Source organism: Solanum lycopersicum, chromosome 4 (genome assembly GCF_036512215.1).
Source record: "Solanum lycopersicum chromosome 4, SLM_r2.1".
In the NCBI taxonomy this organism is placed as follows: domain Eukaryota; kingdom Viridiplantae; phylum Streptophyta; class Magnoliopsida; order Solanales; family Solanaceae; genus Solanum; species Solanum lycopersicum.
This window is the reverse complement of record NC_090803.1, coordinates 5205872-5266819: the sequence shown is the minus strand read 5'-3', so window position 1 is coordinate 5266819 and position 60948 is coordinate 5205872. Positions and strand designations below refer to the sequence as shown.

The 60948-nt window shown below is 29.6% G+C and overlaps 7 protein-coding genes, 1 long non-coding RNA gene and 2 other non-coding genes across 10 annotated transcripts; 8 read left to right on the top strand and 2 right to left on the bottom strand.

Annotated features, from left to right (window-relative positions):
• The first annotated feature begins 1483 nt into the window (after positions 1–1483).
• Positions 1484–1810, top strand: LOC104646777 (protein PELPK2-like). The gene has a single exon (XM_010321233.1). It carries the CDS (start codon positions 1484–1486, stop codon positions 1808–1810), a length of 327 nt encoding a protein of 108 aa, XP_010319535.1.
• Positions 1811–4389: 2579 nt separating this feature from the next.
• LOC138347840 (protein PELPK2-like) lies at positions 4390–4716 on the top strand. The gene has a single exon (XM_069296386.1). It carries the CDS (start codon positions 4390–4392, stop codon positions 4714–4716), a length of 327 nt encoding a protein of 108 aa, XP_069152487.1.
• Positions 4717–12139: 7423 nt separating this feature from the next.
• Positions 12140–13833, bottom strand: LOC112941248 (uncharacterized). The gene is made up of 3 exons (XM_026030444.2): positions 13667–13833; positions 12725–12791; positions 12140–12388 (listed from the first exon to the last, which is right to left on the bottom strand). Exons 1-3 carry the CDS (start codon positions 13831–13833, stop codon positions 12140–12142), a joined length of 483 nt encoding a protein of 160 aa, XP_025886229.2.
• A 6925-nt stretch (positions 13834–20758) lies between these two features.
• LOC104646779 (protein PELPK2-like) lies at positions 20759–21106 on the top strand. The gene has a single exon (XM_010321235.1). The coding sequence runs from the start codon at positions 20759–20761 to the stop codon at positions 21104–21106; it is 348 nt and encodes a 115-aa protein (XP_010319537.1).
• Positions 21107–23595: 2489 nt separating this feature from the next.
• Positions 23596–23677, top strand: TRNAS-GCU (transfer RNA serine (anticodon GCU)). The gene has a single exon. It is a non-coding gene; the product is annotated as a tRNA-Ser (tRNA).
• Positions 23678–24081: 404 nt separating this feature from the next.
• Positions 24082–24163, top strand: TRNAS-GCU (transfer RNA serine (anticodon GCU)). Its single transcript has one exon. It is a non-coding gene; the product is annotated as a tRNA-Ser (tRNA).
• A 625-nt stretch (positions 24164–24788) lies between these two features.
• On the bottom strand, positions 24789–33026 carry LOC101245938 (ATP-dependent 6-phosphofructokinase 5, chloroplastic-like). Its single transcript, XM_004236651.5, has 13 exons — positions 32473–33026; positions 31215–31305; positions 30142–30215; positions 29384–29495; positions 29174–29269; positions 28884–28985; positions 28699–28773; positions 28219–28359; positions 27526–27642; positions 27339–27443; positions 26422–26502; positions 25440–25568; positions 24789–25330 (listed from the first exon to the last, which is right to left on the bottom strand). The coding sequence occupies exons 1-13, from the start codon at positions 32781–32783 to the stop codon at positions 25163–25165; spliced, it is 1602 nt and encodes a 533-aa protein (XP_004236699.1). The 5' UTR covers positions 32784–33026; the 3' UTR covers positions 24789–25162.
• A 5577-nt stretch (positions 33027–38603) lies between these two features.
• LOC101247604 (uncharacterized) lies at positions 38604–39783 on the top strand. Its single transcript, XM_004236657.5, has 2 exons — positions 38604–38710; positions 38846–39783. The coding sequence occupies exon 2, from the start codon at positions 38854–38856 to the stop codon at positions 39364–39366; it is 513 nt and encodes a 170-aa protein (XP_004236705.1). The 5' UTR covers positions 38604–38710; positions 38846–38853; the 3' UTR covers positions 39367–39783.
• Positions 39784–50315: 10532 nt separating this feature from the next.
• On the top strand, positions 50316–51811 carry LOC101246239 (zinc-finger homeodomain protein 2-like). The gene is made up of 2 exons (XM_004236652.5): positions 50316–50998; positions 51372–51811. The coding sequence occupies exons 1-2, from the start codon at positions 50455–50457 to the stop codon at positions 51569–51571; spliced, it is 744 nt and encodes a 247-aa protein (XP_004236700.1). The 5' UTR covers positions 50316–50454; the 3' UTR covers positions 51572–51811.
• A 3595-nt stretch (positions 51812–55406) lies between these two features.
• LOC138347878 (uncharacterized) lies at positions 55407–59138 on the top strand. The gene is made up of 3 exons (XR_011220444.1): positions 55407–56530; positions 57678–57753; positions 58660–59138. It is a non-coding gene; the product is annotated as an uncharacterized lncRNA (long non-coding RNA).
• Positions 59139–60948: the final 1810 nt, after the last annotated feature.

Genomic DNA, 60948 nt, shown 5'->3' with positions numbered 1-60948 from the left:
CGAAATCTCAGAGACACACTTATACTATACTAAGGTCCTATTACCCCCTAAACTTATTTTATTAATAATTTTCTACTCCTTCTCGTCCTACGTGACACTATCTTGTGGGCCCAACGATGATTGACTTTTTTTTTCAAACTAGTGCCACTTAAGCTAAAAAGGGGTAGAAAATTACTTATAAAATAAGTTCAGGGGGTAATAGGACCTTAGTATAGTATAAGTGTGTCTCTGGGATTTCGGGCATAGGTTGAGGGGCTACTTGTGCATTATCCCTAAATTTTATAATATTATATATAGGGAAAATGCACAAGTACCCCCTCAACCTATGCCCGAAATCCCAGAAATACACTTATACTATACTAAGGTCCTATTACCCCTGAACTTATTTTATAAGTGATTTCCTACCCCTTTTCGGCCTATGTGACTTGTAAAAAAAGTTTACCATCGTTGGGCCCACAAGATAGTGTCACGTAGGACGAGAAGGAGTAGAAAATTATTAATAAAATAAATTCAGAAGGATAATAAGACCTTGATATAGTATAAGTGTGTCTCTGAGATTTCGGGCATAGGTTAAGAGAGTATTTGTGCATTATCCCTTATTTATATATTATTCATAAATAGATTAAAAATATTTTGCTGAATTTTAATTAACTTTAGTCTTTAACTTTACCATTTTCTCAAGCCCAACACTTAGGCCAAATATAACAATTTCAAATCCAAGTCCATCAAAATTTATTTTAGTCTTCACATAAAATATTCACAATTTCTCTTAAATGAATCACTTTGTTCGTGTAATGATAACTCTAATATTGTTTGACTGAACCAACATATACTTAGTGTTTGTCTCTATCGAGTTACGTAGGTCCTCAAAAAAATTATTACTTTCAAATCGAATAAACCAGTAAAACTGAACGGACAATAACCAAACCGATGATTATTTTTTTCGTTTGGTTTGGTTTGATTTTAGAAACTTAAAAAACCGACTAGATTGGTTTGATTTTGATTTTAGTCAATAACCGATCCAAACCGAATCATGAACACCCCTACTTATATATTGTGTAATTTTCCTTTACGAAGTGAGTTCAGATGAACCTTCTTGACCCCACGTACTTCCGCCTAGAGTGTAGTCACACAAATAGGAATAAATTAAAACAGAGGAAATAGTACAAACTGATTTCTCTTATTGCTGTATTAATATTAATTAGTAGTTTATCAAATATGGTTGATCTAAACTTCATCTATATATAACTACTTCCATAATATTATTGACTCAAAAAGTTTGTGAATTTTCCTTAATTAACTAACATTTAGGAAGTTGAACTAACAAATTAATTAATAGAGTTATCATATAATCCTTCTGATTTCCCTATATAAACACCTTTGGTAAAATGATCGAACTCACTCAAACTAAAACAGAAGTTGCAACTTCCATTACTTTTTGCAAAAGAAATAATAATAGTAATTTGTTCAAATTATCGACACAATGGCTGCTTATAGCAATTGCTCAATCCTCTTCGCGATCATAGCATTATTGTTCTTATCAAGCATCACCACAAGTCACGGTGCTCGTAGCCTACTGCAACTTCCCAACTTGCCTACGATCCCCTCGTTGCCTAAACCAACACTACCACAATTGCCTAATATTCCCAATTTCCCTGCAGCATTGCCACCATTGCCAACACTTCCAACAGCAACACCATTACCATCTTTGCCAACATTGCCCTCTGTTCCGAAAATGACTCTGCCACCAATGCCTTCACTTCCCAACATGCCTGCAATTCCAACACTTTCACCTCCTCCATCCAACTAATCTTTCGGATTCCGACTGCGTGATTTTTACCTATTTTATTCTATACTAGTCTCTACCGCGTGTGTTTTTACATTTTCTTTTGTAATTTTAATCTTTTCTGTGATTCTCGGCGATGTATTGTCTCATTTGTACTATTGTGAGTGATATATATTGATTTGTGTCATTTGTGTTAATCCAATGAAGTGTCTGTTACTGATTAACGATTTCTACGGTTGTGACCTTGAGTCAACACTACAATAATAATCGAGATCATAATTTAATAGATTTTTAAATATATATCAAGATTTGGGAAATATTTATTGTGTTCACGTGAACCTTTAAACAGGCATCTCTATTAGCCTCTGGCTTGACGAGCATTTGAGTTGCCCAAAGAGGTCATAATATTGCAGACGAGTCGATATTGTCCAGTGTTAGTCTAACCTGATAATTTACTGATTTTAACTTTTCCCGTAAATGTAAGACAAGTTGTCTAACGTATTCCAGCAAAGCAGTAAGATGTAAGTAAAAACACAATATGTTTACGTGGAAAACATTCGGCTCAAAAGGTGTAAAAAATCACGACCTGTACCCCTACAGGATTTGACTTCAACTCACTAAATCACTGAGCCTTCAAAGAAATAGATTACAAACTTTGCAATCTACCTGAACTTCAAGTTATGGATTTAGATTTCAACTCTTGTAATCCTAGAAACTATCTCTAATTCTTAACCTTTAACACAAACCTCCCAAGGTATGTGTTCCCAACTCTTCGAGTTATCACAACCTGAAGACAACACTCCTAGTTCAGTTCTTAGGTCACTGAACTGAGATTACATCAAGACTCATTCACAAAGAAAAACTCCAAACACATAAACTATGTAAAAGGATCAGGTTCTTCGATGTGTTCCTTCGGTTTGCTAGTAGCATTCAAGAAGTTAATTTCTCAATTTGCTGTTTTTGCTCTATAAGTGCACACTTATTTTGGACGACTTCACTTCCATTTAACCACAATTTTTCATAGAGCTATTGTTCACTTGAAACTCCTCTTTAACTTGAACTCTCTTGACTTGGAGTATTACTTCAAGTAAAACTCCTTCTTCAATTCGAACTCCTAACTTCTTTGGACTTACTCTTCAAACTATATTCATTGATTCTTTTGTATTGTAGTAAAACTCCAACACTTCAATTCAATAGTGACTTGAAGAGTTCTACTTTAAGTGAGACTCCTTGCATCTTTAGGCTCCTTCTTCAAATCGAACTCATTGATTCTTTCTCTTCAATTCGTCATATGTTTATTTTCTTGGGTTTTCTCACAAAATTAACAATATCCATTTCTTTATTTCTGCACTCTTGTCTTCATTCATTCTGAAAGCTTTCTCGAATTCAACTGCTCTTGACATTGCATCTTTGAACCATGTTGACCGGCGTGTTTCATTTTTCTTTATCAATCATTAAAACTGCATGAATCCGTTTATCTATCTAAACTATCATTCCCTTTGTATTAAAGATAGATTGACGTTGACTTAGCCAAATATTTGTTCCCGATCAATAATATGTATTTGATCAACTCAGCATCAAGGTGTTTTTTTATTACAGATAGAGTGACAGTTTAGCTAAGTATAAGGAATAATAGATAGTTGAGGTAAGAAACTATCTGTTTCAACTCACGAAATAAAACAACAGATTATCTCAATTTATGAAAAAGTGATAGTTTACATGTTTTTTTTACCATTAACTCTATTTCTTTTGAGGACCAAAAAATATAAATTTTTGAGTTGATTAGTTATTTGACCATCATTAAGTAGGCAATTAGCAAAGATCTCCTAACGTGATTAGCTGTTCACCGCACCCACCCACCCACACCTTTTATGATTGTATTTCAATGAAATTATGTGTTTTACTGTTGGTTCAAGAGTTGACAAGTTAATTAATGGACCTTTAAAATACATAAATGCGTCAATCTTAATTTTTATCAAGCGGGTTCAAATATGAAGAAAATTCACACACACAAAAAATATTTACCAAGTGGGTTTAAATATGAAGAAGAAAATTCACAAAGAAACTACTTCGTTCGATCCATTTTTATTTGTCATGTTGTGCTTTTCGAAAGTCAATTTAAATAATTTCAAAGTTAAATTAGATAACATTAATTTTCTATTTTAAATAAAAAAATTGGATATTCAAAAACTATATGAAAAGTATTATAAATTACAAATTTTTTGCATATCAATATGCTGAAAAAATACATCTTAAAATGTTAGCCAAAATTATTATAATTTGACTCTAAAAATAAAAATGATGACTATATTAATATTTATTAATATTTATTAGTACATCAAATATGGTTGATCTAAACTTCATCTATATATAACTACTTCCATAATATTATTGACTCAAAAAGTTTGTGCATTTTACATTAAGGAAGTTGAACTAACAAATTAATTAATAGAGTTGTCATATAGTCCTTCTGATTTCCCTATATATACCCCTTTAGTAAAATGATCAAACTCACTCAAACTAAAACAGAACTTGCAACTTCCATTACTAGCATAATTTTTGCGAAAGAAAGAAAATAGTACTTCGTTCAAATTATCGATACAATGGCTGCTTATAGCAATTGCTCAATCCTCTTCGCGATCATAGCATTATTGTCCTTATCAAGCATCACCACAAGTCATGCTGCGCGTAGCCTACTACAACTTCCCAACTTGCCTACGATCCCCTCGCTGCCTAAACCAACAGTGCCACAACTGCCTAATATTCCCAACTTCCCTGCAGCATTACCACCATTGCCAACACTTCCAACAGCAACACCATTACCATCTTTGCCAACGTTGCCCTCTGTTCCGAAAATGACTCTGCCACCAATGCCTTCACTTCCCAACATGCCTGCAATTCCAACACTTTCACCTCCTCCATCCAACTAATCTTTCGGATTCCAACTGCGTGATTTTTACCTATTTTATTCTACTAGTCTCTACCGCGTGTGTTTTTGCATTTTCTTTTGTAATTTTAATCTTTTATGTGATTCTTGGCGATGTATTGTATCATTTGTACTATTCTGAGTGATATATATTGATTTATGTCATTTGTCTTAATCCAATGTAGCGTCTATTACTGTTTAATGTGTATTTATCCATGAATTCCTATGGTTGTGACCTTGAGTTAACACTAGAATTGTAACCGAGTTCATAGTTTAATAGATTTTTAAATATATATTCAAGATCTGGGCAAAAGCTATTGAGTTCACGTGAACCTGTAACCAGGCATCTCTATCAGCCTCTGGCTTGACGAGCATTGGAATCGCCCAAAGAGGTCATAATATTGCAGAACTAGTCGAAATTGTCCAGGGAAAGTGTCATCACTGACTAAGATTATTGTCATTATTCTTCCTTGTTATTGTGCTGAATTTTCAAGAAATATGTTGGAGCATTTTAGCCACCCCATTTGATGGATTCTCTCATCTATAAATCAACACAAGTTGTTCGTCTTTGGCATATCTCACTACAAAACATTAGCCTTTTTTAAAAAATATATTACGAAACATTGGCATATTTAAATGAAATTCACATTATTTATTTAACACCAAAATCAGTAAATGTAAAACAGGTCTTACATATAAACTTTTTTAACATTTAAATATGGTTAAGTGATGTGCATTTTACTTTGACAATTGTTGATTCCTAAGGTTAAGCCATCTAAACAAATCTACAACAATGGCGCCTTCTAGCAATTGCTCAATCCTCTTTGTGATGATAGCATTATTGTCCTTATCAAGCATCACCACAAGTCATGCTTCTCGTAGCCTACTGCAACTTCCTAGCTTTACCTTTCTTACCACATTGATTTCCTTTTTCATTTGTCCTCTTAATCTTTTTCATTTGTAACGACGTATCTTATCATTTGTACTCTATATTTATAAGTGTTGTATGTTGATTATACAGAAAAAAAGAGACTTAGTATTACTGTGATGCACTGTCTATTTTCTTCGGTGATAAATATGTATTTACCCAGTATATCAAATATCAACCTAAATTGCAGTTTTCGAACAAATTGTATCATGTTACTCATAATTTTCTTGAAACTAATTCGATCATTAACTAAAAGAAATTGAGTAAAGAAGTTTACCATCATATTGAAAAACATTAGTCTTCGTTCCTAGAAAATGAATCATCATTATTGATTTTGTAACCTAACTATCGTCCATATGAAAAAATAAAACACTATATATGCCGGGGAGTAAAACTCTCATATGAGCTTGCTCGCATTGCCTGTTTGAAGTCCGTATAATGTATAATGGAGAAGAACTTCAATAGGCTAACATCAACATAAAACTAACTAATTGAAAGTAAATCTCACCATACAAATATAACATGAGCAAATGATGAAATCGTAGCTTTGGTCAAAATCATGTGTATTTGTTTTAAGAAATTCATTGAATATGTACAAAATTATTAAATTTAGAACTCGATGACTTAAAAAGTACTAATATCTCAATATTCAAACCCGTAGTCTTCAAATTTTGGCTCCACTACTGATTTTCTCTTGCGACTAGCTACTTCCTAAAAGGGAAAGAAGCTGAACATATAAAGAAGAATACTACTTGTGAGTTTATATCACTATTTTCTGCTCTCTAACGAGCATATTATTTCTTCGAGTTAATAGTTAAAAAACACACATCCGAATACTTTTTTTTTCGAGTTTCATACATTTACTATCCATTATGTCATTTACCTATCTAAATTATCACTCCCTTTGTGTTAAAGAAAGACCGGTGCTGAGTTAGCCAAATATTTGTTCCCAATCGATAACATGTATTTGACCAACTCAACATTAAGGTCTTTTTTAATACAGATAGAATGATAGTTTAGCTAAGTATAAGGAACAATAAATAGTTGAAGTAAGAAACTATCTATTTCAACTCATGAAGAAATCAAACAATATATTATCTCAATTTACGAAAAAGTAATAGTTTACGTGTGTGTTTTTTACCATGAACTCTGTATCTTTTGAGGACCAAAAATTTACAAATTGTTGAGTTGATTAGTTATTTGACCATCATTAGTTACGCAATTAGCAAAGATCTCCTAATGTGATTAGCTGTTCAACCCACCTACCCACCCACCCACACCTTCTGTAATGGTATTTCTATGAAAAATTTTTGCCCGTATTGTCGTTACTGAAAGACCACAAATTTAAGGGGCAAAAATAAAAGACCATCTTAAAATAGAGGAATTTATGTGAATGATCTAGTGCATCGGTAACAGACCTAAAATTTTTGCCAAGCAGGTTCAAATATAGAGAAGAAAATTCACAAATAATTTTTTTTTAACCAAATCGCTTCAAATATGAAAAAAAATTCACAAAAAAACTAATAAATTAGTTTGTTGTTGTCTGATTTTGACCCTGGACACTTGCACAAAATCAAACTCCCTTAACCATTGGACCAAGGGCTATAACTTGTTTAAATGGGGTCAAGTTTTTATTTATATGTTTATACTTCAGAAGACAGACTAAATATACTTATATATAGGGCTGTTCATGGTTACGATTAACAACCAAATTAAATCGCAATCCGAATTAAATCGATTTTTAAAAATTGATATTTGATTTAGTTTGGTTTTTAAATTTTGAAAATCGTACTATTTGGTTTGGTATTGTTTTTACTAAAAAACAACCGCAAAAATAATCAAAACGAATCGATAAATTAGATATATAAATTTTAGGGATAATGCCCAAGTACCCCCTCAACTTATGCCCGAAATCTCAGAGACACACTTATACTATACTAAGGTCCTATTACCCCCTAAACTTATTTTATTAATAATTTTCTACTCCTTCTCGTCCTACGTGACACTATCTTGTGGGCCCAACGATGATTGACTTTTTTTTTCAAACTAGTGCCACTTAAGCTAAAAAGGGGTAGAAAATTACTTATAAAATAAGTTCAGGGGGTAATAGGACCTTAGTATAGTATAAGTGTGTCTCTGGGATTTCGGGCATAGGTTGAGGGGCTACTTGTGCATTATCCCTAAATTTTATAATATTATATATAGGGAAAATGCACAAGTACCCCCTCAACCTATGCCCGAAATCCCAGAAATACACTTATACTATACTAAGGTCCTATTACCCCTGAACTTATTTTATAAGTGATTTCCTACCCCTTTTCGGCCTATGTGACTTGTAAAAAAAGTTTACCATCGTTGGGCCCACAAGATAGTGTCACGTAGGACGAGAAGGAGTAGAAAATTATTAATAAAATAAATTCAGAAGGATAATAAGACCTTGATATAGTATAAGTGTGTCTCTGAGATTTCGGGCATAGGTTAAGAGAGTATTTGTGCATTATCCCTTATTTATATATTATTCATAAATAGATTAAAAATATTTTGCTGAATTTTAATTAACTTTAGTCTTTAACTTTACCATTTTCTCAAGCCCAACACTTAGGCCAAATATAACAATTTCAAATCCAAGTCCATCAAAATTTATTTTAGTCTTCACATAAAATATTCACAATTTCTCTTAAATGAATCACTTTGTTCGTGTAATGATAACTCTAATATTGTTTGACTGAACCAACATATACTTAGTGTTTGTCTCTATCGAGTTACGTAGGTCCTCAAAAAAATTATTACTTTCAAATCGAATAAACCAGTAAAACTGAACGGACAATAACCAAACCGATGATTATTTTTTTCGTTTGGTTTGGTTTGATTTTAGAAACTTAAAAAACCGACTAGATTGGTTTGATTTTGATTTTAGTCAATAACCGATCCAAACCGAATCATGAACACCCCTACTTATATATTGTGTAATTTTCCTTTACGAAGTGAGTTCAGATGAACCTTCTTGACCCCACGTACTTCCGCCTAGAGTGTAGTCACACAAATAGGAATAAATTAAAACAGAGGAAATAGTACAAACTGATTTCTCTTATTGCTGTATTAATATTAATTAGTAGTTTATCAAATATGGTTGATCTAAACTTCATCTATATATAACTACTTCCATAATATTATTGACTCAAAAAGTTTGTGAATTTTCCTTAATTAACTAACATTTAGGAAGTTGAACTAACAAATTAATTAATAGAGTTATCATATAATCCTTCTGATTTCCCTATATAAACACCTTTGGTAAAATGATCGAACTCACTCAAACTAAAACAGAAGTTGCAACTTCCATTACTTTTTGCAAAAGAAATAATAATAGTAATTTGTTCAAATTATCGACACAATGGCTGCTTATAGCAATTGCTCAATCCTCTTCGCGATCATAGCATTATTGTTCTTATCAAGCATCACCACAAGTCACGGTGCTCGTAGCCTACTGCAACTTCCCAACTTGCCTGCGATCCCCTCGTTGCCTAAACCAACACTACCACAATTGCCTAATATTCCCAATTTCCCTGCAGCATTGCCACCATTGCCAACAGCAACACCATTACCATCTTTGCCAATATTGCCCTCTGTTCCAAAAATGACTCTGCCACCAATGCCTTCACTTCCCAACATGCCTGCAATTCCAACACTTTCACTTCCTCCATCCAACTAATCGTTCGGATTCCAACTGCGTGATTTTTACCTATTTTATTCTACTAGTCTCTACCGCGTGTGTTTTTGCATTTTCTTTTATAATTTTAATCTTTTATGTGATTCTCGGCGATGTATGGTATCATTTGTACTATTCTGAGTGATATATATATTGATTTATGTCATTTGTGTTAATCCAATGAAGTGTCTGTTACTGATTCACGATTTCTACGGTTATGACCTTTAGTTAACACTACAATAGTAATCGACTTCATAAATTTGTAAATATATATCAAGATATGGGCAAAATCTATTGTGTTCACGTGAACCTTTAAACAGGATTAACTTCAACTTCACTAAATCACTGAGCCTCCACAGAAATAGATTACAAACTTTGCGACCTACCTCAACTTCAAGTTATGGATTTAGATTACAACTCTTGTAATCCTAGGAACTATCTCTAATTCCTAACCTTCAACACAAATTTTCTAATGTATGTGTTCCCGACTCTTCGAGTTATCACAACCTGAAGACAACACTCTTAATTCAGTTTATAGCTCATTGAACTAAGATTACATCAAGACTCATTCACAAAAAAAAAAAAAACTCCTAACACAAACTCTAAAGAAAAACTTTTAACACATAAACTCTGTAAAAGGATTAGTTCTTCGATGTGTTCCTTCATTTCGCTAATAGCCTTGAGAAGTTAATTTCTGAGTTTGCTCCTTTTGCTCTATAAGTGTACACTTATTCTGGACAATTTCACTTCTATTTAAGCACAATTCTTCATAGAGTTATTGTTCATTTCAAACTCCTCATTGACTTGAACTTCTTGAATTAGAGGTTCTACTTCAGACTCCTTCAATTCAAACTCCTAGCTTCTTAGGACTACCTCTTCAAATTACATTTATTGATTCTTTTTTATTGTAGTCGAAATCCAACAGTTCAATTCAACAGTAACTTGAAGAATTCTACTTTAAGTGAGACTCCTTTTTCAATTAAAACTCCTTGCCTCTTTAGACTCCTTCTTCAAATCAAACTCATTGATTCTTTCTCTTCAATTCATCATATGTTTATTTTCTTGGGTTTTCTCACGAATTAACATTATCCATTTTTTTTATTTTTACACTCTTGTCTTTATTCATTCTAAAAGCTTTCTCGAATTTAACTGCTCGTGATAGTGCACCTTTGGATCATGTTGGCTGACGTGTTTCATCTTTCTTTGCCAATCATCAAAAATGTCTAAATCCATTCATTTATCTAAACTATCACTCCCTTTGTATTAAAAAAAGATGGGCGCTGAGTTAGCCAAATATTTGTTCCCAAACAATAACATGTATTTGACCAACTCAACATCAAGGTATTTTTTAATGCAGATAGAATGATAGTTTAGCTAAGTATAAGGAACAATAAATAGTTGAGGTAAGAAACTATTTATTTCAACTATGAAGAAATTAAACAATATATTATCTCAATTTACGAAAAAGTAATAGTTTACGTGTGTGTTTTTTACCATTAACTCTATCTTTTGAGGACCAAAAATTTACAAATTGTTGAGTTGATTAGTTATTTGACCATCATTAATTAGGCAATTAGCAAAGGTCTCCTAATGTGATTAGCTGAACACCCCACCCACACACAAAACTTTTGCTGGTGATATTTCAACGAATTTATGCGTTTTACTGTTGGTTCGACAGTTGACAAGTTAATTAATGGACCTTTCAGATCACAAAAATTTTATATAGGATTTCAAGTTAACTGATGGAACTTTAAAATACATAAATGCGTCAATCTTTCGGTGAATCACTACGGCACCTACAATTTTTACCAAGCGGGTTCAAATATAAAGAAGAAAATTCACAAAAAAAAATAAAAAATTATCAAGCGGGTTTAAATATGAAGAAGAAAATTCACAAAAAAACTACTCATTTCGTCCATTTTTATTTGTTATGTTGTGTTTTTTTGAAAATCAATTTGACTAATTTCAAAGTTAAATTAGATAACATTAATTTTATATTTTAAACAAAAAAAATTGAATATTCAAAACTATATGAAAAGTATTATAAATTGTAATTTTTTGCATATCAATATGCTGAAAAAATACATTTGACTCTAAAAATAAAAACAATGACAATTAAAAGTGAACAGAGAGAGTTAATAAATTAGTTTGTTGTTGTCTGATTTTGAACCTTGACATTTCCACAAAAACGAACCTACTTTACCGCTGGACCAAGGGCTATAACTTGTTTAAATGGGGTCAATTTTTTTTATTTATATGTGTATATTTCAGAAGACAAACCATATATATTTATATATATCGTGTAATATTTTAAAAGTGAGTTCAGATGAACCTTCTTGACCCAATGTAGGTACGCCCCCGAGTGCAATCACATAAATCGGAACAAATTGAAACGGAAAAAATAGTAAAAACTGATTTCTCTTATTGCTATATTAATATTAATTAGTAGTTTATCAAATATGGTTGATCTAAACTTCATCTATATATAACTACTTCCATAATATTATTGACTCAAAAAGTTTGTGCATTTTACATTTAGGAAGTTGAACTAACAAATTAATCAATAAAGCTATCATATAATACTTCTGATTTCCCTATATGTACCCCTTCAGTAAAATGACAAACTCACTCAAACTAAAACACAACTTGCAACTTCCATTACTATCATAATTTTTGCGGGAAAAAAAGAAAATAGTACTTCGTTCAAATTATCGACACAATGGCTGCTTATAGCAATTGCTCAATCCTCTTTGCGATCATAGCATTATTGTTCTTATCAAGCATCACCACAAGTCACGGTGCTCGTAGCCTACTACAACTTCCCAACTTGCCTACGATCCCCTCGCTGCCTAAACCAACACTGCCACAATTGCCTAATATTCCCAATTTCCCTGCAGCATTACCACCATTGCCAACACTTCCAACAGCAACACCATTACCATCTTTGCCAACGTTGCCCTCTGTTCCGAAAATGACTCTGCCACCAATGCCTTCACTTCCCAACATGCCTGCAATTCCAACACTTTCACCTCCTCCATCCAACTAATCTTTCAGCTTCCAACTGCATGATTTTTACCTATTTTACCCTACTAGTCTTTACTGCGTGTTGTTTTTCTTTTGTAATTTGAATCTTTTATGTGATTCTTGGCGATGTATTGTATCATTTGTACTATTCTGAGTGATATATATTGATTTATGTCATTTGTCTTAATCCAATGTAGCATCTATTACTGATTCATATAAATGAAAATTATTATATGAGTTCCTACCATTGTGACCTCAAGTTAACACTACATAGTATCCGAGTTCATAGTTTGGTAGTTTTTTAAATATATACAGGATCTAAGCAAAAGCTATTGTGTTCACGTGAACCTATACGCATGCATCTCTATCAGCCTTTTGCTTGCAGAGCATTTTAAGTTGATGGATTCTTTCATCTATAAATCTACACAAGTTATTTGTCTTTTTCATAAATCACTACAAAATCTTCCTACAAATTTAGGGAGTATTGAGTTTTTTCCTTAATAAATCTTTATAAGTTTTTTGTGTTCATAGTGTATTGGAAGAAGTGCTTGTTGAATCCAAAGATACATATGTATGTATCCAGTGAAATATCTTTGACACGCCTCGAACTTTCAAGAATTTCCTAAATTTTACGTGATCAAGTATTTTTCCGTAATATTTCAACAAAAACCATTAAATTGTGTTCCCTCCTTTGCCAAATAAGTCAGCAATGGCATTTAACTCTTCGTTGGCAGTCAAATACCATCACATAAAACGGGACAGAGAGAGCATAGTTTGGTTATATCTAGTCAGTCCAATGGCGGACTTGAAACAATTGGATGCTGATACACTGATTCACCATTGTTGTTCATTATAACAAATATATTTACATTACAAAATTAGTAAACATAAAAGATATATCGTCGAATATATTAATTAGTTAGTTTTGTATGAAATATGGTTGATCCAAACTTCATCCATGCATTTGACATGAAAATAATTGTGCATTTTCCTCAAATCAAACATTTAGGAAGGTGAACTAACAATTATATTAGAGTTATCATATGCTTCTACACCAAAACAACTTTACCTACATATAAAACCCTTTAGAAAATGATCAAATTCACTCAAATTAAAATAGAACTTCCAAATTCCATCCTCAAAAATTGCAAATTACAACAAATATGGCTGCTTCAAGCAATTGTTCATTAATCGTCTTATTGATCGTAGCATTACTGTCCCTATCAAGCATCACCACAAGCCATGCTGCTCGAGGTCTATTGCAACTTCCTAAGTTCCCTAACATACCATCGTTACCTCAGCCAACTATTCGCTACATTGCCACCATTCCCAAGTGTTACATTGTTACCAACACTTCCAACAGCTAATTCACCGTTACCATCTTTGCCCTCTGTAGTCCCGAAAATGACTCTGCCTCCAATGCCCGCGAATCCTCTGCTCAACGTGCCTTCACTTCCAAACATTCCTACACTTTCACCTCCTCCATCCAACTAATTATATCGTAGTTCCCTACGTACCACACGTGATGTTTTTTACACCTTTTGCTTTAATTTGTCGTGTTGATGTATTGTAAGTGATTCTTAGCAATGGATTGTATAATTTATATGTAATGCAGTGTCTGTTATTGAATTAATGTGTATTTGTTCCAACATTTTTTTTTTTTTGGATAAGCAAAGATTAACATGTTATTGTACATAAATTGAACTAATCGGATCACAAACATAAACATACATTAATTAAAAACTACTAATTTCTATGAAGATATTCTTATTAGGGAAAAGGGTCTGATATACCCCTCAACTTTTTCATTTAGAGCTGATATACCCCTCGTTATAAAAGTGGCTCATATATGCCCTTACCGTTATACAAACGGCTCACATATACCCTGCCGTTACGAAATGGCTCACATATACCCTTCATTTAACGGAAGTTAAAAAAATTAGTTTTAAATTTATATTTGTTACTTCTAATTTTTTTAAAAAAATTATTTATGGGTATATATGATTCTTCTATCAAAGTTCAAGGTATATTTTAATTTTTTTCATACATAAATTATTTTTTGACTTCTTTTATTATAATTATTTGAGTTTTTTATTCTTATTTTGTTTTTTTCTTTCACTCCTTAGTTTAAAGAAAAAAAATAAACTATTTTTTTATGTGTATTGTAATTTAATTTCGTATTCGAAGAAAAAATGTGGTCATCTACAATAAGTTTTACAAGAATATTAGTGAAACATAAATAAATGTGTAAATTAGGTATATAGCATATTATGTAGTCATATTCTCAAGTTATGACATAAGAGTTTGATTTTCATTCTATAACATTTAATATATCAACTTATAGCATTTCTTTAAATTAAAATATTGTAAATATTTATTCTAAATAGGATGAAAAATAAAATTAAAAAATGAATAATTAAAAATGAATAATTTCCTTGAATGTAGTTACTGTTATTAACTGATAACAAAATGTGCACCTTTTAAGGGATTTTAAAATATATTAATTATAGATATGCACCTTAATTATCTCAATCCGTTTTTAATAGTAATTATTTTTGATTTTTTATCCTTAAAAAATTGTATTCTGTTATCTTTCTTCCCATAAACGTGTATCTTTTTTTTTCCAGAAATTGAACTATATTCATATATTCGAATTCTGTCATATTTTATCGTTTTTTTGTTTTGGAAAAACAATTAAAATTGAAGGTTGAAAAAGTTTAGATTTGATTTGATGGAGAAAATTGTGTCAATTTTAATTAAACATGGTGGCAAATGGAATTCATCAGGTTAGTTTTTTTAATATTTTATTAATGTGTCGTATTTTTTTCCCCATGTTATATTGCATATGTTATATTGCATGTTATATTGCATATGTTAAATTCCCATGTTATATTGCATATGTTCTGCTTTTTATAGCCTCAAGAATTTCAAAGATGCTTATGTCATTCCTGTCGAGCGTACATGGGATATACCAAGTTATATTTCAAATCCTAAATTGATGCCGCCTGGTCCAAAAAGAGCAGCAGAAAGACCCAAACTTGAACGGCAGAAGGGGTTCGTAGATGTGAAATTCAAGAAGACAAAAAGCACATGCAGTAGATGTCATCAGGTTGGACACAATAGAAAGACTTGTTCAAATTATCCTGTACAAAAACAATGATGTCGTAATATTAAATCTGTGTTTTTGAGGCATTACATTGTTATAAAATGTTTTTTTATTGAATAATATTACTTTTCATACAAATGTCATACATTGTATATACAACTGTTCATATATTGACATATGTTAACAATAATAATTCATATAATCATATAACATTTATTCAGTTATTGCATTCATAATGGGGACTACATACAAAATTTATATATTTATACAAATTCAATACTTGCATATAAAAAAATAATGTATGTTTATGTTATACATATTATATTATAATATGTTATAATTCATACAGTTTTCATACATTATTCATACCAGTAATATACATACAATTTGTTTCTATTTGCATTGTGAAAAATATATTTTATAATTTGTCATAATTCATACATTTTTCATATAGTATTCATACTAGTAATATAATTAATATCTGTTTCTGTTTATATTTGAAAGTGTATAGTATTCATGCAAAACAAATTTATGGAATAATTTAACATTACTATGTACTATATATCAAATTTTAATATGACATTCATAATTCATATGATTTTTTTCATACATGATTCATACAATGTTCATATATGTTAAAGTGAGACACATTTAGTAATAATCAGTAATAATTTATATAAAACCATCAGTAGTCATAATAAAAATACAAACAGAAACAAATTGTATATATATTACTGGTATGAATAATGTATGCAAGATGGTGATACACATTTATTAATGTATATTGTATGATATAATTCATACAGTATTCATATAGTATTCATACCAGTAATATAATTAATATCCCTTTCTGTTTGTATTTGAAAGTGTATAGTATTCATGCAAAACAAATTTATGGAATAATTTAACATTACTATGTACTATATATCAAAGTTTAATATGACATTCATAATTCATATGATTTTCATACATGATTCGTACAGTGTTCATATATGTTAAAGTGAGACACATTTAGTAATAATCAGTAGTAATTTATATAAAACCATCAGAGTAGTCATAATAAAAAAACTGGAAAAATACATAAATTGTTCATAAGTTAAAAAAAAAAAAACAAGTCATTCAAATAAATGTACATTGTGCCATGAAGATTTCTACTTCCTGATACGGAATTTTGGAGTAGGATAATTGGTGGTGTCCATAACTTGTTCTTTATGAGTTCGAGGTCCACCCTTCTTGCTAGCAATTGTTCCTGTAACTTCACTTTCACTGATTGCGCCTTCATCATTCTTTGATTTTTCATAATGCCAAAGTCATCCCTAACATTTTCATTCCCCATTATAAATAAATGTCTCAACAATTGACATTGAATTTTAATGTGATGCGAATTATAAAAAAATCCAAAAGGTGTTTCATCTAGGAATTATTGAAACTTATCTTGACCTAAAAAGGTCAACAAATCCGCAAACACATTCATGTTAATACATGAAGACAAATGTGTTTGTGTCTTCTTCTCCTAAAAAAATTGTAAAAATTAAATACATTAATCATACACATATTCATACACATGTAATACAAAACTAATACAGTGAATCATACACAATTCAAACAAACTTACAACATAATATTGAAAAATATATAATTCATACACATAGTATACAAAACATAATGCAGTAAATCATACACAATTCAAACAAACTTACAACATAATATTGAAAAATACATAATTCATACACATAGTATACAAAACATAATACAATATAATCATACACATTTCAAACAAACTTACAACATTCTTTCATACACAATATATTCAACACCAAAATATACAAATCAAAACATAAAGTATAACTAATTATGGATATTACTATTCAACAGTATCAAAAAACTTGATACAAAAAAATTTATACACAATTCATACACATTTTATATACACCGTGAATCATACAGTGAATCATATAAAATTCATACAGTGAATCATACACAATTCTTACAGTTAATCATACACAATTCATACAATGAATCATACATAAAAAATACATGTTTCAGCAATTGATATTGTAATATGAAGAGATCTGTAATTTCATACAATGAATCATACACAAATCATACATTATTTATTTACACAAAATTTATATTTTAACTATTTTATACCCAAATAACTGAAAATAAAAATAACAGAACATAAAAAAATTTTAAAAAATTAACTTTTACTAACCTTTGAACTTTTTTTGGGTTTAACTGTTTCTTCTTCTTCTTGTAAATGTGAAGTATCGATTTCAGATGCTCTTGGTATTTTGGATTTTGATTTTATCAACTCTTCCACAAAATCAGATTCAGAATCTGATGATTCCTCGATTTCTTTTCCTTTCCTCTTATTTTCTCTTTCTTTCGTCCTTTTCTCAGATTCATCTACATTTTTCTTTTCTTTCCCTTTTCTCTTCTTCTCGTTTTCCTTTGGATGTTTGTTTGTATTTTTTTCTATTGTTGATTTCCCTAATCTAGATTTAACTTTAACACATGAAGGTTGAGATTGTGTTTGTGATAAAATTTTGAAAGATGGAGCATGAAAATCGTCTGAGTTTGCTTCTTCATTCAATCTTCTTACTTTTTCTCGGGGTTTCGTTGCCTCTTTTCGACATTGTACGGTTTGTTTATCGCAAGAGTTGAAGATTTGAATGCAAATATTTGAGAATTCTTGAAGAAGACTGTTAAGAGAGGAATGAGTTTTAGAGAAAATTTGGTGAAAATAAATTAGGCGTGTGAATTATGGTGAAAAGTTTTGATAGGCGTGCAGAGGTAATGATTTTGAAAAAGAGTTGGGGAAGAACAAAAATTTGGAGAATATAATTTTTTTTTAGGTAACGTTTTACAGTTTTAAAAATAAAAATGTAACTGTTTTAGAGATAAAATCCCTATTACTTTGTAGTTATCTTAAAAAAGGTAACTATATAACATTTAATTTAAATTACATTAATTAAGAGTTTGTTTAAAAAAGGTAACTTAAAATAATAAATTTAATTAACTACATTGGTTTAAATAAGGTAATTGAATTATTTAAATAAGTTAATTATTATTTTAAAAAATTAATGAGAATAATATATTATTTCTTGATATGCTATAACTTGATAATAATATGCTATAAGTAGTTTATTATTAAAAAGTTTGTTTATAACTTGATATTTAACATCTTAAATGTGTGTGTAGTGTTATTTTTATTAAATAAATTTGATTATCAAAATAATAGTTATAAATTAGTCATTGAAACAAAAAAAGTCAAAAAAAATATGTTTTACGAGGATTGAATTTACTCATATGGGATTATATTTTTTAGAAAAAACTAATAAAAATTTAGATTAAATTTTTTTTTTCATTTCCGTTAGAAGAAAAGGGTATATGTGAGCCATTTGTTTACAAGTAGAGGTATATATGAGCCACTTTTATAACGAGGGGTATATCAGCTCTAAATGACAAAGTTGAGGGGTATATCAGACCCTTTTCCCTTCTTATTATTGACATAATTCGAGAAAAGACACATTATTTGACTATATTGTATGAAAATATTCCCAAATTGCTTCTTGTTATTTTTCCGCAATCAAATGGCATTTCATTCAGAGAATTAAGAGTGAGTTGATGGTGAAAACTCAAGACATTCATGTTACAGTTTTCTTATCAAGACAATGAGTTTAAAAGGGAATATGAGTGGATGGAGCAATTTCTAAAAGCTTAGGCATAAATGTCCAAACTTCAATCGCGTATATCTGAAATTAAGTTCAGATAAAAATATCTGAAATTTCGCTTTTCATATATACAAATGCATATGTATAATATACAATTATATACATATACAATTCATCTCTCTCCCATTTTCTGCCCTCTTTCTCCCTCTCCAATCTCGCTTGCCATATATACAAATACATATATATAATATGCAATTATCTAACAAATATACATATACAATTGACATATCTCCCACTCTTTTCACCCTCTCTTTCACCTCTCTCCTCCATATAACATATAGCTACGAATTATAATTATCAAACTATAGTTATAGAGAATAATAGACTATTTTTAAGTGGCTATATGTGAAGTTCCCCAATTATTTATACCCAGAAATGTGCGGCCCGTGTATATATAAACAGGACTCTTTGTATATAGATGAAAATCAGCCAATTATTATTAATACATATTATCTTCATTTCAATTAAATATTTGAAATCTTTTCGGTTGCAAAGTTTTATCACGTGATTATTATTGTTATAAGAACGTGTTAGGATCAATTGTTTACCATCATGTCAAAGGCTATAGTTGATAGCAAAAGATGCAACTTTATTTCTGAACTAAGCACACCAAGCAAACGTCATTTCCAATCATGACTCTGATCTAGATCACCGTAGCCCACTTGTGTGCCTTGTCATAGGCAAGATGTTGGTATTACCCAACATAACACTTTAAAAAAGCTAGTCCAAATAAAACCATGTCTATAAATAATACTAAAAAAAGTAGTACTCCCTTCATTTAAAAAAAAATGACCCTATTTCTTTTTTAGTCTGTTTCAAAAAGAATGACCCCTTTTTTTTTGCAACACTTTAAACATTTCACGTTGCATATTTAAGACCACAAGATTAAAAGACATTTTGGTACATTTGACATAACTTTAATTAAGAACCACAAGATTAATAAGTTTTTTTATTTTCTTAAACTCCGTTCCAAGTCAACCTAGGTCATCTCTTTTTAAACGGAGGGAGTAAATATTTCGATATGCATTAGTTTACAATATTATATTGTTGAGTTGATTAGTTATTTGACCATCAAATAATAGGCAAGCAAACCTATCTCCTAGGTCGTTGAACAACATTGGAAGTATCAACAAATAAATAGTATTAGCAAAATTTAAAAGAAACATTAATAAGCAATTACATACTTTCATCCAAGAAATTCTTGGAGCGATGTGAATCTGAATTAGTCTGGCTATTGAGTTCAGAATACTCAATTGTCCACCAAATATGGTTGATCTAAATTCCATCTATGCATAACAACTCTTAGAAAACTTGTTGACTTAAAAAAATTGTGCATGTTCCTCAAACCAACATTCAAAAAAGATCAACTAACAATGTATAGATTATAATTTAGAATTTAAAGCCTGTGCTTCTTCACCCAACATTTCACCAAATCCTTCTACTCCCTCAAAGAACTTTCCCTATATATACCATTTAGTAAATGATAAAAAAACAACTCAAATCAAAACACAACTAATATACTTAAGAAAACAAAGCAAATTAACAATGTCTGCTTCAATCAACCTCTCCATTGTTTTCGTGATCGTAGCAGTATTGTCCTTATCAAGCATATCGACAAGCCATGCTGCTCGTAGCTTACTGCAACTTCCCAATTTGCCTACGATCCCTTCATTGCCTCAACCAACATTACCAAAAATTCCAAACTTTCCCACAACATTGCCACCATTACCAAGTGTTGCATCTTTGCCAACAGCTAATTCACCTTTACCATCTTTGCCCTCTGTAGTCCCGAAAATGACTCTGCCTCCAATGCCCGCGAATCCTCTGCCCAACATGCCATCACTTCCCAAAATTCCTACAATTCCAACACTTACACCTCCTCCATCCAACTAATCTTTGCAGCTTCCAACCGCGTGATTTTTACCTTTCTTGCTACATTGTTAATTTGATCTTTTTTGTGTGTTCTTGACGATGTACTGTATCATTTATATACAATATTGATTTTCATTTGTGTTTATCCAATGCAGTGTCTATTACTGATTCATCTGTATTTGTCCAATATGTTTTCTTGATAGTACATTTTTTCGAACAATATTTGATCATAACTACTGTTGTTCCACACTCAAATGGAATTTCATCATTAAGAGAATTGATTTAACTATAATTAAAGTATATTATCGTTTCATTGAATCTTTTAATTATGGTAAATTGCATTAATTTGGTGTAAGTCTACCCTTAATTGGAGTAAGCTTTCTTGTAACATTTTTTGGTTGAACAAGAAATTTAAGTGAAAATCAAATAAGACTATGACCATGAAGAAGATTTTTCTCTACAAATTATTATATTAGAAAGCAGTATATTTTCATGTGCATTAGTTTAGATTACTCAAAAATAAAATTTGAATGATCATATAAATTGATTTGGTAAATACTTATTTGTACTCGTTTTACACCTAATTAGACTAACGCTATAATAAAAATAACTTTTAAGGACAATAAATATACACATTAACAAAGAGTGTTGAAAGTTTTGTCGGTATTAGTAATTAATTGTCATTAGATCCAATGTCGCTATAGGCTTTAGAAACATCTACAAAGAGTATTTGTTGCTGACAATTAAGTTATTGTCATTAATTAATTGTCACTAATAATTAATCTTTTATGTAGTGAACTTAAGAATCAAACAATGTTAAGTGAAATTCATATCACTTTTAAGTGTTAAAAAGGAGTTAATTTCTTATACAATCACTCAACTAACGATTTTTATCTTAAAAAGTCAATTAAATATTGTTTATTACACAGAAGTCACTCAACTAATGGTGACCATTAAATTGACCCACTTTTTATTTTTTACCGCAACGAATCATTTTTTTTCAATTCGACTTAAAATAAACTATCAAGGTAAGCAATACCTGTCGAAAATATCGCCTTTTATGTGAAATACAATAATTGAGCGACTTTTTCGGTTAGAAAATAAAGTTAAATGACTTTTAGAGATAATTACAAGTATTAGTTAAATGACTTTTATATTATAAAACAAAGTTTAGTGACTTTCTAAGATAAAAGAAGACATTACTTAAAATCGTTACTCATTGATTTAATATTAACACCCGATTGGGGATTTTACCTATTAATCTTGTAATCTAATGGTCGATCCTTGTGAGAAAAGACTGAATAAGAGTAGAACTACCAAACTTGGTTGCCTTATGATTGTTTAATGAAATGTGTTGACTTAAAAAAAAATTGTTTAGCTGATTAGTTATTTGAGCATCACATATTAGGCAAATAAGCAAAAAAACATATTTCCTAGGTTGTTGAACAACATTTTATTTTTTTTAAAAAAACAATGAATTAGGGTGTGGGTTAATAGTTAAGACACTTTCATCCTTAACTAAAGATTTTTGGGTTCGAGTTCTAGAATGAATGAAATCCTTGGAAGGAAACGCTCCCCTTAACGGATCCTACGTGACATGAATCTGAATTAGTCTGGCTAGTGAGTTCTGAAATACTCAATTGTCCACCAAATAAGGTTGAGACAAATTTCACCTATGAATAACCACTCTAAAAAAAAAATTGTTGACCTAATAGTTTGTGTATGTTCCTCTTGAAGATTAACTAACAATAAAGTATTAAGAATTTAAAAAGCCTATGCTTCTTCTCCCAACACTTCATCCCTATATATATATATACCCTTTACTAAATCATCAAACTCAACTCATAAACACAACTTAATTTCCTTGTGCAAACAAAGCAATTTTATTGCAAATTAACACAATGGCTGCTTCCATCAACTACTCAATTACTTTTGTGATGGTAGCATTGTTGTCCTTATCAAACATATCGACAAGTCATGGTGCTCGTAGCCTACTACAACTTCCCAACTTGCCTACGATCCCCTCATTGCCTAAGCCAACAATGCCACAATTGCCAAGTATTGCATCTTTGCCCACATTTCCCTCTATCGTCCCGAAAATGACTCTGCCACCAATGCCAACCATCAATCCTCTGCCTAACATGCCATCACTCCCAAACATTCCTACATTTTCACCTCCTCCATCCAACTAATATATAGTTATCTTTGCAGAGTCCATCTAGGGGTGGCAAAATGACTTATTTATCGATTCAGTATATTTTGATCCGTGCAAATTCAAGTCAAAATGTTCATTTGACACCCCTACCTCTATTCTACTATATTAGTAGTAGTATTTTACGTTAATTGTTCTATATTTTGTTTCTTTTCAGTTTTTCCAATGTATTCGAGTTGATTTTCCAGAGTGTAATTTTTATGTTTTGATTGTGAGACAAGAGTTTGATATAATATTATTGTTGGTCTACTGGTTTATTATAGAATAGTATTGGACTAATACATGGTTATTACAACAAGTCGCTTTGGCCGAGTGGTTAAGGCGTGTGCCTGCTAAGTACATGGGGTTTCCCCGCGAGAGTTCGAATCTCTCAGGCGACGATTTCTTTTTTTTCTTTTCTATTATTTCGCCTTCGATGTTGGGTAAACCATTTTTGAAATTTTTTTAATTTTAATTTCGCCTTCGATGTTGGGTACACCATTTTTGAAAATTTTTAAATTTTATTTTCACAAAAATATTTAGATTAATTACGTTGATATTATCTTTTATCGACTGTTTGGTTTATTGTATTAAATGAATTGAATGTGTTAAAGGTAGAAATAGTATTAAATGAACTATATTAGAACATGATTATTATCTTGTAAGAATAGTAGTAACATCATTTTTTATGGACTCTTTAGTTTGTTTTATGAAGGTAGAAGTAGTGCAAAATAAACTGTTGTAAAACATGAATATTATTTTATAAAAAAAAATATTAAATATGTATACCGAAATATGTCAACAAGTCGCTTTGGCCGAGTGGTTAAGGCGTGTGCCTGCTAAGTACATGGGGTTTCCCCGCGAGAGTTCGAATCTCTCAGGCGACGATTTCTTGTTTTTTTCTTTTCTATTGTTTCGCCTTGTTGGATACCACGCGTAAGGACCATTCGGAGAAAACGCTTCCTACCAATGATTTTTTGTCTCATTTATCTCCAACTTTCAGCTCAAAAAACCAATTGAATCAATTTTTTCTTTTTTATTATTTCGCATTCAGAGAAAACACTTTCTACCAATAATTTTTCGTCTCATTTATGTCCAACTTTCAACTTAAAAAACCAATTGAATCAAGCCATTAATATTTTCAAAGACATGAACATACGGCTGTCATCTAATCCTAAAAGACCAACCTAGTAGTTCAATTAGAATCAAAATTATTAAAAATTCAAGCATAGAGCCGTAGACAAACCCGCCTTCCTTCCATCTCGGGAATAAAAAGCCATATAATTTGCATCCACAAGATCTACCAATAAGTATTTACAATCTAAACTAAGATAATCTCATATGCCATGGATACTTGGCCAAAGATAACAAACTCATCAGTAATAACTACTATACAACAAAGTGGGATCCAGAAAGGGTAGAGTGAGGTAGAGATTTACCGAATACTTTTCTTCAATATCTGAATATAATGTACAAATCACAATCAATGCCCAGTATATTCTTGCATGGACATAAATTTCAACTTTCTCATGTCATAAATTATTGAATAGTTCCATAGGAGAAGTTGTAAATAACAGATGAATGAACATAACTGATGATATACTCAAATGGTACAAAGGTTAAATAAAGTTTGTTTAACCATATGCAGAACCTTTACAGAATGTGAGGAACAAATGAAAATGCTACTCTTACTCTCTGTCAAAGCTTCATTATAAACTATGCCCTTCTGAACTGGCATCAAAAAAAATTGGAAAATACAATTTTCCGTGTTATTTCTTGAACAAATGGAACAGGAAAATACGTAAACGTTATCAATTTGGCTCCCTGCTTCGTCTAATTTACATTATGATAGATATCTGAACATAAAGCGAGTTTTCTCATATGATTCAAAGAAAATCAGGCTGGCCTGTGGATGTCAAGCAACGATGCCACATACGGCTGTTAGGGTCGACAACCCTGGGTTTAGAGATGACTTCTGGAATTGGAAAGTAGACATAATGAGTATTGCATATACCCACTGTGATACCACTATATCCAGCAAATGCACCATGAACCTGGCAAGACATAGCATGTATATCGAATAAATAAATGGTTGAATAGTGTCTCAATCACGGAAAATACAAGTTAAGAAAGAGGTATCCAATTCCCTAATGAAGGACTTACAGCATTTTGCCCAAGTACGGTGCACAGAATACCATCTGAAGCATTTGCACGGCATGCACGGATCATGTAAGTAGGATCTATGTATTTCACATCAGCTGTCTGTCCGAGCTCCTTAAAGTACTTTTTAACCTGTCAAGAGAGCAGGCATATTATCATGAATTCTTATAATAAGAACGGTAAGTAAGCGAGCCATGAGCCTTCATGTGCAAGGAAATTTCTACTGCCAGGTACGGTGTTTTAAGAATCAATCAATCGACCGCCTCAAGAAAGAGTTGGGAATCGTCATACAGATGTTATATTAGCTTATTCCCAATAGCATTCAGTGGATTATAATGATTTCACTATTATACTGGTGCTCAACCAATCACAACGCTTCTCCTGATCCTAGCTTGAGGCCCACTGTGCATTGTGAAGCTCATGTAGGCAGAGTGAAAGAGATGACGACCCCAATTAGATGCTAGGAGCAACAGTTAAAAAAGTGACTGAAAATATCCTCATATATTGAACGAAACAAGGACACCAGTCATAGCAGCTTAATATGCAATTATTGGTTATTCTTAATGAAGTGGTGTTCAGGTAAGTATTTTCTTCTTAGAAATTCCAGCACAAAAGTTTAAAGATTATCATGTACAATATAGGAGACCATAAAAAAGAGTTATATCCAACTAAAAGCCTCTCCAAGAATTCCAATAAAAATCTCAAAAAGATTCATGATCCAAATGAAAAGATGCTTGAAAGAAGAACTTTAAAAGATTACCAATGCGATATAAAATAGAGAACCATATAATTTGCGCTCATATTTGGACAAAGATACCACTTAGAAGTGGTATGGTGAAGTAACTTGAATTTCACTAAGGAAAAGAAAACTATAAAAGAATGAAATCCTCAGGATGACATAAGGTTGTAGACACTAACATGCATTGCAAATATTTAAGGTGTATCTAGCAACAATCCCACAAAGTAAAACTGGGGAGCCACTAACCTCTTGTTGCAAATAAACACCAATGTCTCCAAGTACAGCATTTCCAGATGCATCTTTTGCATTGGTTTTCTCAAGGAAATCCTGCAATGAAGGGTGGTCCGGAAGTTGAGTCTTATAAAGAATCAAAAACTGATCCATCCGTTTTCATTACTACAGTTTGCAAACAATAAATTACAATAATAGTAACCAAAAACTGTAAACCTCTAAGTAAGCTTTGAGTTTTGTCTAGTATAGCAACAACATTGAACTGAAAGGAGAGAGAAAAAAGAATATCTAGAATCTACAACATAAATAAAAAGCAAAGGGGATAATTTATGGGCAAGGATGATAATTACTTCATCAAATTTTGAATTCTTAACTAAAATAGTCCCTTAAGTTTGGCAGCAGGTCAATTTTTATCCCTACTTTATACCTTCAGCCCAATAGATCCTTATAAGTTTGCTAAAACTGAGCCCTTCTCATTGAAGTAATGAAAAATGCAAATGGATTCCTAAAAGACAAATGGAAATTGCAAAAGAGAGTATGTGACCATAGTAAAGGGACAACCATGACTGAGGTCTTTTTCACAATTCCCAATTATGTGGCTTTGGAATTGTCCAGATGATTGGCAGAAGTTAAGGAAGAGAAGGAAGCATTGATGGGGGTAATTATGAAGCACAATTTACTGTTTTCACGTATTTTAACTACAGCTGTGACGCTTTGCATGTGCAAGTTTTCATTAGTTTAATAGAGAGTGCTTTCAGGTTCTCTTAGTTGGACCAAAAGTCTCATGAAAGCAAACTTAAAGGACCATATGTGCTCGTCATGATACAATAGAGATGAAAACAAGTCAATCCCAACCTAAGAAACTTTTTCGGTTAACAAAAACACATCTATACATCCCAAGGTAGCACAACCGTAATTATGACTTATCTAACCTGTCCAGCTCCCTCTGCTGCACAGACCACAGCTGATCCCTTTGTCTCGAGCAGATATTTTAGATGCCTCAATACACCATGAGGGCCATGCAGATTGAAAGGCACCTGAAATACGAAATAAGATATGATCTTAATGAGAAACTCATCAAAAAAGCTTTGCATAACATCTGGTAGATATTAGTTGTACCTCTGGAATCAAGCATATGTCTATTTGTCCACTAGCTAGGGATGCTTGCATAGCTATAAACCCACTACTACGGCCCATCAACTTCACAATTCCAATACCACGATATGCACTGTGTGCCTGCAAAAGAGCGATGATAAAGAAACTGCATCTAAAGCAGATTGCATGGAAGAAGTATAATGTATAACTGTAATTAAGGATAAATGAGCACTTCTCTTCTGGAAATCAATCCTTAACATGAGACAATTTTTTAAATAAGTTTAGTGGCCAAAAAATGAAATACATGAGACTACAAACTCAAAGTCCAAGAAATAGGTGGGAAACTAGTCACTGATCACCAAGAACTTCCAAGAAAGAAAGGAAAAAGTCAGAGGATTCTGTCAAAAAAGGATTTCTTGCAGGATTTCAAAATGCATGATGACTATGTCTTGAACTTGTAATGAAGATCACAAAAAAGTAACCGCACTGAGACATATTCACAGAAGAGAGGTCGATGAGATTGTATATAAAATTCCTTCTCAAAAGAGATTGTCAATTGAATAAAGTCAGAAGGGGATCCAGCAAATTGAAGGGAGCAAAGCACAGGAAAAGAAAGGGCAAGGTGCAGGTCATTTGATTTGAGTGTAAAAGGTTTTTCCTATTATGGAACAGACTATAGAAGAAAGGACGAAATTGTAGCAGGTCATAAAGTAGTACCTCAATGTAAGCAGAATTAATGGCTCTCTGTGCTTCTTCAACGGCAGTATCAAAACCAAATGTCTTATCCATAAGCATAATATCGTTGTCTATAGTTTTTGGCACACCAACTACAGCTGCCTTTATACGTCTTTTACGGCACTGTACACCCACAGTAGATCAAATTAAAATAGAATTTCTAACAAGCAGATACACTTAAATGTTATTGACCATTCAACAACCAAGAAGATTAGGAAGAAACTACTAGACCACTATATATCCATGCTCATCTGAAACATTTTCTTTTTACTATTTCAGGGAGAATTTTAATTTTAAAGCATAAATGTGTATGCAAGAGGGACATTTTACTCTACTTGTCTAATGGAGACACTAGAGAGAATCATTTATTCACTAACTACGCACCAAACCTCAAATAATCAGAGAATAACAGTCAACAATGCATTATGAACCCCTATGAATATAGACGTCAGGCAAAACAACCTCATCATGAATTGCATTTGCACCAGCATGTGTACCATTTCCACCCAGCACAAAGAGCATGTTAATTCCTCTTTCCTGACAATAGTAGAAGAGGTAAATCTTAGATAAACCTAGCAAAGTAGTCTTGCATTCAGCAATCAAGACAAGCTATATGATTGTAGTATACGAGAAAGTCAGTTAAGTACCTGGATGCTGTCCACAATGTCACTAACTTTAGGTCCTCCACGTGATACTCCCAGCAAGCTTCCGCCCGAAAGATGAACATTTTGCACCACTTTCCTGGATAACTAAGAAGAAAGCAGGTGGGCTAAATCAGTAAAATACTTGAATCTCATTAAAAGGAAATTTATCCATGCAGAGTAATACTAATGACCGTTTGGAGATCAAAGTAAAGATTTGGCACTTGAATCTGAATAACGGAGTTTAAAAATTTAAAGGATCATTTGGGCAGTGAAGTAGAGTTGAAGTAACTTACTGGCATTTCGGCTAAACCTTTTTCCGAAAACCCACGATATCCAAAAGGTATTCCCACAATTTTCTTCACTCCATATATCTCAAGGGTGATAACTATCTGCATCATGCGAAAACAAAGAGAGGATGAAGAACAACACCAATGCAGTAGCAAGCAAACTACATCCATGGGAAATCAAAGAATCAAAATCAAACAATAATAAAATGTTAGTACCTGTCGAATAACATCATTAAGCCCGGGGCAAAGACCACCACAAGTTACAATCGCTGCTTTCACCTCTTCTGGCTTGAAAAATATTTTCTCTCGAGGACCAGCACGGTGAACCCTGAAAATAATTCATTCCGTACTCATGCTAAGTGTTAAAGGCTTACCAAATACAAAATAAGAATCATGCTTGGAACAAAATCAATGTATTTATGCCCTGAGTCGGAATTCTTACAACGCAATCAAAACTCTTCTACTCAATGTTCAGTAATTCTATACCAAAACAAACACTTATGAGGAGCTAACTCTGTTCCTTATCACAATTTTCCCCAAATTCCAGTAATAGATAACGTGTAATTTCCTAAAACACTGCCCTCATCATTTGAAGAACTCTTAACATCTCACTATCTAGTTTTATTTCTATCAGATATGAAAAGCAAATTTCAAACACAAAAGATGTCAAGGTAATGGATAATGCCAAGTTGGGTGTTGAACTGTCTGGATAGTGGAAAAATCAACAATGATAGAGGACTTCAATTTATGACAATTGGGAGTAGGAGCACGTAGATGCAGATCAATTAGTAACCTAGAAAGATTTTGTCACTCTATAGACATGCATTGCACTATAAAAGGCTTATGCCAGAATAAAGGTGGTGAGACTGATTAAACTGATACTAGTCCAACGTTAAGTTTGATCATTTCCTCAACAGGTGTATTTTTGTTGTATCCATGCAACTCTTTAAAGATGAAAAGGTAAAGAACTTTACCATTGCTCTACCCATGAACAATTGGAATCAATGCACTCGGCACCAGCAGACGTGGGGGAGGAATAATTAATTACCTGAAAATGTAAATTGCTTACTTAGATCAACTAGAATTAAACAATACAAGTAAACATGGAGGAAATAGTACAGAAAAAAAAAACAGTGATCATTTACTTTTTCATCAGCAGACAAGAAAAACAAATAGCCAACTTGCTTAACTTCTCCATTCATTCAAAAGATAGTCCTGTTACACTTCCGGAAGTTGAACCAACTTTTGACTAAGATATTCAAACATACCATTTTGAAATCGGACAGATTGCAAATTTAGTTTTTTATCATCATATCTAAATTATCAAAAATTTTGACCAATTAATAAAAATGTATCCTTGATATGCGAAAGGCCAATCAATTTCAGAACAGTGAGATACTAATATCTTCAGCAAAATACTTGTGTATCAACGCTGGATTTTTTCGCTTTTTCAACTGCTAACCTACTTTCCATCAAAGAATTCACTATTGAAGACTTCACATAAAAGTGAATCAAATAGTTAAAAACACCCACCCAAACTGTAAGGCTACTAAAGATAGATATTTTTCCTGACTATTTAATCTATATAATTATGTCAAGGAGTAAGGAACATAGTTCCGGTGGCAAATTACTAGAAAGTTTATATCTTTTATCAGTAGAAGCTGAAAACTACATTTATACAAGCCAGAGCGTTTCCACATTCAAATTAACGACAATAACCAAGTAGTTGGAGATCACTGCTGAGAAGTAGTTATGCCACAAAATGATCAACTATATATTAATTTACATGGTCTATCAACCTATATTCCCCTACCTCCAAACATAAGGGGGTGATAACCAATATTATAGGCACTAATTTGAGGGTACACACCCTCAAATTAGTGCTTTTTTTTTGCTAATTTAGTGTATTTTGAACATTTTTGGCACGAAGCAGTAGATCAATATGACATAATTACTAGAAAAGGATGCATCACCTTCTACTATCATAATCAACAGGAAACTGAATTCGGACAGTGAAAAGTTATGCAGAACTAGTAGAGAGACTTACTTTCAATAGAACTCTGTCATTATTATTAATGTAACCATGCCATTTTTCATCTGAGGGGTAACCTTCTGCGAACTTTTCAGTTATTGGAGTCCTGTAACAGGAATGATGCATTAAAGTTAGTAAAATTACGCCACAAGCAAAAATTCCTGTCCGAAATCTTCATTATATTATGCAAGTATATTACTTTCCATTTAATTACAAGACCACCTGGCCAAGTGCATTTCAACAAAATATGCGAGAAAACAAGCAATACTAAACTTTGGAGAATTGATAAAGCCAGACATAGAGACCTGAATGTTGAAACAGTAGTGGTAGATACAGAAAAGTAACTAATGCTACAAAACAACAGGATAATCAAATTCAAACTGAATACTCCTCCATTCAATTTAAATGATACTCGACAAAGCATTTGACATAATTTCAATTATATATATATAACTTTACAACTCATCGAATTATTCGAGATTTTAAACTTTCATATGATATTTGGTCCAACCAAATTTCACTGTTCATATTGGGTACAAGTACTTTCTTTCTTCACTCTTGAAAATCAAGTGATTATGTATGCAGCTGCTCAACCTAAAGTATTAAACTTTATGTCCAGTTAAATACATTATGCAAAAGAAAAGGATGGAATATCCATATAGCACCTCAGTATCAAATTTAACTCCTAGAAGGTGTTGCTACAATTATTCACTAAACAAATCTATACACTTCACCACTATTTCCAGATCATCTACCAATTCAACACATAGTTCCCTTTTTCTAACCAGTGTCCAGGCCAACTTGAGTGCATCTCGACTAATATAATCAAATACATGACGCCTCCTAACTCTGTCCACCACGACCTTAAAAAATGGGAAGAAGTCGCCTAGTTTTTCGTCTATGCTAAGATTTGAACCTGAAACTTCACAGTGTTCAACACACTTCATTGAGCACTAGATTCCCATAAAAACAAGAGAATTATTCCTTCTGCCCCCAATATATGTGATAGTTTGGAATTTCAAAATTCCAAACATTGAAGTTAATTCGGACCTAAGAAACTTTAAGTTTTTTGAAATAAAATATATATATTTGAAAACAATACAAACAATACTATAATTCACCATAATTGACATAAACAATACTATAATTCACCATAATTGACAACTTAAAATATATAAAAGCATAAGAAAAATTTGATTGACTTTAATTGTATGACGGAACTGAAAAAGTACGCTAAAATTAAAAAAAGGCAGTTCTTTAACAAGGACATTACCTCATTTTTAGACAAAAAGTAGAAGGATACGAAACGGCGTCAGGGAATACATCAGTCATATGAGGAATATTAAAACGAGCTTCAAATTCTCTAGAATACTTTAACTTCCAATCAGGATCACTAAAATCGATGCCGCCGACGCCGGCGGCAGCATTTTTCGGTTGCACTCGAATTCTCAATCTCCGGCAAGCTCTATTAAAATTCCGTTCAGTTCTCACCTTAACAGAATCTAAAAAGAGATCATGATCGGTGTAACCGGTCGTCGACGGGAAAATCGCTTTCTGTCCGATCGCCGGCGAAAGCGACTCCATGAAATAGCAACAGTATGTGTGTAACTACTGTTTATGTAAATGTGGAAGGTATATATAGAGCGATGGAGAGATCGGAGACACGTAGGGTGACGGAGAAAGAGAGAAGAGAGAGACAAAAAACAGTAGTAGAATTTAGCAGCCAGCCGGAGAAAAGAGAAATCAATAGTATTTTTTATTTTTTGGATTTGACTTTTTTTCTCTCTTGTTTTCTTTGTAGGTTTCACAGCCGTCCAAAGTGTATACATTTTTTAAGTTATAAATATTTAAAAATTATACTTCTCGTATTAATATGATAAAATAATATTTTTTAAGATATTAATAAATGTTAATACAGCTTGATTTTCGAGAATTAAAATATAATTAGTAAAAGTAAGAGGAGATAATATTAGTTAATTTTAAAATTTTAAAACATCATCTCCGCCCTTAATTAGAGTTTTGAGTTTGCGCCTACGTGTAGAGAAATCATGTATGTTAGAAGCATCACTTTAAAATGGATTTTATTGCGCGATTTAGATTTAGTCAGGCTCTAATGTGAATTCCAAGCATTCAGTGAAAAACAAAAAAAAGTATAATTTACAAAATCTTATAGTGTTAAAATCTAATTATATTATCTCACTACTTTTTTTCAAATTACAAGAATCTCTTAAAATTTATTAATTTTAAATATATCATTGGACTTTCGAATACATTAGGAGACATTCAAATACCTGGAGAGAGATGTATCAGGGATATGACATCCTTCGAATATATAGAAGAGGAATATACCCGAGAGGGAAGGAATGTATCAGAAAGGGGAGAGATGTATTCATGAGAGGAGAGTGATGTATACGAAGAGGATTTTTGAAAGTTTTAAATATAATTAAAATTTTTAGAGATTATGATAAAATAAAATATGTATTTAAATAATTTTTCCATAAAAAATATTAATTCAGTAAAATACTTTTAAAAATTTTTATAGACGTGTAAAATTAATGAGACTCGATAATATAATGAAGGGATTAATCATTAAAACGTTAATATAATGCATGGTACTTACTCTAATTGCTCAAGAGACTTTCAAACTTTAATACCAATGGGTACTTTGGCTCATGAACATTTGTGCAAGGATGTACTCCTATGAGTCACTTTGGGTTGAATTTGGACAATCGAAAATGTTATACGGATGAATTGAATTGAATTTAGATGATCAAAATAAGTTGAATTAAGTAAATAATTTGTTCAAAAGTTTTTTCAATTGTAATAAATTGAGCTAAAATAAGCTTAAATTGTTTAATAATTCAAATCACTTAGGTCTTATTAAATTTTAATTTCGTTGTTTATTTTTTTATAATGTAAGTACATAATAAAATTATTTCTTCTTTATTATGATTATATATATACTATATCAATAAAAATAAAACTTCTTAAAATATTTTAACAAAATTTATTATTGATCAATTTAGTCTACGTATAACTTAACAGGAATTGCCTACTCTAAAAAAAATTGCGCGTGTGTTCTAGATATTCCCAGAAGCAAATTTAAAATTTTTAATTTTTGATTCTGGATAACAGTAATCTATTTGTTAATCGGGCCTTAAATAAATTTAAATTATATACATATTATATAATTTTTTTAACATAGATTATATGATATCAGTAAAATTATTAGAGCTAAAAATTTCAATTCAAAGTTTTAAATTGGGAAAATGCACAAGTACCCTTTCAACCTATGCCCGAAATCTCAGAGACACACTTATACTATACTAAGGTCCTATTACCCCGCTGAACTTATTTTATAAGTAATTTTCTACCCAATTTTCGGTCTACGTGGCACAATCTTGAAAAAAAAGTCAACCAGCATTGGGCCCACAAAATAGTGTCACATTGACCGAAATGGGGTGTAAAATTATTTATAAAACAAGTCCAGAGGATAATAGGACCTTAGTATAGTATAAGTGTGTCTCTGGAATTTCGGGCATAGGTTGAGGGGGTACTTGTGCATTATCCCTTTTAAATTTAATATATATGTTTGAGTTAAAAAGAATGAAATCTTGAATTAGTTCAAGTGAACGTAAGTTGATTCGAACATTACAATTTTTAAAAATATATATTTATTCTTAAATAATAATTATCAACTTCAATTAAATCGGTATAAAGAACAAATATAAATCACATCTAATTAGCTAATTAGTAAGACAATGATTTACTAGCTTCGCTCGACCACCCAATGATATATCAATCAAGGAGAAGTTGGTTACCTAATTGGTGAGACAATAGCTTATTACCTTAGCCTGACCAACCCCTCTGTCGTACCCCCCAACTTATTTTATTTTATTTTATTTTTGTTTTTAAGTGTTGATACACCCATATTGAAGTCCGACTATATTCGGATATATTCACGTCAGGAAGTTTCACATTGAGAGCTTCCTAACAAATGCAACTTCATATCTAATGGAGCTCAAACCCAAGACCTATTGCTCCACCACCCCTGAATATTCTTATTTATTTTTTGTTGATAAAATTATTCTTATTCCTTGTATCATTTGGGGAAAGAATGTATTTTCATATCGTAAAAGCATAAATTTTTTATAATAAATCTTATCTTATTGTACAACATAAAAGTAATAACAAGAATTTTACATATTCAAATTCCTTTTTCTTACTTTTAGTTAGTCAACTTTGAATTTCATATTTGTAAGGAACAAGAGAGGACAAATAAATACAACAAATTCCACAATCACCCTATTATTAATTAGGAGAAAAAAGTTGCCATAAATGTGAGGTGTGTTTTCAATAAACATTTAAAATATGAACATTTAATAATTAAAGTATATTTCGACAATATTTTATAAGAGTTTAAGCAAGATATTCAAATACTTATATTTAATAAATTTAGATATATATATATATATAAAATAAGTGAATAGTTTTTGAATTATTATTATTAATTGCACTATGTCATGTCGAATAATAATAGTTCTCTTAAAAATAGAATATTCAAAAACCAAAGATTCGAATCTTTTCTTTTGTTAGGTTTATTCTTTTATCCCATTTCTAATGCTATATTTCCCTTATTCTGATCCTAATTTTATAAATTTTATTTTTATACATAACATAAAATTATCACAATATTAATTAAGTTAAAAAAAAGAGATGATTACTGATAACTGTTCATGATAAGTTTAGTTATACGAAGAATAAACTAAACTGACCTGCTATAACTCATTACTAAATGGGAGTATTAAAATAGTACTCATTTTGTCTTATTTTATGTAATATTTTTCATTTTACGAGAGTTAAACCATTTAACTTTGACTGGACATTTGCATATGAAATTTTTAAATTTTTTTAAATGAAATTTATATATTTGTAAATTGTAAAGAGTACTATAAGTTACAATAATTGATAATTCAAATTGTTAAAAAGATCTATGAAAAACTTATGGTCAAAGATAGACTTGTTTGAATTTCGAAATGAAAAATGCCACATAAAATGAGACAGAGTGAGTATAAAAATATTTTACATTGAATATATATTAATTTTTTGAATTAGTTTTTATTTTTAAATGAACATAAAACTTTGACTTTTTGTGCTAATTAATTCCATTATCTATGTAACATCCTTGAACTTTAGAGAGAATGACTACTTACCTATAAATTGCAATAATATTTTAGATTAGACAATGATTTCCCACATCATAATATCATTAGAATTAATTGATATATAATAGTATACCTATTTATAATTAATATGTGATGAAAAAGGTAATAAGTTTTTTTTATCAAAATTTCAGGGAAAAAATCCGAAGAAATAATTACCTTTAAGTTACAATAATTAGTGAAGTAATGTGACATTAGAGATATCTTTTGAACACGTATATAAAATATGATCATTCTTTATATATGTTCGTAAAGACTCTTTATTAATATCTATATTTATTTATCGTTAAAAATTATTTTTATTATAGTGTAATAAGGATATTAAATAGTAAATTAGCACCGTAAGTGAGAGAAATATATAGTTTTTCTCAATGTTATTTTTTTCTTTTAAGGAGTCGTTTGATTAAAAAAAGAAATTATCACGAGGTTATATTCTTATCGTTACAATTAGGATTTATAACTCATATAGATAATTCTACCTTTTATATGAGTAGATAATCTCATGGTTTTGATATAATTCCATTCTTATTTTAGACAATATCCACAATTAATATTGGATAAATTTAATTTCAAAATTTATACCGGAATAAAGACACTAATCCCTATAATCAAACAGCCCCTAATAGAGGGTTTAATTAATAATCAATATATATATATATATAAACATGTGAAATGTTTTACGTAACGTTGACAAAATTAAATTAAAGTTGCAGGGTACGATGACATAATCCATGAAGTCATTATCCTCACTTTTTATAATAATATTCTACTAAGATATATCTATTTTATAATAGTCATTTTTTATAACAGTAATTCAGTATAATGATAAAATTCTTTTTACAATAAATCTTCTTGTTATATTATATGATATTATAAAAATATTTTATCATAATATGCAGCTAAATAATACTTAGCTAAACGATATTGTTATAGAAAAATTTAACAGTATATATAATTAATATTTTTTCCTCTACGTAAGGCCCAAAGCATGATGTTCACCAATTAATTATTGTAAATAGGGAAAAGGGTCTGATATACCCCTCAACTTTATCATTTAGAGCTGATATACCCCTCGTTATAAAAGTGGCTCACATATACCCTTTTCCTCTAATAGAAATGAAAAAAATAATAATTTTGATCTAAATTTTTATTATTTTTTTCTAAAAAATATAATCCCAAATGAGTAAATTTAATCCTTGTCAAACATATTTTTTTTGACTTTTTTTTTTGTTTTAATGACTAATTTATAATTATTATTTTGATAATCAAATTTATTTATATTTCACAAATATTCTTGTAAAACTTATTCTAGATGACCAATTTTTTTCTTCAAATACGAAATTAAATTACAATACACACACAAAAAAATAGTTTAAATTTTTTTTCTTTAAACTAAGGAATGAAAGAAAAAAACAAAATAAGAATAAGAAATTCAAATAATTATAATAAAAGAAGTCAAAAAATAATTTATGTATGAAAAAAATTAAAATATACCTTGAACTTTGATAAAAGAATCATATATACCCCTAAATAATTTTTTTTAAAAAATTAGAAGTAAGAAATATAAATTTAAAACTAATTTTTTATTTTGCGTTAAATGAAGGGTATATGTGAGCCATTTTGCAACAACAGGGGTATATGTGAACCGTTTCTATAACGGTAAGGGCATATATGAACCACTTTTATAACGAGGGGTATATCAGCTCTAAATGACAAAGTTGAGGGGTATATCAGACCCTTTTCCCTTGTGAATATTACTTAAATAACTCTAGTAAGAATAATATTTTAGAAAGTGTTACATCACCAATTATAAAGCTAAGCTTGAGACTCAAATTAGTGAATTCCAAAAGCTTCTTTCAATAGTGAAATGTACATTGATAAAATAGTTTACTACAAAAGAAAAAAAAATACATGATTTTACTTTAAGTTGACACCAAAATAAATGTCTTTCAAGTCAAGTAGTTAGAGAAAAAGATACACAAACTTTCTAATAAAATCCATAGATTTATTTTTTTTTAAATCCCTCCAAAAATTCCAATTATATCATGTGATATTTGGCACTTAATTTTGAATCATCCAACTGAAATAACTACCTTTAACTGTCATTTCATGTTTAAATATTATCCTTCATGTCTTGTTCAGTCCAATTTAAATGGCTGGTGGCCAATCAAAACTCTAAAAGTCTACATCAATTTTTAGTCATATAAAAATCTACTAGAAAACCAATAAACTTTATCATAAGATTCAGTATGAACTATTAATGTGTATACTACTCCAAAAGTTGTCTATGTAAGTGCATTTGGTTCTTTTTTTTTTTTTATTTGCATATTATTAATTGTTGATGGATTTATTTTGTGATTATGATAATAGGCTACGTAACTAATTAAGTTATAATTAATATCTTTTTTTCTTTGTTGCATTTAGTTGAAAAGATGAATTCAATTGAGATGAAGATTAGAGGAGAGCTCGAAAGGGATGTTGAGAGGGATTTAGAGGATGAAATTAAAGAAGGAATTTGCCAATTAGCACTAAGATTACATAGGCTTTACAAACATCAAGAGGAAAATAACACAAAGAAATCATTATCAATTGATGATCATGGTACAAGAGATATTACGCGAGGTACGACTACTAAAGCTCTCTCTGAAGTGAATATAAATATAAAGATGGAAGGAGGGACTAAGATTGAAATAAAAGAAACCAAGAAAGAAGCACATCGTCCGAGATCTAATAAGGTGTCGAGTAACATGGAGGGAATGGTTAGTACACGTCTACCAAAATTTGACTGGACACAAAGTTTAAGGTCTGGACAAACTCCCATTACTGGTTATGATAAGATCGATACTTCCAGAAAGCAGATTAAAAATATTAGCAGTAAGAATGGTCAACAAAATGTTAAAGTCATCAAAAGTGTGGGGGGAAAATCTACTAGAGGTTTGAAGTAGAGGGAAAGAGACTTTAAAATTTGGAAGTCAATAACATAATGTTTAAGTATTGTTGTTTTGGATTATTTGTTTGACCTAACTTTGGGATATTGTTCTTGTTTGATTTAGTAGGGTTACTATTATGTTGTGTGATATAATAAGCCTCAAGGAATAGCATTGACAATGATACATATGTTGTTTATTTTTATGGGATTTGAGGATTTAAGTACTAATAGGTCTCGAATAGTACTTAATTATTCATCATAGTTATAGTTGTTATAATTATCATTCACGACTAATATTATACATTTAATATGTGGTTTGACTTGAGTTTGTATAATCAATCACGTTTGTATATGTATAATTCGCCACATTTGTATACTTCACAAGTAACAATTCTTTGTATGATTTGTATTGTATACGATTGTTTGTGACGAAGATGTCCTTTGATTTTTTCAGTTTTGTCATCATATACATTCAATCTTTTTTGTGTATAACTTTTTAAAGTTTGTATAAACGTGTAGTTTTTGAATTTTTTATAATATGATTTATATAACGTAATTAGTATAATATATTTTATATAATTGTTTAAAGTTCATATATTTATGTTTGTGTTATTTTGAGTACTACTATATTTGTATAATTACAGACTTTATGTTACTTAATTATACAAAAACACGTGATTATACAAATGTACTGCGAATTATACAAACGAGATGCGAATTATACAAATTATTGTCCTCCCTTGCTCGCATCTCTCTTCCCTCTCCCGGTCTCGCCCGCCTCCCTCCTTCTTCTCTCAAACTCGCCATATAAATGCATATGCATATGTATATATACATATACAATTCACCTCTCTCCCACTCGCTTTCCCTCTCTCCCAGTCTCCCTCGCCTTTCTCCTACCTCTAACGTATATCTACGGATTGTAATTATCAAACTATAGCTATGGAGAGTAATTAAGTTATTTTTGAATAGTTATATGTGAAAGTTCCTCATTATTATATGTATATATATTAAGTGAATATCTCAAAAAATATATATTGGATTTAGATTAAGATTGTTGTGTTCTAACAAACCCTTACTTCTCACGATAGGTCCGAGTCCGACCATAATCTCAAAACAACATTTTTCACTTTTTTTTTTTCTAAAAAAAAAAGATTTGCAATAAGAGAACCATTGCAGTAAAGGAATGTGTATATCAAACTAATAATGGCACGATATGCGTTTGTTTATAAACTTCTACTCTTATCAAAGATTAATTAATATGTATTTATATATTATTAAATCACATAATCATAATAAGTTGATATCATTTCAACATGTTGGTTCTAAATTAATAATTTTAAAAAGTGGTATCACGATGTCCTTTTTTATTGAGAAGTAGTTTTTTTCTCCACTTTTTTCTCTTCTATGCCATACATATACGTATTCTTGTAAATCATGTTTCTTTGTTGATTATCTTCTTCATTACTTCGATTAAAAGATGATTTGCTTTCTTATTTATTAGTTCTACATATTGAACTCTATAAAAATATTCATTCATAGTTTATTTTTTCTCTTTCTCTTTCAAATTCTTGATGGTTTGTTGATATTTACCCATCAATTTCTCTACTTGTTAGCCTATTTTTGACCCCCTCTTGTATTGTCGTTCGATTTTTTTTATGCTTTAATTTGAAATGGAAGGTTATATCTAATTTAGGTAATAGTAATTAATTATGGGTATCAATTGTCATGTTTAAGAAACTTATCCTAGGATTATTCATAAAATTGGGGATTCTGATTCTAATTTTGTGGATTCTCCGTCCATAACTCTAAATTTTATAGTCATGTAAGTTCTTCTCATTATCCGATTCAACTTGTGTGTTTTCCATTGAGCATTTTATATTTCATGTGCAATCCTTATTTTTTGAAGAAAGAATTTGAAATGTATACAGTTATTAAGAGAATAAATACACGGATATATGCATACATGATCTTCCTAATTAAAAAAAAAAGGGATTCAATGCAGTGTATACATACTATGAGTGAATGAATATATAAAGTGTTTAATTTTTAATATGTATACATTGGACGGGATACCATAACTATAAATATATAGTAATACTAAGTGAATGAATACACCATTCTTCTACATATCATCAAGTATACAATTGAATTTTTTTTATATCAAATAACGAATAAAAAATATATAAAAAAGTACATAATTTAAAATTGTTATGCAGTTACGTATTGTACGTATAATTTTGTATGTTTTCGTTATTTTTGTTTTTGAGTGATTTTGGTTATACGAGATAAAAAATTTTTTAAAAATGTCATTAATTAATTTGGGCCATTTTGTGCTTAATTTTTAGTAAAAATTTAAGGAATCCCATAGTGTAATTCAATAATTTCATTCTGTCCCGACAAATTTAGTATTTACAAAAAATTCCTTAAATTTGTTGAGCCGTGATACTTTAGACTCTAGTGATACATGGTAAATGATACATGGTAATTTTAAACTGTTGAGAAAAAAAAGGGAAAAAAATGGTACAGTAAATGTTGGTAATAAAACAACTAAATTTACGGTAACATATCATTAATCAACATAAAATCAGCACTTAATTGGATATCAATTTCAAATTTTGAAAAACAAAGATTATATCATCTATTTTGAAAATAATTTTTTTGAACAATCTGTTAAATTTCGAACTACAGTAATTTTATTGTTGTTACAGTGGATTTTTCAAGATGAATACTTCGATTTTGATGAGACATTCCGAAATTTGGGTGAACGAATTGCAGAATGAAAGTTACAAAATCGACGGAATCGTTGTTGGAGATTCAATTTCGTATCTAATACATGTATCAGAAACATCGACTAAACAATATACACACTGATTCTATATGTATCATCAAGTACAGTTGATGACGCATTTATTAAACTTAGTGAATGATACATTATAACAATTTTCAAAACGTATATCAGTACATCAACTAAACAACTAATACCTTACTGATACATGATATCAGTTTTCAGAAATTCATACTATATGCAAAACATGTGATACATATCTACTACATGTATCAGTGAATTGACTAAACACTGTACACACTGATTCTATATGTATCATCAAGCACAGTTGATGACGCATTTACTAAACTTATTGAATGATACATTATAACAATTTTCAAAATTTCATGATACATATAAAATATTATGATACACAACAAATTCATGTATCAATTCACCATCTAAAACACTATACACACTTATTCAAATGTATCAGCAAGCACACTAGATTCCTTAAAAATTTTACTAATTTCAACAACAGTTTTAAGTACCAAAATACTAACCCGAGACAATGTAGGCCTAACAAACTTTAACTCTTTGAGTCCTGTTTGACCTTATGCAAAGTTGATGCTAGAGGAAGGGGAAGTGGTAACTAGGAGAATGTATTGGGATGAGATGAAGATTGTCTACTTGTTTTTATTACCTTAACTTCTTCTAAGGCAAGAGGCACTGGTTCTTATGTTTTTGGTGTGTAAGCAAAAGATATGGAAGTAAGAACAAAACGGTAGAAAGATATGGAAGTTATCTTGCTTCCTGATTTTTTGAATTTTGAAGTTCAAAATTTTAAAATTTGGTCTTTTATTTAAAATTATTTAAATTTAATAATTCAAAATTAAAAAGCTGATTAAAAGGTTGAGTGTTTAAATGGATAAAATTTAAAATTCAAAAACTAATTTAAGAGGTTGAGTGTTTTAATGGAGAAAAAATAGGCATTAAAATTGGTAAATGTGTATTATAGGAGAGAGAGTGTAATGTATCTAAAAAATTACACTAAAAAAAAAGAAATTATATAATATTTAAAAAAAGTAAGAAAAATTAGAGAATATAAAAATTATAGTTGTGTATTTAAGTTATTTTTCCTTTTTATATTTGTCTATTAAATATTAATTAATGTTGGGCTATTTATTGCTAATTATAACTATAAGTTGTAATATATATATATATCATTTCCTCAATAATAAGACCATTTGGGCTTTGAAGGTACTATTAGGTTAAGTTTTGGGCTTAATTGGTGTATGCAACCAGCCCAATGGGCCTTCACTCATCAACCACCACACCAAGTAGAAAAGTTGAGAGATAACTCACTTTTATCGTTACTTTATAAAATTTTCATTTTAAACAACTCATCGTATAATTATTTCATATTTATTAAATCATTTTTCACATTCGAGAACCCCTTCCCCTTCTTCCATTCTACCAACCCCCATTCCCCCAACAGACCCTATCTCTTTCTTTAAAAAATATTTTTTTTTTACCCCCACAACATTCCAGAAGAATCAGCAATATTCTCATACATTATTCACGAAAAATGAATCTTTAAAGTCAAAGTACTAGATTGAAATTTAGCGATTTCGAAATTTTAAATTTCGTAAATTTTAGTATTATATCAATTATATTTGTTCAAAAATTATGAATTCGGACTTGGTAATTGTTGTTAAGTTTGCATCCACCCTTTTTGGTCAAACCCGACCCCACTCATCATGATAACAAAAAAATTACTTTTGTGATTTTTATTCGTGTGCTTAAATATTTATATTAGAGTATCAAGTAATTCACTTTCAAATAATGTAAATCTCTTTAAATGAAAGAAAATTATTATTTATATTAGAGTATCAAGTAATTCATTTTCGAATAATGTAAATCTCTTTAAATGAAAGAACACTCTACTAAAATAAATTTCATAAAAATGAAGTCCATCCATCCCGCTGCAATTTTCGACGGTGCGAATCAAACTAATTTTATTAAAAGAACGTGATGTGGTTCATTGGATCAAGCACATTAGTAATTACTAAATTCTTGTCGTAGCATCCACGCTTAGAAGTCTATAAAGTGACTTCCATGAATAGATAGACCTTTAGGACCTTAGGCTCAAAAGACTATAAAGAGTAGAGCAAACAATGTCACAAGTAATAGTTTGAAAATCGAATTTCGTTTTTCGTTATATGATTGATAGTCATACTAAATTTTGATTAAATTTGAATTCGCATCGAATAATTTAACATTATAAGATTAAATACTTTCGAACAATAATAATTTCATGCTCAGAATTTGAACGTAAGACATATAATCACGAATTTTGAAGAAATAATTGAAAATAATTGAAATCCTAACATAAACATTGTTGTTAACAACCTAACCACAAATTTCTACATCATTAGATTCATTACCTATTATAGGAGATGGAGCAATAAGTACATTTAATTTTCCTTCTTTAAGCTAAAAAGTGTCCTATTTCAAATAACCAAGAAGTCACATTGGAAACTTTAATTTTCTCCAATTAAATGATATGATTACAACAACTAGGAGGCATAGTAAAATATGAACTACCACATCAAACTTACTATTCCTCCCAATATAGCAAAATGTTAATACTAATCAATGCTAGTGTGTTATTTGGTAGGCATTCCTACATGAATTGGTGAATATTTTGAAAAAAGATATATAAAAAAAAATAGTTAGATTTATTTTAGAACTATGTAAAATGGAACAAAAATTTATTCTCCGATATTAGTTGATGTAAAACATGTTCTCATCATTAACTAATAAATATTTTCTCTTGGGTTAAATATGTTCTCTTAATTTTAATTTTATATGATATTCTTAATTTTTAGTCTGTTAAACAAAGAATAATATATTTTTATGTTTAGAAACAAAATTACACTTTCTGTATTACCTTGAAAAAAATAATAAAATAGTCAAACATCTTGTACAATTTGTTTTAGGTCAATAATTTTCAAAATATTTCTTTCTTTCATTCTTAAATTCGTACTCAATCAAATATCATCACATAATTAACACGAACAAAGTTTATACGTCTATAAAAAACAAAAGTGCAAATAAAGATAATGTTTCAAACCTTGTTCATAAAGAAGTATCTAGCATTCACATACAAACATAATTAAATTTAAATTCACGTATTACAAGATTCATTTTAAAATACAATACTTTTTAATGAAAAATCTTTCATTTCTATAAAATTAAACTTAAAATCTATAATTAAAAATGACGAAATTCAAATTATTTCATCCCAATCCACGTCGTCGAAACGAATGACGAAGATAAAACTATTTACTACTAGAAGACAATAAGTAGAAGAACATTAAATGTAGCATAGCAGTTCGAACGTAAGTCAACAACTAACCCTCTCATTTCTCCTCACCTACAAACACATAAAAGAATTAATGCACTTAACATCACATATTATCATGAGCACACACTAACGTGTGTATATTTTTGATAGATTAGAAAATTCACAATCGCTATTAATTTATTCTTTTAATATAATACAAATGTTATTTAAGTGTAAAAGCCTTTAAATAAAATTAAGAGAGGTAAATGTTACATTAGCATAGATTAGGGTGTCCATAATTTGAATAAAATCGAGTTAAACTCAAAAAAATTGGTTTGATTTTGATTTTATTTGAGAAAATAGAAAAAAATAATCGAATAGAATCGATAAATCATATACATATATCTTATCATTACATATACGTTATATATATATATGTGTGTGTGTGTGTTTTAAAAATCTTAAATATATTTTGATAAAAAATTATTTTTAATTTATTTATGAAAACAAAAATATCCAAAACAAGAACATTTCTCTTATTTATTTCATCCTTGATAATTTTTGATGGAATTAGAATTGTCATATCTCTACCTTCTAGGTTACAATGGTGAATTTTAAAGCTTTATTTGCAATAAGTTTCCTAATTGAAAGTTCTATAATATAAATCATTTTAATTATTTTTCATTTTGAATAGATTGTTGTCATAATATTTTTCTCATTTTAAATGAATCATTTTTCTTATTTTTGTACATGATTTATACCTGAATAATCGAATCGAAATCGATAGCAATCAAACCAACAATTATATATTATACTTGATTTAATTTTGAAAAATTAAAATTAATTGTTTTAATTTAATTTTGACCAATAATTGATCCAGGCCGAACTGCAAAATGGCAAACTTGATTGAAAAGGCATATAGAGAGTTTTTAAATTTAAACCACCTTACTCAATTAATTCGTCTTACAACAAAAACAATTTTTAGAGAAATGAACATGTATATTAATTAATATAAAGTTTAATTTTTTTATTGATACTAATCAATTATCATTAGATACAATGTTGCTATATATTTTAACAACATTTACAAAAAGTGCTAAACAAATAAAATATCAAAATCACGAGTAACTGCCTCTAAAAAATATATTTCATAATAATAAAATTATTATTATTAATTAATTATCGTTAAAAATTATTTCTAGCGAAGTGCTAACTACTTTTTCGACTACACTAACACGTGTATATAAGAACATAATTCGAGTATATCTTATGATTTGGTAAAATCTAGTAGGTTTAGTCTGGTTCAAATATCTTTAAAAAGTTCATTTACCATTTGTACAAACATTAATTTAATATCCAATTATAACTTAATTTTGATTAAATTCCTATGTTTTCAAGTTTTAAATTCAATTTTTATAAATATAATTTTATGATGGAGTCAAATCTCGCAAGAGATAATATTTAGGAATTACTTAATTAGGAAAAGTAAGGTATTGTTGGTTCAAAAATAATAATTCCCAACTTCTATATTAAACATGCAACTAATAATTCCATTTAGCTATCACACTGAATATTTATATCAAATTATATAAAAAATAAAATAAAATACGAAATGTACTTGCAAATAAATACTTTTATGCTTTTATTAATATATCGAGTACGAATAAATTTTTATCCAATAATATTTGTTTTAAAATGTGGAGTACTCTGCTGCTTTGCAGAAGACACAGTGTACTCATGTACTCTTCTTGAGCAACAATTTTTATGGTCCCCTACATAACCCACTCCCATGCTCTTTTACTTTTACCACATGGTAAAATTAAATGAATAATTTGTTTGAATGAGCTCATTCCGTTTTATATTATTTGATTTTTACTAATTTAAATGTTTATAAAAATTTATTAGTATTATATTTTTTAAATAGGGCAAATGACAGAAATTATATATTTTATAAAATTATTATTTATTTCTTATAAGTTTATAATTTCAAAAATTTCTCAAGCTAATATAATAATATAAGCGCTGATATACTACTATAATTCGCGAAATACGTTTGTCGTTAAATAAGATACATTATTATTTTATACATGATACACTAATCTGAAGTACATTATATAATGATACACTAATCTGATGCGCGAGATACACTAATTTGATGCGTCAAAATAATTTTTTTAAAGATTTATAAAACTAAAAAGAATAATAATAAGAGAACGTATAGTTGAAATTTTTTAATCATTTTTTAATAATATGAAAAGAATTAATCTTAAATATAAATGAAATATTATGTCTATATTTAATTTAGAAATCAATAACCGGAGAGGCCAATAACTTTTTTTTTTTGGCAAGAGAAAGAAACTGAAGTTAGAAATATGTGAAAAGGTAATTAATACTCATGCAAATTAAAGAAAATAGTAGTACTTTTGTTTTTTTATTGCGTTTGAATTTAGTGAATGCGAATTTAAATTAATTAAGATTTTATTGAATAAAAAATACTTTTAAAAAATTATTTTATATTTAAATTAAGTAAATAATTTCTTTCGAACGATAAAGATAATATAAAATGAATTGAGATTTGATGTTTATCAGTAATGTAGGGATATTATAACTAGATCTCTTTAAACTTGATTTATTCAATATAGAGTATAAATTATAATTTGATTATTGTTTTATTGTGCAAACTCCTCTCTATTGTATGTCTCTATAATCGGATATTTTTCTTGGGACTAGTTTACATTATTTCTATCCGATTATTTAGTTTGCGTTGATTATTATCATTCAATTCATTATTCATTTTATTTATTAGATTTTCAATTAAACATTTATATAAATATAATATAAATATATAATATTTCAGTAAAAATTAGTAAATTTTTCTGAATTTATATGTAATATTATAATTAATAACAATAATAATTATTTATTTAATATAAATAAGATTTGAAGAAATAAAACATACGTTATAAATATTTTTTTTAAAGGTCCTCTTTCAAATAAAACAGATCAAAATAAGTACGAAGATAATGAAAGTCATATATAAATTTGTTGGAATATGCATAACATAATTGGTTTAGATTAGGGATGATTAGTTTGGGAAATTTTAGGTTAAGAAAAGTGTGATATTATTTATTGTGCAAAAGGGGAAGAATGTGATTTATCATCAATATAATAAAAATTTGTAGACGTAATCGATAAAAATTACGGTGAAATGATAATATTATATATATTTAATTAAATATTTTGAAGTAGAGTTTTTATAATTATTTTTTAAAAATATAATTTTGAGTTAATTGAATTTTAAAGTATAGTTTGAATATAAAATATGTAATAAAAACGGTAAAATATATTATAAAAAAATGATTTTTCGAGCTGAGACTTAAATTAAATTATAAATATTATAAATCTAACTTCTTTTTAATATTAGATTCTAAACTATTAATTGTTATATATATATACTAAGTATATTTTTTAAATAAGTATAAATTTTGTACGAAAATTAATAGGCATAATGCATATATAAATATCTTAATCAAATTTTAAATAACATCAATCAACGATAATTTTAAATGTCAAGTTATATTTATTTTTATGTATTATACTACACGTAACTTTAAACACAATTCAACTATTATTTTTCAAATTATGTGGTTAGGAAATTATAATGAGATAATTTTTTTTATATTAAAACTACTACTCTACTACTAGACAAGTCAACTGAGAAATTAGTTACTGCGTACAATAGCATGTAATTTCTTGGTTTAAAAAACATTGATTTAGTTTGATTTGAAATAGAATTTAAGAAAAAAAAGATAATTTTTTTAATTTTGTGGTTTATTTTAAAATTATATTAATGTACCAAAATACTTTTTAATCTTGTGTTCTCAAACATGTTATGTGAAAAATTAAAATTAAAATGTTGCAAAAAAAGGGTCATTTTTTTATATAGATTAAAAAGAAAACGGGTCATTCTTTTTTGAAATAAAGTGAGTAATAAATAAAAACTACGTAACAAATAAAAATCCAGAAGACCGGCATTTCATAGTTGCTGGTAGCTTTTTACCTTGTTCCGTTTTTTAAAAAATCAAAATTATTTAAATTTCGATTAATATCTTAAAATATAATGTCACTATATTGTTATATATTTGTTAGTTAGATTTTTTAAAATAAATTTTATTTAAATTTATATGATTTATCTTTTTTAGTTAATTTTAAAAAAAGACACATTTACATATTTTGTATTTTCTTCATCACAATTTGTATGACACATTGTCAAATTTCAAAATTCTAACAATTTTATCTTTTACTAATCTTTTAAATATTTTGGATTGATAATTATTTTTTTATGTACTTTATATATACATATAAATTTTATCTTTAAAAAATAAAGACTTTTTGCACATTTTTTCCGTCAAACTTAAACTATGTGATTCTCGAAAAAAAATATATCAAGTAAATTACGATAGAATAATAATTCAACTTTACAATATTTAAGTTATCTTTAATAGAATTATTTACGATTACACGAAATGACAAATGTATATGACTTAATTTATATTACAGATTTTAAAAAAAAAATTCTTAAATTGAGACATAAAACATAATACTCTTCGTACAATTTCTCAAACATCTAAATTTAACTCTAAAAATAATTAACGATTTTGACTAGTGAAAAAAATAAAATATAACAAATAAAAATAACTACATCTAATCAGAAAAAAGACAATGTCGTAGGCAAAATATTGTATGAACCGACTTTTAAAAAGACTCATAGAGATGCAACAATATAAATATATCTGATAAAATCTCACTGAGCAAAAAAAAAACGATAAATAAATATTTGTATTTTTTATCACTATATCTCTTCGAAATAAAAAAACTGTTTTCGAAAAATCTCATAACTCCGCTCGAAGCCGTAGAGATAACCTTCACTATTTATATACTCCGTATGATTAAAGTGGTGAATTTAGGCTTTAGCTAAAGAAGAAGTGATGGAGTTTGAGGATCAACAGAAGCAAAGAGATGAAGAAATCGCAGCTGCACCGCGTCACAACGACTCACTCGACAACTCCGACTTAACAACAAAAATGCCGCCGAGTCCTCAACTCGAGCTCGAGCCGTTAACAGCCGTTCAGCTCTGGACAAACAACAAGCCAAAATACAAAGAGTGCCTAAAAAACCACGCCGTCGGTATCGGCGGCCACGCCGTAGACGGCTGCGGCGAGTTTCTCCCCGCTGGCGAAGACGGCTCAATTGATTCACTCAAATGCGCCGCTTGTAACTGTCACCGCAATTTCCACCGGAAAATTGCACCGCCGCCTATCGCCGCCGCCGCCGCCGGCGTCGGCGGTGAACCGGTTCCGTTTGTTTACCACTCACATAATCAACTGCCGACTTACTACAGAACCTTACCGCCACCTTGCGGGTATTTACAGTACCACGTGGCGCCAAATCAGCGGCCGTTAGCTTTGCCGTCGACTTCCGGTGGATATCGTGAGGATCAGGAGGACATTTCCCACCCAAATTACAGCGGAGGTAGTAATTTTTCTTAGCTCAAATTTCTATTTTCGCTTGACTTTTTGATATTCATGTCCAACAAAATAAAAAAATATAATTCTCTAGCAAAAACTATTTCGTATCTATTTTGCTTCTTATAGTGCAAAAAGACACTTAATTAAAAATATAATGTTTAATACAATTTAATTATACGATAGATTTCTTGTTAGAGTTTCGTCTTTTAAATTAGGCAAATTGTATTTATTTTAATTGATAATTTCTCACATTCCGCCTCTAAATTATGCGAATCACAAAAGAGGACATATACGTTAGCGATGCAAAACGCAACGGTTTTAATTAGTGATAATGTTAGATAAAAATATTTTTATTTACTTAATTATATTTTAATTAGGTTCGAAGAAGCGTTTTCGGACGAAATTTAGCCAAGTACAGAAGGATAAAATGCAAGAGTTGGCTGATAAATTAGGTTGGAGGATACAAAGGGAAGATGAAGAATTGGTGCAGCAATTGTGCAATGAGACTGGAATTACAAGGCAAGTGTTCAAAGTTTGGATGCATAACAACAAGCATACACTTGGTAAAAAACCCTAGAACCAAACAAACAAAAAAAAAGATCCCATTATTTTTAGGTATTTTTGTTAATATTAATGTTAGATATTGAGTAATTAAGTACTTATTTTGTATTTGGGAAACTATGTATGTTAATTAGCTGGTTACAATGATAATATATTCAGTATAATCTCACAAATAAGATATGAAAAATGATAAAATGTATGCAGATAAGACCTTATTTCTATCTAGTGAGATGATGAAACTGTTTTCGATGTTTCATATTTTTTCTTAGTGGTAGTAAATTTTAGGCTCCTTTCTTCTAATTCCACTTCCACTTGTTAACTTGGAAAATAATTGAAGTGCATGTAAATGGTGGGAATGTTAAATGCAATATTGTATTTTACTTCTTATGTGTGCACAATATATATGTCAAAGGGTAATGCCATCGGTTTGAAATTTTTTCATTCTTAATCGGAATAAGTTTTGATTTGTTGGTTTCAAGCCCTTAGAAAGTTCTTTTTTTTAAAAAAAAAATTGAAATCGTCACCCTCAAAAATAGGTTAAGTATGTAATATGTGAATCTAAATTTGACAAATTAAAGTAAGTTCAATTCTTAATCAAAGAAAAGAATGGTTATATATGCTGGTTAGCTAGCGAACACCACAAATCAACAATGGAAGTATTATGTTAAATATCAAATAACTTTGTCGATAAAAATTTAATACTATCTTTTTCTCTTTGAAACTTTTTAATACTCTCATATTAGTAGAGTATTTAAGAGAAAACTTATTACTATTAATATTTTTATGAAAAATGCACAAGCATCTCCTAAATTATGACTGAATTTTAGAGACATATTTAATTAAACTAAGGTTTTATTATTCCTTTAAATTTATTTTTTTGGTAATTTTATGTATTTTTTTGGCTTACTTGGCATCCAAATATCTTTTACGCGTCTCAATTGTGTGGAGTCACGAAGTGTATCACATAAGACAAAAGGTGCACAAAATTTCAAAAAAAATAAGTTTAGAAGATAATAAGACCTTATTTTAATTAAAGTATATATCTGAAATTTCGATAATAATCTAAGGATACTCGTATATTTTTTTACATTTTTATTATAAAAGAATAAAAAATGATTGATTTTGTCATAGGTGAAGGGAATTAAGAAAGTAGAAAAAGAACAAAAAATGTTTGATCATTGATGAATGTACATGCAGTTTTCCTAGGGAAGGTAAGAGCTGAAATAAGCATAGTAATAATAGTATTAATTATTTTTCATATTTTATAAATAAAAAATATTCTTGGAAATGAAAATTTTGGAAATTAATATAATCACAATATATTCTAGAAAGTCGATAGATCCAAAGCTTGATTCCATTTCTTTTTTTTTTTTTAAAAAATAACTTTAATCTTCTTTTTATTCTCTTTTTTTTGCTTCTTCTTCTCATTCCTTAATAACTTTTTCTTTTTTTATATTTTAAAAGAAACATGTGGGCACTACTGCAACATATCAGTAGCATGCATTATAATATTCCTACATAATTTAATTTCTTCTTCTTGTACTTTTGTTACATGAAAGATCCATATTTATTATAATTTGAGTTATTTTTATTTATCGTAGCAAATAATATATAGAATTTTATTTTTAAGATTTTGAGTCTCATATTATAAAAAGATCATATATATTATAGTTGTAAATGAGTATCCTATTGGTGAATTTATTGTTTAATTTTTTTTTTAAGTTAATGATATATATAACTTAAATTCAAATATTACACTAAAGTGATACTACGTAAGTAAGACTTATAATTAAGATAAAATTACTTGCATCCAAATTAAGAGAATCAATTCAATTTAAGGTGATCTTATAACCATTGATTTGTCTTATTATGAGTTTAACTAATTCAGATACATATCACATTAATTCTTATAGAAAGAAAATGCTTTTTGTTCGAGATACTTTATTAAAATTTGTCAATAAAGAAATACAAAAGTTGTACGATTCCATAGTTGAAGACTAAGTAGGCATTTGGACATGTATTTTATATTGCGAGATAAAATTAATATTTGAACATGTGACTTTATGTTGATTTTATCTCATAATTTCATATTGTGAGACGAAATTTTAAATTCTTTACAAATCATGATTTAAAAATTTCAAATCAAGATTTTGTCAAATACATAAATTGACTCACAATTTTTTATTTTATCCACATTTGTATCTACTAAGTACTAACCATTTATTTCATATATGAATCAAATTTATAATTCAATCACAACTTTTAAAATCATTTATATCTCATATAATGATTATTCTCACGAATATAAAATTTATTATTACTTCATCAATTACTACTTTACTATTTATATTCACCAAATTTATTTACCAATCAAATTGACCATAAAAAATGACTCAAAGTAACAATGTTGGTTCGTCCTCTCTGTTATATAATCGAGAAATGTAAGTTCAACCTGAGAAGTTTATTCATACTATGTGGAAAGATTATATTACAATCCATAAGTTCTAAATTATGCATATTCTATGAATTTTTCGACACAATTATAAAAATATAATCTGAATTATTGAGTTCAATCAAACTCATAATTAGCATACTAGTTCCGCTCATATATATAATATATGATTATGTATCAGATGGTTATTGTCAGTTCCAAATCTTCCCAATCAATTAAGGACCATTTTGTTCATCATTTTTTTCTCGAATATAAACCCAATGAATTGTCAACATCATCCCAGGACAAGATTCGAGGACTTTCTTATATGATTTGAGGGATCTTTCTCATTTTCGAATTATATTTTTGAAACTTGAGTTAAGTTTAAAGTTCATTTAATACATACAATCTCGAATGTTTGAGAAATTATAAACATAATTTTAATTCATGAACGTGCATGCTTTAGTCTGTACGTTAAATATTTAAACATCAAATATGTGTGCGCGATAAGAATTTCCCTTATCTAACCTAGATATGTGAAATCAAACCCGAAATTCTTAATTATATAATTTAGATATTTAGATAATCCTTCTTTTTTTGAGTTATCTTTCATTTTATCTTAATTGAACCCTAGTCATGTGAGGATTGTGAATATACTCACGGTCCACGATTGTACACACGGCTCTAGACGTGACCTACATGCTTAACTCCTTATACAACTTGAATGATACTTTTATTTTTCGAATTAACTTTTAAGATATGAGTTAAATCAATCTAAAATCACGAATAATTTCCATGTACATGTGCTCTTACATGTCCTTGATTAAATACTAAAGTAGAAGACAACAAATAAGAGTACAAAAAAGCTATAAAGAGGCAGAAAATAATTGTGTAGTATACAAGTTAGCAAGAATTGCAGAACTGCAAAAACAAAAAGTCCTTTAAAGCACTGACGGAATTCATGTGATCCCTTAAAACATGTATAGCCAACTCGGATTGAAAGACATATGACTAGACAATATGTTCCATCACAAATAATTCCGAGGGGTTTACGTCAAATTAATGAATATTACATGCACATAAATATTTATATTCAAGAGTTTAACTAATAGTTATCGACAATGTAAATGTATTTTATAGTTATAACAAATAATCTGTCTTATTTCTAGATTAAAAATTTTTATGTTTGAAAATTTTCTATTGATATTTTTATTCAAAGATCCCTTTAATACGTATTGCAGGATAAATATATGTAAGGATATTTCATGAAATTATTTATCTCATTTTTTTCATATGAGATTAATAGCTAGCAATTCCATTTTTTTTTAGATGAATGGTGGAGTAAAATAATTTTGAAATTAGCTAAACTTCAAATCAAATATGTATCAAACGAGTAAAGTAGAAGGTTAGTAGTTCGAAGTGTGAAAGTGTCCATACTAGTAGGGCCACAAGAATGCATTGTCTTGATGTACCAATAGTAATCGTAGTATCAATCTTATTAATTTTTGTGTTTTGATTTTTGTTATTATATGTTTCGTTTAGTTTGATTATATTATTATTTGTTATTATATTGTTTTGCTAATATATATTTTTTTTGTTACTATTTATTGTTTCACGCATTTCTATTGCTTCTTTTTTCTTGGACGATTTGTTTTGAACTAAGGATGAGAGAATTATTGAGAATATCCCTGATTAACTGATGCAAATTATTAGTTTCGTTTCTGAACTATTGACAGCTTTAAAAACACATTTTTACTTGATTAATTGAACTTAAATACGCCTCTAATCTTTCAACATGAGTGAACTATATCCTAAATTCTCACAAGTTCTAGAGGTGTGATTTCAACGCTTCCTTCAACTTTTTTAGTTTCATGCTCCTACAAGAGTTCGAGACCACTAATTATGTCATGTGACAGATTGAATATGCCTTTATAGTCTAAATTTAGTTAATCAAGTAGAAAAGTATTCTTAAGGTTATTCGAAAATAAAACTAATAATATATGTCAAGTTCGACAGTATTTTCAATACTTCTCTCACTAATATTCTGTCAAATAATAATATCTTTATCTATAAAATTTGAATAAGATCTACGTATAATCTACCTTGTTCCGATCTTTTAAGACTACACTAATAATGTTTGTTATCCACCTTCCAAGTACCAAACACCCTCCCCCACTGCCACCAGTACCTACCCTGCTATTAGGGTTTGCACTTTGCAGACTCACAAATTACAATTTTTTCAGTATTTATGTGTTATTGTCAGCTGGAAGGAAACCAATTATATAAGGCATATTGTAACAACCCGCTAGGTCGTTTTGAGAACTAGGACTAGTTTGACTCCTTTTGAAAATTTAAAGGGGTATTTTTAAACAATAAGATAACTATGAGTACCCAATTGATGAAACTTTTATTAAATAAATAATTAGATAATAGATTAGTGGGGTTTCACAGTTAACATACTCTTGTTCAGAAAGTAAAAGGGGTGGGGGTTAGAAACTACCCAAGCGGCGATAATCAACCTACAGACGGGAAGACTTCACTCAGGTAAAGGTTTTCAACGTTAGTTCTTTGTAATGGTATTTAAGATACTGGGTGTTGAAATAATGTGTGTGGGAACGTAAAAATCAAAAAGGGAAGTTGGGGGAAGTTTTCAATTTGGTGGTATTTTACGTGGAAATTAATTGGGTAATGGGCAAACTTTATAATGAATAGATAGTGAAATTAAGAGCTTAATTATATTTTGAAATTTGTATATGATTGGATGATCTTAATGTTAGTAGGAATTGCTGGAAGTGTTTTTGGGTTGAAACAAATTAATGGATAAGTCAATTCTGGATTGTTGTTGTTCGATGTGGTCCCTAGGACGTAAATAAAATTTTAGTTTGTTATTAGGAATGAATAAATAGGATGGATGAAAAGTGAAGTAAAGGGAAAATTTTACCTTTTTAATACTCATGCGATGCTTCTGATGTCGAAATCAGTGGTTCGAGTTAGATATTATTTTTGTCTCAAAAATTACCAATTAAATTATTAGTTATTGGATTAGAAAGTATAATGTATGAATATGGTATCCTGTCGTGTGGTATTGTATTGAGTATTATTAGATTATAGGGGAAGAAGATTAATGGAGTAAGTAATTAATTATATTGATCAAGTTTCTGGGGATAAGCATTTAAGGACGTGAAATTGTTAATTTTCACAGAAGCTGGAAAGGTGATCACGTTCATGAACAAATAATGAAGGAGGGAATTATTTATATAAATTATACCAAGCCTAATCATTGAATAATGATTAGGCATAATCACTTATGAACAAATAATGAAAAGAAAAAAAAAAGATCATTGGCAATCATATACGTCTGCACATAAGTGGGAATCTTTGTAGTTCCCTGGTCACTTTATTTTGTTTTGAATTTTTCATATAATTTACTCCTTGAAGTTATATATATGGGTATAGCTAATCAATGTTGGTGGTATCGTCTTGATGAATATCATTAAATTCATGATATTTAGATGAGTTGAGGCTTAACTCTAGACTTGAAATTTGACAAGTATGATAATTTTGGCATTGAAATTATATCAAGATTTGAAGTTTAGTTAAAAATATGAGTGAGTTTTAGGGTCTATGATAGGCATATAAGAATTTGAATGCCTACAAACTCGCTTACTTACTTACATTGCATCATTGATAGATCGTGAACATTCCGGAACTTTGCAAAAAGGGAAGGAACTATCTTAAAGATTCGTGACACGAATTCGGCACTTGAGGTATGTTAAGACTTTTTAGACTTGTTGAGGGACGTTTTCCTAATTAAAAAATTAAAAATGAAAATAGACAAAGGGGTAAGGGGGAAAGATGGTGGTCTCGTATCAATGGTGTGACGGGCATTGGTACGAGTACCGGTGTTATAAAAAAAGAAAATACTATTATAGAATGTGGATTGAAATTTGAGAATGCCAAAGCATATTGGCATTAGCTGATATATTATTGACTTGAATTCCTTGTGTGATTGTGTTTTATTTATTTCACCCGTATAGTTGAGATAATTGAGGTGGTTATGTATTATATTCATATTGATTGATTGAGATGCATCATCATTCCCTCTATTGAAACAATATTGTGCACATGCATCGAGATGAGACTGAGTATAAGTTGGGCACGTGGAGATCGTCCGTGCTGGGGATGGTGAGATGTTGAGATTGTAATTTGGGCACGTGGAGACCGTCCGTGCGAAAATTGTTTGATATTATGATAGTGCGTTGAGATCGTCCGCACAGACACGTGAAGATCGTCCGTGTCGGTATATGGACCTCGCGAGTCCCCCATGGGTCATGAACTCTCGATGTATTTCCGAGGAGTATCATGTATATACGGTTGAGTGAGTACTGGTATTCTGAGACATATCATTACATGGCATCATATTGCATTGCATTTCATCCCATCATTCGTTCTTGATGACTATATGTTTCGTTTGGTGTTTGGAAAATATTAAATGTTGATTTCCTTTATTGATGAAACTTAAATAGTAACATATATATATATACTTGTACAATCTAAGAATTTATTTTCTTATATAACTCCCGTCACTACTTCTTCGTTGTCGGTCAATGAGACATACTGGGTACACGTGGTTTCGTACTCATACTACGCTTGTTGCACTCTTTGTGGTGCAGATTCGATTCCGAGTAGGAGCACATCTCGTGGAGCAAATTGAGTCCGGCTTGAAGTTCTTGGAGTTGTGGTGAGCTGCTTGGCTGTTCCGTGGCCCACACCTCCCTCTATCTTTTACTTATTCTGTTATTCAGTATTCAGACTGGATATCCCTTATGTTAGATTTGCCTTTTTAGTTTCAGACTTGCATCGTATTTTAGAAGCTCTTGTACTCATGACACCATTTCTTGGGTAGTACTTTTTTTTTTTTTCAGTTTTCCGCATTCATACTTATAAGAACTCAGTGTTGGAGATTTGGAAATTGTTGTCTTTTCACTTCTTTGTTAGTTAAGTTTGTTAAAAATATGTTGGTTGGCTTACCTATTGGTTGGGAATATAGGTGCCATCATGACTCGTGATTTTGGGTCGTGACACATATATTTCTGTATTTGGAATTGTTGAAACACAGAGAAAATCACATCACTTCTTTTTTACTGTTAACTCACTATCCCCCCCCCCCCGGGTCCTATATTATTTATTGTTTCCAATAATTAAAAAGATAATTAATATATAAAAAAAAATTAAAATAGTTATATTTTGTTTTATTGTACTTACAATTAATTCTTTTTTTTTTAAAGTGCAAATAAAGTTTAGAAATATAATTTTTGAGGAGTATTTTTTTTGTTTATGATTTTAAATGAGAAGTGGAGAAAATAAATATTCACTCTCTCCATATTTCATGTGGTACTCTTTGATTTAATATGATGCTTAACTAAAAAAAAAAAGACTTTTGAAATTTTTTGGATATTTATGTTATAAATTATTTTATAAAAGATAAAAAATGAATTTCAAAGTAAAATTATTTTTAATTATAATAAAATAATATCTTTTCTTGTGATCAATTTTAAAAGAAAAAATATTAAACAAAATAAGACGAAGGGAAATACTAAGTAAAGTAATATAAATAAAAAAGATAATTTTTTTTGGGATAATGCACAAGTATCCCATCAACCTATGCCCGAAATCTCAGAGACACACTTATACTATACTAAGGTTCTATTACCCTCTGAAACTTATTTTATCAATAATTTTATACTTCTTTTTGACTTATGTGACACTATTTTGCGGGTTCAAGGCCGGTTGATTTTTTTTTAAGCTAGTGCCACGTAGGCCGAAAAGGGGTAGAAAACTACTTATAAAATAAGTTCAAGAAAAAAATAAGACCTTAATATAATATAAGTGTGACTCTAGAATTTCGAATATAGATGGAGGGATTAGTTGTATATTTTCTTTTAAGGTAATGATGGTAAGTCTCTTTACTTCAATAATTACTATTTTTCTCTTTTTCCCCCCTCTTTTCTTGTGCTTGATTTACTCTCTTTCATTTTAACTTACATATAGTATTTATTATTTTTATATGCAAGAGAGTTAAGAAAAAACATAAAACTTCCATAAATTTACGGTATTAAATATTTGAAATAAGCTTATAATAACATAAATATTATAACATGCTTAAATAGTTACCAACTTTATACGTTATATAATTAAAAAAAATTTATAACATATATCTTAGATCAACATATCTTTCTTTTAATGACATGCCTAATTAAACTAGTTCCAGGGAGGATTTGAAATTTAAAATTTAAGAATTTTGGCGTTTATTCACTTGCCATAGAATCCACAAACTATTTATGCTAATAAGTTCATAAGTGTATTATATGCGATAGACCTAGGTCATAAGTGGGGAATTAATCCCTAGTCTTCTAGATAAATAACATAACCTTTAATTAAGTATCTTTTTTTCTTCTTATAGTATGAATGCTCACAAACAATATACATAAAATATTTAGTTTTGCGGAGAACATTTCTCCCATATTTTTCCTGTGAATTATTCATCAAGATAACAATAACAATAACAAGCTAGATAATAAAATAGATGAAGTGACTATTCAAGTAATGTACTCCAAATTAATGTGAACATGAGTTGTTGGGGACATGTGAAGGCAACAATAAAATGCATAGGGTATATAAAGATGACTTCATTGAAGTAGGTTTTGACCCCACTTTATACATGGTGTGTAGTAAATGAGTGCTAGAAGTAGGATGCAGTGAAAAATGCTTTCCTCCATTAGCCCTCCACCTTGCACACATACAAAAAAAAGCTACTCCCTCCGTTTCATGTGACAACATTTGATTAGACATAGAGTTTAAAAAATAATGAAGACTTTGAAATGTTTATCAAATTGCTCTTCAAAAAAGTAAACTCACTTTTCACTCTTCTCATAAATGTATTAGAGTATTCAAGTGAGACC

What these genes read in the sequence shown, in the direction of transcription:
- LOC104646777 (XM_010321233.1), top strand. Translation starts at nt 1,484, where the DNA reads ATGGCTGCTTATAGCAATTGCTCAATCCTCTTCGCGATCATAGCATTA.
- LOC138347840 (XM_069296386.1), top strand. Translation starts at nt 4,390, where the DNA reads ATGGCTGCTTATAGCAATTGCTCAATCCTCTTCGCGATCATAGCATTA.
- LOC112941248 (XM_026030444.2), bottom strand. Translation starts at nt 13,833, where the DNA reads ATGTTTGGAAGTGAAGGCACGTTGAGCAGAGGATTCGCGGGCATTGGA. An exon ending in GTAGCGAATAGTTGGCTGAG is followed by an intron (nt 12,792 to 13,666) that starts GTAACGATGGTA and finishes TAACTTGTGTAG; the next exon opens with ATTTATAGATGAAAGAATCC. An exon ending in AGGCTGATAGAGATGCATGC is followed by an intron (nt 12,389 to 12,724) that starts GTATAGGTTCAC and finishes CTGAAAGATTAG; the next exon opens with TTGGATGGAGGAGGTGAAAG.
- LOC104646779 (XM_010321235.1), top strand. Translation starts at nt 20,759, where the DNA reads ATGTCTGCTTCAATCAACCTCTCCATTGTTTTCGTGATCGTAGCAGTA.
- LOC101245938 (XM_004236651.5), bottom strand. Translation starts at nt 32,783, where the DNA reads ATGGAGTCGCTTTCGCCGGCGATCGGACAGAAAGCGATTTTCCCGTCG. An exon ending in ATGACAGAGTTCTATTGAAA is followed by an intron (nt 30,216 to 31,214) that starts GTAAGTCTCTCT and finishes TTACATTTTCAG; the next exon opens with GTAATTAATTATTCCTCCCC. An exon ending in ACATATGCTTGATTCCAGAG is followed by an intron (nt 27,444 to 27,525) that starts GTACAACTAATA and finishes TTCGTATTTCAG; the next exon opens with GTGCCTTTCAATCTGCATGG.
- LOC101247604 (XM_004236657.5), top strand. Translation starts at nt 38,854, where the DNA reads ATGAATTCAATTGAGATGAAGATTAGAGGAGAGCTCGAAAGGGATGTT.
- LOC101246239 (XM_004236652.5), top strand. Translation starts at nt 50,455, where the DNA reads ATGGAGTTTGAGGATCAACAGAAGCAAAGAGATGAAGAAATCGCAGCT. An exon ending in CCACCCAAATTACAGCGGAG is followed by an intron (nt 50,999 to 51,371) that starts GTAGTAATTTTT and finishes TATTTTAATTAG; the next exon opens with GTTCGAAGAAGCGTTTTCGG.